Source organism: Rhinolophus sinicus, linkage group LG06 (assembly GCF_036562045.2).
Source record: "Rhinolophus sinicus isolate RSC01 linkage group LG06, ASM3656204v1, whole genome shotgun sequence".
In the NCBI taxonomy this organism is placed as follows: domain Eukaryota; kingdom Metazoa; phylum Chordata; class Mammalia; order Chiroptera; family Rhinolophidae; genus Rhinolophus; species Rhinolophus sinicus.
This window is the reverse complement of record NC_133756.1, coordinates 74478837-74550925: the sequence shown is the minus strand read 5'-3', so window position 1 is coordinate 74550925 and position 72089 is coordinate 74478837. Positions and strand designations below refer to the sequence as shown.

Here is a 72089-nt window from a genome sequence, read left to right as displayed (position 1 = left end):
TATGGCAGAGTACTAACCCATTGTGCATATATCCCACATCTTCTTTATCCAGTCATCTATCGAGGACACTTTGGTTGTTTCCATGTCTTGGCCACTGTAAATTATGCTGCAATGAACATCGGAGCACATATATCATACAGTGGAGAAAAGACAGCCTCTTCAGTAAGTGGTGCTGGGAAAACTGGAAAGCCACATGCAAAATAATGAAATTAGACTGCTATCTCTCACTATATACCAAAATTAACTCAAAATGGATCAAAAACCTAAACATAAGACCTGAAACAATAAACTGCATAGAAGAAAACATAGGTACTAAACTTACGGACCTTGGGTTCAGAGAGGATTTTATGAATTTGACCTGAAAGGCAAGCAAAGTAAAAGCAACAATAAATGAATGAGACAATATCAAACTAAAAAGCTTCTACACAGCAAAAGAAACCATCAACAAAACAAAGAGGCAACCGACTGAATCAGAGAAGTTATTTGCAAACAGTGCCTCCAATAAGGGGGCAATATCCAAAATATATAAGGAACTCATAGGCTCAACAACAACAATAATAAAAACAATCCAATTAAAAATGGGCAGAAGACCTGAACAGACACTTCTCCCAAGACATACAAACGGCCAACAGATATATGAAAAAATGCTCAACTTCACTAGCTATTAGGGAAATGCAAATCAAAACCACAGTGAGATATCACCTCACCCCAGTCAGAATGGCTATCATCAACAAGACAAGGAATAACAAGTGTTGGAGAGGCTGTGGAGTAAAAGGAACCCTCACACACTGGTGGTGGGAACGTAAATTGGTACAATCACTATGGAAAACAGTATGGCGGTTCCTCAAAACATTAAGAATAGAATTACCATATGACCCAGCAATCCCTCTCCTGAGTATCCACCCAAAAAAAGTCTGTAAACATTTATTTGTAAAGAACCTGAAATTTGAAAAAGCAAAACTCTGTAGTAATTTGATTTAAAAGAATTGCAGATGTGCGGAGGAAAAAACAAAACAGGCCTTGGTATTCAACTAGCTCCACTCCTTCATTTTAGTTGAGGACAGAGATAAACCAACTCACCCAAGGTCACATGTGCTAATTAGCTGAACAGTTAAGGAACTTGTTAAATGACTCCTAACGCTTTATGTAGACTTAATATTTTTTTTCCAATGGCACATAAGTGACAACGCTTATTGCCAACCACCTTAAAATAAGCATGGCCTTTAAAACCTTGCCTACACTCTTCTCTTCTCCATCTATCCTCTTTCCCAGAGCATAGGTAAGTTCTTTCAATTTCATTGCTTAAAAGGCCATGCACATACCATGTCTCCAAATTTTCTATCTCCAGCCCTATTCTCACTACCAAACTCCAGACCTATCTCTCCAACTGCCTACTTAACACCTACCATTAGACATTCACAGGCATGGCAGTGTGAAGAGTTCCACAAACCCACTCACTAGCAAAACTGGTAAAAAGTACTTTAAAAACAATCATGTATAGCCTCTATAAATTATCCTAAGGGCATACAGCAAATAAATAAAATTTATTCAAAAAATCTACTACAATTTGGTGAAATCAGTGAGATTCTGTGGTATTTGGAGACCTGCCTCTTCACTCAGAGGCAGAAACTCCACCCCAACTGGTGTAGTTTTCTCCCAACAGGGCTTTTTCTCCCCCAGCTCCCAGTCAGAGGGCTAGTTTCGAGGGAAGTCAGCATTTCTCATTCTGCCTCCAGCTCCCTGTTGTTAAGACTAAACGCTAGGAGAATGCAGCCAAGAGGTGAGACTCTCTTCTTCTGCCCAGCTCCCACTTGTGGGGTAAGGCTTTACCTTGAGTGTGGCACTAATGAGAGTAACTGCCCTTGCCATGGCTCCTAAGGCAGAGGTGCTGGGAAAAGCAAGCAGAGAGGAACGAGGCTACTGCTGTCACACTCTAGTGAGCACTCAGCTCCTAAAGCAAGGTGTCACTCAGGGAGAAGCATGTCATTGTCTCTACTCCCAGCTCCCCAGTCCTACATTAAAGATTGGCCAGGAGGGTGTAGTAGGCTGTAACACAGATAGCTCCTAATCTCTTCCCAAAAGAACTAACTTCATTTGCAACAAAGTGTAGGAAGTTCAAGCATACAGATGCTCTCAAAAACACAAGATGTGGAGAAAGACAACTGAGGAGCTTGATAGAATCATTAAGCATATAGGCTAAACTGAAGGCCAGCTAGTTTCTTTAGAGAGAACCAAGGAAAAAGACTGCTGGTTGGAACCCACCAGGGGTTAGATCAAATTTCACACACTAACCTCAGAAACTATCCTTTCAAATGAGTCTGAATTTGATTGGTTTAGTCTGTGGAGCAATTTATGCCCTAGGGTAATGTTGAGCAGATCTTGGGGTGCCCAGGACATTTCACTGAGCTACCCCAGGCCCATTACTAGTGGCAGCAAGCCTTAGATCACAGTGTGGCCTCTCCCACACACCTCCAGGTCCAGCACACACAGCAACCAAACACGGATATCTTAGTAGCACCTACAGGTAGGCCTGGGCCAGTCCCAGGCAGTGACTGACCTTGGCCTGTACAGGAACCCCTCCCAAGAGCCCACAGAACCAACACACCCAGTGGCTGGCTTCAGACCACAACAGAATACCATCCAAATAGCTCCCAAGCAGCACACCCAAAGGGTGGTCGTGGCAGGCACCAGAGGTCACTGGGGAGGCTCCTGCTCCCTGGGTCAGCCCACCACAGCAGCTCATATGCTGTGGGCAAGGGCAACCCTCAAAGCCAGTAAACCTGAGGGTAAATCCCACCCACTGATATGCCAACATGAATCAAGACTCACTTACAACAGGAGAGTACACACAACTCTCACAAGAGACATTCCTGAACACCTGGCTCAGGAGATCAGGGAGATGGCCTCACTGGGCCCTACAGGACACCTACTACATAAGGCAACAATGTCGACTGGCAGACATAGCAAGTCTACCTAATATATAGAAAGAAAAATAAGACTACAGAGCCAGCCAAACTGAGGAAACAAAGAAATGTGTCCCAAATGAAAGTACAGGAGAAAACTCAAGAAAAAGAACTAAATGAAAAGGAGGCAAGCAATCTACCAAATACAGAATTCAAAACAATGGCTATAAGGATGCTCAAGGAACTCAGCAAGAACTTCACCAAAAAGAAGGTAAGCATTAAAAAGGACACATAGGGCCGGGCTGGTGGCTCAGGTGGTTAGAGCTCCATGCTCCTAACTCCGAAGGCTGCCAGTTCGATTCCCACATGGGCCAGTGGGCTCTCAATCACAAGGTTGCCAGTTTGATTCCTCGACTCTGGCAGGGATGGTGGGCTATGGCCCCTGCAACTAGAAAACGGCAACTGGACCTGTAGCTGAGCTGTGCCTTCCATAACTAAGACTGAAAGGACAACAACTTGAAGTTGAACAGCACCCTCCACAACTAGGATTGAAAGGACAACAACTTGACTTGGAAAAAAGGCCTGGAAGTACACACTGTTTCCCAATAAAGTCCTGTTCCCCTTCGCCAATAAATCTTAAAAATAATAAAATAAAAAAATAAATAAAAAGGACACACAAACCATGAAAAAGAACTAGTAAGAAATGAAGAATACAATAACTGAAATAAAGAATACACTAGAAGGAATCAAAAGCAAATTAGATGATGCACAGGACTGAATCAACGAATTAGAAGACAAGGTAGCAGAAAATATCCAATCGGAACAGCAAAAACAAAAAAAATCCAAAAAATGAGGAGTTTAAGGGACACCTGGGACTACATCATGCATAACATTCACATAATAGGCGTACCACAAGAAGAGAAAGAGCAAGTAATTAAAAAACTATTTCAAGAAATAATGATGGAAAACTTCCCTAACCTGGCAAAGGAAATAGACACACAAGTCCAGGGAGTGCAGAATGTCCCAAACAAGACAAACCCAAGAGGTCCACACCAAGACAGATCATAATTAAAATGCCAAGGTTAAAGAAAAGAGAGAATCTTAAAAGCAGCAAGAGAAAGGCAGTTAGTTACATACAAGGGAGCGCCCATGAGACTGTCAGTTGATTTCTCAACAGGAATTTTGCAGGCCAGAAAGGATTCAGAGGAAATATTCAAAGAGGAGACGTCATCAAAATGGTGGCGTGAGGTGAGCCTCTGGAAATCTCCCCTGGAATTTATAACAAATTAAACAGCTATAACTCCACAAAGGACTCCCTGCACAGCAGACAGGCAAGATGAAGAGGCTCACTACTGAATTCACCTGAAGGTGGGCAAATTGCAAGAGCAGGGGAAGAGAGAAGGGAGAAGTGCAGAGACGGAGCCGCACAGGTGCAGGACGCAGACCTAGCTCAGTGCTCCGAGCTCGCTGCATCCTGGAACCACCGCAGCTGTGGGAGAGGGAAGAACTCGGACAGCTAGGGCTCCATTTATGGCCCACAGGGATGAGGGGACACCATATAACACAGCTGAACCCAACGCTCACGGGAGAGACCTCGGAGAAAACACTGAGGGAAGTGGGCTGAAAGCGGTAGTTTAAGCCCTAGATGCCACAGAGAACAGAAGCCTTAGGCACTGAGATTAGCCGCCCCCTCCCTACCCTCCCAGAGCTCACCCCGCCCCCACTTGCCCAGTGCTAGAGCGGAACACTAGCAGTGTCAGATCAAAAGAACAGAATATTTGCAGTTCTGAGAACTGTGGTCTGCACACACAGATTCACAACCCAACTAGTTCTGGCAAAAGGGAGGGAGCTGTTGAAGGAGGACTGGCTATGGTGGTGGTTGGAACCATTGCTCTGGGCCACCTCTCACAACTCACCCCGCCCCTGTCCCCACCTATCTGGGCAGATCGCTGCAGGAGTAAACGGAACTGCAGAAACACATGGGCTCTGAATCTGGTGCAGGAGGATCTTTGGAACTTCAAAAGCTCTCTGCCTCCCCAGGGACATGGCACCCTATGACTCAGGTGAACTGTTAACAGAGGAGAAGCCTGCCTTCCAGGAAATCCTCCCATTGTGTGAGAAGCTGGAATAGTGCAGAGAGAACATAACACTACAGTGTGAGAGAGGAAAAAGGGCTGAAGTCAGAGAGAAAATAAAACATTCTACCAATACATGCTGGAAAACAAAAAAAGACCTCTTCCTAACAATCTGTTGCAGAACCCACTCCTGTAGATGTCTAGGAAGAGAAATAATAAATCATTAATTGCCATGAATAACCAAGACAACAAAAGCGCAAAAAGAAAATGAAAAGTCTCCAGAAAATGAAGTTAAAGACATAGAAATATGTGACTTAAATGACAGACAATTCAAGTCTGTAGTTTTGAAAAAACTCAATGAGACGCAAGAAAACACAGAAAGGCAGTTTAATGAACTCAGAAACACAATCAAAGAACAACATGAACATTTTACCAAAGCGATTGAAATTTTAAAAAAGAACCAAATAAAATTTCTGGAGATTAAGAACTCAATAGAATAAATGAAGAATGAAATAGCCAGCTTAGGTAGTACAGTTGACCACATGGAGGAAAAAATCAGTGACATCGAAGATAGAAACCTGGAAATTACAAAGATGGAAGAAGAAAGACACTTGAGACTTAAAAAAAATGAAAGAACTCTACAAGAACTTTCTGACTCCATAAGAAAGAGCAATATAAGAATAATGGACATACCAGAAGGAGAAGAAAGAGAGAAGGGAACAGAGAGTATATTCAAACAAATAGTCGAGGAAAACTTTCCAAACTTGTGGAAAGAACTGTATCCTTGAATCCAAGAAGCAAATAGAACACCTAATTACCTCAATCCCAACAGGCCTTCTCCAAGGCACATTGTATTAAAGCTGTCTAAAATCAACGACAAAGAAAGAATCCTCAAGGCAGCCAGGGAAAAGAAGATGGTAACCTACAAAGGAAAGCCCATTAGATTATCATCAGATTTCTCAGCAGAAACTCTACAAGCAAGGAGGGAGCGGAACCAAACTATTGAAAGAGAGAAATTATGAGCCAAGAATAATATATCCAGCACAGATATCCTTTAGATATGAAGGAGGAATAAAGACCTTTCCAGACATACAGAAGCTCAGAGAATTTTCTAATACATGATCTGCACTACAAGAAATACTAAAGGAGGCTATTCGACCACCATCAACAGGGACAACTTGTGGTAAGCCAAACTCAAAAAGGGGGAGAGTAAAGGCCTGAACCAGAATATGGGAATGGAGAAAGTAAGCATGCTGAAGAAAATGGAATACTCTAAATATTAAACTTCCTTTTACATAAACTTAATGGTAACCACTAAAAAAAAAAAAAATCCAGAACTCAAATATATACTATAATAAAAGAAGAAACAGAGGGAAACATCATAGAATACCACCACACAGAAATCATAGACAACAATAAAAAGGCAAAGAACCATGGAGACAAATCTTCCCAGAAAACTAAAGACAGAATGATAGGAAATCCTCATATATCAATAATCACCCTAAATGTAAATGGACTAAACTCACCAATAAAAAGGCACAGAGTAGCAGATTGGATCAAAAAACTAAACCCAACCATATGCTGTCTCCAAGAGACACATCTCAGCTACAAGGACAAGCATAGACTCAAAGTGAAAGGGTGGAAATTGACACTCCAAGCAAATGGTACCCAGAGAAAATCAGGTGTAGCCATAATGATATCAGATGAAACAGACTTCAGGGTGGAAAAAATAACAAGAGACAAAGATGGACATTTCATAATGGTAAAAGGGACAATACAACAAGAAGATATAATAGTCATCAATATTTATGCCCCCAATCAGGGAGCACCAAAATATACCAAGCAACTACTAACAGAACTAAAGGGACAAATTGACCAAAACACAAATTATACTATGGGACCTAAATACATCATTGACAGCTATCGATAGATCATCCAAACATAAAATAAATAACGAAATAGCAGCCCTAAATGACACATTAGATGAAATGGACATAATTGACATTCATAGAGCACTTCATCCTAAAACATCAGACTATGCATTTGATTCTAGTGTACATGGAACATTCTCAAGAATAGACCATGCATTGGAACATAAAACCAACCTCAGCAAAGTTAAGAAGATTGAAATCATACCAAGCATATTCTCTGATCACAAGGCTTTGAAATTGGATATCAACTGCAAAAAGAAAGCAGGAAAAAACACAAATACATGGAGATTAAACAATATACTTTTAAAGAACGACTTGGTCAAAGAAGAAATTAGAGGAGAGATCAAAAGATACATAGAAACATATGACAATGAAAATACATTCTACCAAATTTTTTTGGATACAGCAAAAGCAGTTTTAAGAGGGAAATTTGTATCATTACAGGCTTATCTCAAGAAACAAGAAAAATCCCAAATAAATAACCTCATGTTACACCTTAAAGAACTAGAAAAAGAACAACAAATGAAACCTAAGGTCAGCAGAAAAAAGGAAATAATAAAAATCAGAGCAGAACTAAATGAAATAGAGAAAAGACAATAGAAAAAAATTAATATGACAGAGCTGGTTCTTTGAAAAGATTAACAAAATTGACAAAACCTTGGTTAGACTCAGGAAAAAAGAGAAGAGACACTAATAAACAAAATCAGAAATGAAAAAGGGGAAGTGATCACAGATGTCACAGAAATACAAAGGATCATCCAAGAATACTATGAAGAACTATATGCCACCAAATTCAATAACCTAGAAGAAATGGACAAGTTCTTAGAAACATATAGCCTTCCTAGGGTGAACCATGAAGAACTGGAAAATCTAAACAGACCGATCACCAGTAAGGATATTGAATCAGTCATCCAAAACCTTCCCGAAAGCAAAAGTCCGGGACCAAATGGCTTCACTAGTCAATTCTACCAAACCTTCAAAGAGGATCTAATACCAATCCTGCTCAAACTCTTCCAAAAAATTGAAGAAGAGACAGTACTCCCTAACTCATTTTATGAGGCCAACATTACCCTGATACCAAAACAAGGTACCCTGATACCAAAACAAAGACAACACAAAAAAAGAAAACTACAGAACAATCTCTGATGAATACAGATGCAAAAATCCTAAACAAAATTCTAGCAAATCGAATGCAGCAATGCATTAAAAACATTATTCATCACAACCAAGTGGGGTTCATCCCAGAGGCACACGATGGTACAACATATGCAAATCCTTCAATGTGATACATCACATAAACAAAATGAAGGACAGAAATCATATGATTATATCAATTGATGCAGAAAAAGCATTAGACAAGATACAACATCCATTTATGATTAAAACACTTAATAAAATAGGTGTAGAAGAAAAATACCTTAACATAATAAAGGCCATATATGACAAACCCTCAGCTAATCTCATAATTAATGGTGAAAAACTGAAGCCCTTTGCTCTACGTTCAGGAATATGACAGGGCTGTCCCCTATCACTTCTGCTTTTCAACACAGTGTTGGAAGTCCTCGCCCGAGCAATCAGGCAAGAGAAAGAAATAAAAGGCATCCAAATTGGGAATGAAGAAGTTAAATTGTCACTCTTAGCAGATGACATGATGCTGTATATAGAAAACCCTAAAGACTACACCAAAAAGCTCTTAGAAACAATCAACGAATACAGTAGTGTGGCCAGCTACAAAATCAACGTACAAAAGTCCATTGTATTCCTATAAACTAACAATGAAATCTCAGAAAAATAAATACAAAAAAACAATTCCTTTTGCAATTGCAGCAGAAAGAATAAAATACGTAGGAATAAACTTAACCAAGGATGTGAAAGACCTATATACTGAAAACTACAAGACATTTTTGAAAGAAATTGAAGAAGACACAAAGAAATGGAAAAGCATTCCGTGCTCATGGATTGGCAGAATCAAAATAGTTAAAATGGCAATATTACCCAAAGCAATATACAGATTTAATGCAATCCACATCAAAATCCCAATGGCATTTTTTAAAGAAATAGAACAAAAAATCATCAGATTTATTTGGAACCACAAAAGACCCTGAATAGCCAAAGCAATGTTATGCAAAAAGAATACTGGAAGTATCAACACTCCCTGACTTTAGCTTGTACTACAGGGTAACAATCATCAAAACAGCATGGTATTGGCAGAAAAACAGACACATAGACCAATGGAATAGAATTGAGAACTCAGAAATAAAACCACATAAATATGGACAGGTAATTTTTGACAAAGAAGCAAAAAACATACAACGGAGAAAAGACAGCCTCTTCAATAAATGGTGCTGGCAGAATTGGAAAGCCACGTGCAAAAGAATGAAACTGGACTGCTATTTGTCACCATGTACCAAAATTAATTCAAAATAGATCAAAGACTTAAGCATAAGATCTGAAACAATAAACTGCTTAGAAGAAAACATAGATACTAAACTTATGGACCTTGGGTTCAAAGAGCATTTTATGAATTTGACTCCAAAGGCAAGGGAAGTAAAAGCTAAAATAAATGAATGGGACTATATGAAACTTAAAAGCTTCTGCACAGCAAAAGAAACCATCGACAAAATAAAGAGGCAACCAACTGAATGGGAGAAGATTTTTCAAACAGTGCCTCCGATAAGGGGCTAATATCCAAAATATACAAGAAAGTCATACAACTCAACAACAAAAAAACAACCCAAATGAAAAATGGGCAGAGGACCTGAAGAGACATTTCTCCAAAGAGGACCTACAAATGGCAAATAGACATATGAAAAAATGCTCAACATCACTAATCATCAGAGAAATGCAAATCAAAACCACAATGAGATATCACCTCACCCCAGTCAGAATGGCTATCATCAACAAGACAAATAGTAACAAGTGTTGGAGAGGCTGTGGAGAAAAAGGAACCCTCATTCATTGTTGGTGGGAATGCAACTGGTGCAGCCGCTAGGGAATGTAGTGTGGAGGTTCCTCAAAAAATTAAAAATAGAATTACCGTATGACCCAGCAATCCCACTCCTGGGTATCTACCCAAAAAAATCTGAAAACGTTTATCCATAAAGACATGTGTGCTCCACTGTTCATTACAGCTTTATTTATGGTGGCCAAGACATGGAAACAACCAAAATGTCCTTCGATAGATGAATGGATCAAGAAGTTGTGGTATATATACACATTGGAATACTATTCGGCGGTAAGAAAAGATGAAATAGGACCATTTGTGACAACATGGATGGATCTTGAGAGTATAATGCTAAGCGAAATAAGTCAGACAGAAAAAGCAGAGAACCATATGATTTCACTGATATGTGGTATATAAACCAAAAACAACAAAAGAACAAGACAAACAAATGAGAATCAAAAACTTAGAGACAGACAATAGTTTAGTGGTTACCAGAGGGTAAGGTGGGAGGAGGGTGGTAGATGAGGGTAAAGGGGATCAAATATATGGTGATGAAGGCGAACTGACTCTGGGTGTTGAACACACAATGGGATTTATAGATATGTAATACAGTATTGTACACCTGAAATCTATGTAAGTTTACTAACATTTGTCACCCCAGTAAACTTGAATTTAAAAAATAAATAAATAAAATTTTAAAAAGTGTATTCAAAGAGACAAAAAGCAAGGACCTACAACCAAGAATACTCTACCCAGCAAGGCTATCATTTACAATTAAAGGACATAAAGAACTTCCCAGACAACAAAAAGCAAGAGTTCATCACCACCAATCCAGTATTATAAGAAATGTTAAAGGAAATTCTTTAAGAAGAATAAGGGGGAAAAAGAATATAAATATCAATAATAAAATGACAATAACTACATACCTATCCATAATTACTTTAAATGTAATGGATTAAATTCTCCAATTAAAAGACATAGGGTGACTGAATGGATAAGAAAACAAGATCCATACATATGCTGCCTACAAGAGACCCACTTCAGATTGAAAGACACACAGACTGAAAGTAAAGGGATGGAAAAAGATATTTCATGTAAATAGAAAAAAAATCTGGTGTAGCAATACTTGTATAAGACAAAATAGACTTTAAAACAAAGGGTATAACAAGAGACAAAGAAGGACACTATATAATGATAAAGGGATCAATCCAACAAGAGAATATAATACTTGTAAATATTTGTGCGCCTATCTTAGGAGTACCTAAAATATAAAGCAAATATTGACAAACATAAAGAGATGGACAGTAATACAGTCATAGCAGAGGACTTTAACACCCCAGTAACATCAAAAGATAGATCTTCCAGGAAATCAGGAAGTCAATAAGAAAACAGTGGCCTTAAATGATACATTAGACCTGATGGATTTAATTGATAGTTTTAGGGTATTTCACCCCAAAACAGCAGAATATACATTCTTTTTGAGTGCAAATGGAACTTTTTCCAGGATAGACCACATGTTAGGCCACAAAACAAGTCTAAATAAATTTAAGAAGATTAAAATGATATTAAGTGTCTTCTCTGACTACAATGGTATGAAACTAGAAATCAATTACAAGAAAAAAAAACCTGGAAAACGCACAAACACATGGAAGCTAAATAACATGCTACTAAGTAATGAATGGATTAATGATCAAATCAAAGAAGAAATAAAAAGATATCTTGAGACAAATCAAAATGAAAACACAACCACCCCAAAAATCTATGGCACACAGCCAAAGCAGTTCTAAAACGAAAATTCATAGCAATAAAGGTCCACCTCAAGAAATAAAAAAAATTCTGAAATAAAAAATCTATCCTTATACCTAAAGGAACTAGAAAAAGAACAGCAAACAAAGCCAAAAGTGAGAAGGAAGGAAATAATAAACATCAGAGCAGAAATAAATGCAATAGAGTGAAAAAGAAATGTAGAAAAGATTAACAAAGCCAACAGCCAGTTTTTTGAAAAGATAAACAAAATTGATAAACCTTTAACAACACTCATCAAGCAAAGAAACAGAACACAAATAAGTAAAATCAGAAATGAAAGACAAGTGAAAATGACACCACATAAATACAAAGGATTATAAGAAAATACTACAAACAACTACATATATGCCAACAATTGGACAATCTGGAAATAATGAATTCCTAGAAAATACAATTTTCCAAGACTAACTTCCAAAGAAACAGAAAATCTGAACAGACTAACGAAATCAAATCAGTGATCAAAAAACTGACAAGAAACAGAAGTCCTGGACAAAAATGGCTTCATTGGTGAATTTTACCAAATATTCAAAGGAGAATAAACACCTATCTTTCTCAAACTATTCCAAAAATTCAAGAGGGAAGGCTCCCAAGCTCATTTCACAAGGCCAGCATTGTCCTGATTCCAAAACAAAACAAAGACATTATACACACACACACACACACACACACACACACACACACGAGCTTGCCACTGTGTGCTTACATTGGCAGCACTGTACAAACAGCTCAGTAAGGTCTCATAACCTTGGTTTATTAGTGTCAATGGTTGGTGGTGTCTTGCTGAGTGGCATTCATTATTGTTGTTGCGTGTTTTTGTGTGCCGTTGCAAGTATGTCTGAGCTTGAATTAGGGCAATGAACAAACATTAAATTTCTTGTTAAACTTGGCAAGAGTGGAAGTGAAATCAGGGACATGTTAGTCCAAGTTTGTGGGGATAATGCCATGAAGAAAATGGCAGTGTACAAATGGATTAAACATTTTTCTGAGGGGAGAGAATGCATTCCTGATAAAGAGAGGTCAGGGCATCCAGTAACAAGCAGAACTGATGAAAACATTGCAAAAATTTGGTAAATTGTAAGTCAAAATCATCAGCTGACTGGAAGAAGCATAGCAGACCAAACAAATATCGATAGAGAAATAGGAAAATCTTAACTGAAATCTTGGCATGAGAAAGCTGTGCACAAAAATGGTCCTGAAGGAGTTCACCGATGAACAAAGGCAAAGGAGAGTCAAAGTTTGCCAAGACCTTTTGGAGAGGCGTGATGATGTTTCGGGCCATGTTATCACTGGTGATGAAACATCCTGTACCAATACGACCCTGAAACAAAGCGTCAAAGTGCACAATGGAAGTCAGCCAATTGTCCATCACCAAAAAATTTCAATCGGTCCAAATCAAGAGTCAACACGATGTTGCTAACCTTCTTTGATATCAGAGGGATTATTCATTATGAATTTGTACAGCTGGACAAATATCTAACCAAGTTTTCTATTTGGAAGTGGTGAAAAGGCTGCATGAAAAAGTTAGACAAAAACAACCTGAACTTTTTGCCAACAATTCATGTCTCTTGCATCATGACAATGCACCAGCTCACACAGCACTGTCTGTGAGGGAGTTTTTAGCCAGTAAACAAATAACTGTATTGGAACACCCTACCTACTCACCTGATCTGGCCCCCACTGACTTCTTTCTATACTCAAAGATAAAGGAAATACTGAAAAGAAGACTTTTTGATAACATTCAAGACATCAAGGGTAATACGACGATGGCTCTGATGGCCATTCCAGAAAAAGAGTTCCACAATGGCTTTGAAGGGTGGAGTAGGTGCTAGTGTTGGTGCATAGCTTCCCAAGGGTAGTACTTCGAAGGTGACTATGGTGATATTCAGCAATGAGTTATGTGGCACTTTTTCTAAGATGCGTTCATGAACTTAATTGTCAGACATTGTGTGTTTCTCTGTACACACACACACACACAAAGCGTGCCAAAAAAATGTATATGCATTTTAAGAAAGGAAAAAACTGTATTAAAATTGTAATACTCAATATATACCGATAACAAAAGATAAATACATGTCACGTTTGACTTCTGCAGTTACAAGAGGTCCTCAAAGTGATTACAATCAGTGTAATTTTAATATGGTTTTTCCTTTCTTAAATGTGTATACATTTTTTTGGCACCCTCTGTACATATGCCAATATCCCTGATGAACACAGATGCAAAAATCTTCAACAAAATATTAGCTAACCGAATTCAGCAATATATTAAAAAAGATCATACACCATTATCAAGTGGGATTCATTCCTAAGATGCAAGGTTGGTTCAACATCCGAAAAATCAATTAACATGATACAGCACATAAACAAAATGAAGGATATAAGTCATATTATCATATCAACAGATGCAGAAAAAGCATTTGACAAAATCTAGCACCCACTTACGATAAAAACTCTCAGCACAGTGGAAATAGACGGTAAAGACCTCAACATAATAAATGCCATATACAACAAACCCACAGCTAACATCATACTCAATAGCGAAAAGCCAAAAGCATTTTTCTTAAGATCAGGAATGTCCACTTTCACCACTTTCATTCCACATAGTATTGGAAGTCCTAGTTATAGCAATTAGGAAAGAAAATGAAACAAAAGGCATCCAAATTGAAAAGGAAGAAGTAAAATTGTCATTATTTGCAGATGACATACTATATAGAAAGAATGCTGAAGATTCCACCAAAAAACTATTGGCACCAATAAATTACTTCAGTAATATAGCAGGATACAAATTAATATTCAGAAGTTGGTTGCATTTTTATACACCAATAACAAGGTATCAGACAGAGAAATTAAGAAAACAATCCCATTTACAATTGCATCAAAAATAAATAAATGAATAAAGTATCTAGGAACAAATTTAACCAAGGAAGCAAACGACCTGTATTCAGAAAATTGTAAGACATTGAAGAAAGAAACTGAAGAAGATACAAATAAATGGAAGTATATACCATGTTCATGGATAGAAAGAATACCTTTAAAATGTCCATACCACCCAAAACAATCTATAGATTTAATGCACTCTCAATCAAATTACCAATGGCATTTTTCACAAAACTAAAACAAATAATACTAAAATTTATATGGAACCACAAAAGACCCTGAATAGCTACAGCAATCTTGAGAAAGAAAAACAAAGTTGAAGGTTCACACAAAACAACATTGTACTAGCATAAAAACAGACACATAGATCAATGGAACAGAATAGAGAGCCCAGAAATAAACCTACGCCTATATAGTCAATTAATCTTTGACATAGGAGGCAAGAATATACAATGGGATAAAGACAGTCTCTTCAATAAATGGTGTTGGGAAAACTAGACAGGTATATGCAAGAAAATGAAACTAGACCACCTTCTTACACCATATACAAGAGTAAACTGAAAATAGATTAAAGACTTAAATGTAAAACTTAAAACCATAAAACTCCTAGAAAAAAATATAGGAAGTAAACTCTCTGGCACTGCTCTTAGTAATATTGTTTTCTGATACATCTCCTTGACCAAGGGAAACAAAAGAAAAACTAAACAAATGGGACTACATCAAACTAAAAATTTTTGCACAACAAAGGAAACCATCAACAGTAAAAAAAGACAACCTACTGAATAGAAGATATTCACCAATGATATATCTGATAAGGAGTTAATATCCAAAATATATAAGGATTTCATATAACTTACCACCAAAAACACAACAATTCAATTAACAAATGGGTAGAGGGCCTGAATAGACGTTTTTCCAAAGAGGACATACAGATGGCCAACAGACATATGAAAAGATGCTCAATGTCACTAATCATCAGAGAAATGCAAATTAAAACTGCAGTGGGATATCACCTCACTTCTGTCAGAATGGCTATCATCAATAAATCAACAAACAAATGTTTGTGAGGATGTGGAGAAAAGGGAACCCTTATGCACTATTGGTGAAATTGCAAATTGGTGCAGCCACTATGGAAAACAGTATGGAGGTGCCTCAAAAAATTATAAATTGAATTACCTTACAATCCAGTAATTCCACTTCTGGGTATTTTTTTTTTCTTTTTTAAATGATATTTTATTTTTATCAAGGTAATATATAATACACTCAAATAGCAATTTGTTTAAATTAAAGTTTATGGGGGTGACACAGACAATTGTTTAGTGGTTACCAGAGGGTAAGGGGGGAGAGGGATGGTAGATGAAGGTAAAAGGGATCAACTATATGGTGATGGAAGGAGAACTGACTCTGGATGGTGAACACACAATGTGATATATAGATGATGTATTATAGAATTGTACAACAGAACCTATGTAACTTTACTAACAATTGTCACCACTTCTGGGTATTTATCCGAAGAAATCCAAAACACTAATTTGAAAAGATATACGCATCCCTATGTTCACTGCAACATTACTTACAATTGCCAAAATGTGGAAGCAACCTAAGAGCCCATCAATAGATGATTGGATAAAGAAAAGGTGGTGCATACATATAATGGAATATTACTGAGCCATAAAAAAGAATGAAATCTTACCATTTGTGACAACATGGATGTACCTAGAGGGTATTATGCGAAGTGAAATAAGTCAGACAGAGAAAGGCAAATACCATGTGATCTAACTTATATGTGGAATCTAAAGAACAGAATAAATGAACAAATAAAACAGAAACAGACTCAGATACAAAGAACAAACTGAGGGTTGCCAGGGTGAAAAAGCTGAAGGGATTAAGAAATACAAATTGTTAGTTACAAAATAGTCACAGGGATATAAAGTACAACACAGAGAAAACAGTCAATAATATTGTAATAACTATGTATGGTGCCAGGTAGTTACTAGGCTTATTGGTGCTATCACCTTATAAATTATCTAAATGTCTTACCACTATGCTGTATGCCTGTATACCTGAAAGTAATATAAAATAATAATGAATGTAAACTGTAATTGAAAAATAAAAAAATTTTAAATAAAATTGATTTAGAACACATGAATAAAAGTGTGTGTATGTGTGTGTGTGTGCGCATGTGTTGTGTATATAGTTGGGCCTATAACATATAGAAATTTAACATATTTGCTAATAACAGTACAGAAGAGATGAATAGGAGCAAAGCTGTATTGAGCTAAAAAAAATTATTCCAGATAGTAACTTGAATCCACAAGAACAAGAAATGAAGAGTACCAGAAATAATAAATAAGGTTAATATAACAATTGCTATAAATATGTAGTGCTCTCCTTTCTTTAAAAGACATAATCATTATAACAGTGGATTGTTGGGTTTGTAACATTTATAGATACAATATATATAACAATTATATCACAAAAAGCAGGGAAATTGAGTAAAGTTATATTGGAGTAAGTTTTTAATCCCATTGGAATTAAGTTACTATTAATTTAAGCTGATTCTAGATGGTTAAAATGTATATGGGAAGTCCTAGAGCAACCGCCAAGGAAATAAACTTTTTAAAAGTAAAAAAAATCATTAAAGAAATTAACCTGTTACATTAAAAAATATTCACTTAATGCAAAAGAAAGCAGTAAAGGAGGGATAGAGGAACAAAAAATGATGAGACGTATAGAAAACAAAAAGTAAAACGGGAGACATAAATCCAACTATATCAGTAACATTGAACATAAATGGAGTAAACAACCTAATAAAAAGGTAGACCATAGAATAGACTAAAAAAAGACACAACTATATGCTGTCTACAAGAGAAACATTTAGATTTAATGGCACAAATCATGCAAGCAGCAACCATAAGAAAGTTGGAATGGCTTTAAATTAATGAAGTTTAAAATTTTTAAAACTATTACTAGAGAAAAAGAAGGACATTTCGTAGTAAGTATCAATCCAACAGGAAGATATCGCATTTATAAACATGTATGCACATAATAACAAAGAACCAAAAAACATGTAGCAAGAACTCACAGAAATGAAGGGATAAATGGACAATTCAACAATAATTGAAGTCTTTAAGATCCCACATTCAATTAGGCATCTAAGACTCTGAAATGTAGTATGACTGAAACAGAACTCTTATTCTAGCCTCCTCCCTCCCACTTAAAATGTGCTCCTCCTTCAGTCTCTCTCCGTAATTGGCAATTACATCTATCCATTGCTCAAGCCAAAAACCTTTACATCTCTCTCACGCCCCACATCTAATCAATCTGTGAATTCTATAGCTTGTCCTTCCAAAATATATCCAGAATTCAATCACTTTTTCCCACTTCCACCCTGGTCTAAACCACCACCATCACTCACCAGGATTATAGAATTACACTAATTTGGATTCCACCTTTCCTCCCCTGGTCCCCTGCTGTCTATCTGCATACAGCAGCAAAGCAAACCTTCTAAAACAAATTAAATGTCATTCCTCTACTGACTTACTCTACTCTGTACAGTAAATTGTAAATGAAATCCAAATCCTACAAGATCCCTTTCCAGCTTTATTTCCTATTTCTTTAATCACCGTATTTTCCTCATACTGACTTCTTTCCTGTCCTCAGCAAGTTATTAAAGTGAATTTATAATGCAATACTATTTTTAAAAATATCATTAATATATGTATAAATGCATAAAAAGTGAAAAAGGATAAGCCCTATTGTAAAATGTGAATAAAAAGTTATCTATAGGTAATAAGATTACAGACAATTTTCAATTTTTCTTATTGCAAAAAAGATTTCTAAGTTATGTATTATTTATGCTTTTATGTATTACTATGTAATAAAATATATGAAAAGCTGTGTATAAAATCTCTTACATCCAGTGTTGATAGAATTTGACTATACACAAATTCTTGAAATAAACCGTATGGGACACAGAAAATAAACTAATAAAAACAAAAACAAAACCTTTCCTATTAGACATAGCTAGTATTAACAACATATGCTCCAAGAACTTTATTTCATTTAATCCTCGTAATAACCCTATGTGATGAGAACTTGTTACTCATGTGCAAAAAACAAGGCTCAAAATGGTTTAATAAGTTGTTTCAAGTTGCAGAGCAAGTGGTAAAGCCCAGGTCTACCTGACTTGAATGTTCTAAATACTATTCTAGATACTGCCTCATCATAGTCATTTACAATAGTGCAAAACTGAAAGGACATCCAGTAATAAAGGGATATCAGGTAGTTATAAAATGTTTACTAAAACTAGAATTACGTAAAAACTGATGGGCATGTTACATGAAAACGCAAACGATCACATCATATATACATATATATATATATATATACACACACATATATACATATATATGTATATGTATATATATACAAGAAAATTTAATATTTCACATGGAAGTAAAACTAAAATAAGCCAGTAAGTTAACGTTGGTTCAGTTTGGGTAATGGAACTGAGTGGTTTTTGTTTCCTTTTGCTTTGTCGTATTTTCCAGATTTTGATGAACACATCAGAACTGTTTTAAAACAAAAAAACAAAACTAATTTTCATGGAACAAAGGAAAAAGTTTTTGTTTTGTAATGAAGGAAAAAGCTCTGTCTTCCCAAACAGCTACCGTGTTTCCCCGAAAATAAGACCTAGCCCGACCATCAGCTTTAATGCGTCTTTTGGAGCAAAAATTAATATAAGATCGGGTCTTCTATTAATTTTTGCTCCAAAAGACGCATTACAGCTGATGGTCCGGCTAGGTCTTATTTTCCGAGGAAACACGATACTAATTCCAAGTCTAGATTTAAACTAGATAAAACCTTAAGTATTATTGAAAAGATAATCTACATTCTTTTAATTGACATCTGGGGACCCTCCATGTGCAATTTTCTTCAAAGGATTTTATGGTACTCTATTTTTGTTTGTAGCCTACGTTATAATTAGCCTGTTAACAGCTTAACTGGATTGACGATGACAGCGTAGCTTAGTTTAGTAATTCCTTTCCATGGGAGGAACATAATTCAAAGATATTTCCGAACTATTTCTGCAATGTGTGTCTTGTATGAAAGTAACAATACTTAAAAAGCAAAGATGGTAAGCAAAAGTCGAAATGTTCAAAAAATGCATGCTTGTCCCCAAAACCTTGTCTCCGGGCCATTCACTTTTCTGATATGGTTCAGAGGTAAGGCGCCAAGCCCTTGGCTTTCACAAGACTGCTGCAGAAAAGTCGACCCCGGCTCTACTGAATGCGGCCTCTGCGAGGTTCAACAAAGTGTGTGAGGGACGCGGAACTTGGCAGGACCGACGGGCCTCTCCATCTACTTACTAGGCGGGTCAGCCGGCTGGCCCGGCGACTCCAGAAAACTGCCTCGACTGTAATGGCGGTTATAGCGCCGAGGCGGACCGAGGCTGAAAAGAGCTGGCTCAGGGCGCGAGCGAGCGGACTCCTCGAGTGGGCGCTGTGGACGCTGACCAGAAGCACTCAGCCCCCAGCCCCGCTCCGCGGTTTCCGGGCCGGGAGTGCCCCTGACCGTGAACTACCGCCCGCCTCAGGTCCGCCGAGCACTTTCCTCCGACGCTCGCACGCACTTACGCACGCACGCGACTCCCGGGTCGAGCGCCCACCGAGGCCCCGCCCCTCCAGGGAACTACTAGCGGGCGTGTTCAGCCGCTAAACTGCGCCTCTGGCGCTCGGCCTACGAAATGGCGCTCGCCAGGGCAGCATTCCTGTGCAAAGGTCCTCAAACAAGCCGAGAGAAAGCAGCAAGAATGAAACACTGGGCTTCAAGTTTGAAAATGGAAAGTTGGGCTTAAGTTTGTCGCTTAATAAATGCTTGCTGAATGATTAAGGTTGTAAGTGCATGCCTGCTTTAACTCCACCTTCAAAAAACGCTATTCTTCCAAAATTACAATAGCAACATGGTGCGTATGTGTGTGTGTGCTTCATGTGTTGCCTGGCTCCGTCTACTGGCAATCCTGTGAATGAATGATTTCTATAAACATCCTGTCCTCAATAGCCGTGTTCAGCTCCTATAGACTCATGCCTATGGTTTCTTTATGGAGTCAATCGATCTCATACTTGCTCTTCATCTTTTACTGCTGCCTTCTATTTTCCCCAGCATTATTGTCTTTTCCAAAGAACCCTGCCTTCTCATGATGTGCCCGAAGTAGGACAGTTTTGTCATATTTGCCTCCAGAGATGTCAGGCTTAATTTGCTCTAGGACTCACCAGTTCGTATTTCTGGCTGTCCGGGGTGTCTGCAGTTTCTGGTGAATCCTTCACAAGTCCCTTTCCTACTGTACTCCAAACTGGTAGTACCTTGCAAGCCAATTTGGTGAGAAAATCTTAAAGGAAATATTTTGCCAGTATCATTTTCTGAAACTTTATTTTTACTATGTTCTTTCTTTAAAAATTTGAATAGTTTGTCCAAACCTAAACTTTAGCCAGTCATAATCTGGCTTCAACCCTGAACAACCTTAGTAAATATTTCCCCCATCTATGCTTCCCCATATTCAGTGTGCTTAGTTTAATCTTCACACTAAGCATACTGTCAAGAGTCATAGAGGAGGGAAGATAATATGGTTGAAGAAATTTAGCTAAGCCTATGTGCTTTCCACTAGTCAGCAACAAGAAAGAGACTACAGCCTCTGGACCTTGAGAAAAATAAGACATTTCTGGATGCCAATCCAGTGGTCTTTTCATTCCCATTACTCAAAAAAATATCAAAGAGCTGTGTGCTCAATAGGTAAACGCTAGACAAATGACATGTCAGTGGGAAGCAGCATGGTAAGAAGGAAAGAGCACACACTCAGGAATTAGATTTTAATTAAAATCCTGGGTTCACACTTAAAACTGAGTCATCACAAGCAAGTTATCTTACTTCTTCACACCAGTTTGCTACGCTTCCTTTGCCTAAAAGTATATTATTCAATTTTATATCCAATATGAGATGTCTTATAAGTTTGCGTGTATTTCCAAGAAGAGATCTGTAATAGGTTTATAGTAAACACACTATGGTCGTTTAATTTTAAAATTGTTTAAAAATAATTTACTAATGTTTTGTTATTTTAATAACATTAGAGCTCTTCTTGACACAATGACACATGGCCTTGCCTTCATGGGGACAGGGAGCAGATAATATAATAAATGGTAAATACAAGGCTGAATTCATAATACTTTTGAACAATTATATAGGGATGAGAATCTAATGGTATGAACAATTAGAACTGTGAAATCCCAACATATACACTATTGGTACATAAATAAATATATGGTTAAAATATAAACCATTTTTAACATATTTCTGAAAACTTCTCTCTTTGAAAGAAATCTTTCAAGTTATTATACCTGAACCTGATTGTTACGGAGAAAGAGAGAAATCCTTCATGAAAACAATGTAATTAAGGACTGTACTATAAAGCAATGCTACAGTGGAGGGTGGGGTAGGGGGAAAACCACAAAAGTCAATAATTATCCAAGGATTAATTTAGTATTCTATATTAATAGAGTGTATGAGGGGAAAACGTTTAACATTTTAACATGCTTGGGAATCAACCAACCAGGTACAGTGGTACGTTGGTTTTCTAATGTAATCTGTTCCGGAAGACCGTTCGAGTTCTGAAACGTTCGAAAACCGGGCACGGTTTCCCCATAGAAAGTAATGCAAAATGGATTAATCCATTCCAGACCTTTAAAATCAAACCCTAAAACTGCAAATTTAGCATGAATTTTACTATCTAATGATACCATAGATCTATAAAACTTACAGCGTTCGTAAACTGAAATATTCGTCAACAGAGATGTTCGAAAACCGGGGTACCACTGTACTTATTTTGTAAGAATATTTCTAACTCTTCCCTGTTGATAATCAAGATATATAAGAAGCTCCAATATTCTGACCTCAAAATTCTAGGATAAACCCCTAATCAGTTGATTACAAGAATGAAAGTGATCATCAGTCTGCTTTCAGGTTCCAGATTATGGGGAATGATACTTTTTTTTTTTTTTTTTTTTTGAGAGAGAGAGAGAGAGAGAGAGGAGAGAGAAAGACAGATACGCGCACACAGAGAATGTAAAATCCTACATGGTGCTGAAATCTCTCCAAGAGCCAGTAAATGATTTCTCATACAATATTTAATTTAGTCCCATTGCTGTAGAGTTTATTATTATAGAAAAACACAAATCAGATAATGTGAACCAAAAACATTACTAATTCAGTTCACAGAACCACTGAACCTAATGACTCCTGAATCCTTTCCCCTGGATTTAGCAAAAGCTGAAACAAAGTTCAAAACTTTCAAATAAATGTATCAATAATAGTTACATAGTAAAATGAATTTACTTTAAAGGTGCGGCCTTAATTTTACAGTCTTCTTAATATGCCTTTCCACAAATTTTCCCTCTGATAGAATTAACTAACCGGTATAAAGGCACTCACTATGCCTCCAACGCAGCCCAGAAGCAATATCATCTTGTTTGCCCTCGTTTGAGAATTTTAACTCAACTTCTGCGCCCACAATGAAACGAGTCCCCGGAACCGCACACATGATACCGGTTTCTCAATCCCTTTGTATTCGTCCCCAGCAAGTTTCGAGAACTAAGGGCTCGGTTCTGACATTGACCAGTCAGCCTAAACAACCCGGCCTTACACCCTTAGCAGGTACCGCCTACACCGCCCGACGCCCCTTCGTCCCGGAAGTTGCGTCATGACGTTCGTGCGCGCTGTCCCCGGATGCACTTTTATATCCGGATTCTTAGAGCGGACTCAGAGCTCCACGGTGCTTTACGCGGTTAGCACATGCGCGACGGCTCTGCTCCCTTTTCCTCTACTTCCACTAGCCTCCACGGTCCGGGCTGCCGCCGCCACCGCCGCGGAGGAGTCAGGAAGTTCAAGATGGCCGCTGCGGAGGCTCAGTCTCTGCGGGAACAGCCAGAGTAAGTAGTCTCTGAGTGGTACGGAAGGCCGGAGCCCTGGGGACTGCCGAGTGGCAGACGGTGGAGACTTGCACAGTAGGGCGGGAAAGTTCAGGCCTAACGGCGAGAGCCAAACTTTGCCTTTCCCCGCTCGATACGTTGTGGGGCGGGAAGCGTGGCCTGCAAGCTTCGCTGTCCCCGAGGCCGCGTCTGTTGGGTCGGAGGCGGCCGCGGCCTGCCGCGCGTCGTTGCCCTGGGAAGCATAGGCGCGAGCGGCCCCTACAGGTCCCGTGCGCGCGGCGGCTACCCCGAATGTGCGGTCGCATCTTCTATTCCTCCCTCCGGGACCGAGCGGAGCTCCCTGGATAGGCACCCAACGGGCAGTGGCGGCAGCGGAGCAAGCCCTAAGACTTTTCTTCGGCATGCAGTACTTGGCTCCTCCTGCTACTGGTGTCCGTTTTAGGACCAGAAAGCGGAGAGGAAAAGGGGTGCTAAGGCCATCCTGTTTGACCATCCCCTGCTATAGTTTGTGCACTCCGTCTCCCCACCCCTGTTTTCTTTATTCCAGCATTCACCCGGTATCCCCCAGCCATCCCCCCCCCCCCCGCCTATTGACAGCATTTGCCAATTTGTTAACGTAAGACAAAGTAAGATTAAGTCCTTGGTTTTGAGACCTGGCATTTTTGTCCTGAGTTTGTAAGGCTTTTTTGGGAGAACTAGTGGAAGAAGTAGTGGAAATTGTTAACTACTTCCAAACTCAAGTACTTTGTGTATAATTAAGCAAATGTAAGAATCGATGTGGTCGAGTAAAAACATACTTGTATATGCTGCAAAGGCTAACCATTGCTTAACTGAAAGCAGTATTTTGTTTTTGTGTTTATGCTAGGAAAATTGAAGAACATAAAAGAGAATGGATTTTAAAACAATATTTCTATAGCGACCGTTCTTTGCACGAGCATAATCTGATATGTTTCCAGCCATTTTTGGAAAGAGGTAGATATAGTCTCCCAGCAACTTGGGATTGAAAGATAGGAGAAATCTTTGCCACCAGACGGCCCAACACTTCATTGCTGTGCCAGAGTTCTGGATCCTTCAATCATTTGCTTTACTCAGCTAGACAGAATTACACTAAGTTTTTAGTAAAGGGTTTTTGAAAGCTGCTTTATTATTTTCACAATTTGACTTAGAAGACAGCAAATGGATTCTAAAGTTTTAACAAGACTTTGCCTTTGTTTCTGTCGAGTTCACAGTGTGGCATAGTTACAGTATTTATGCCAGTACAGTACAAATCTAATGCTATGCAGTTGATTATTGTAGTAATCTGTTTAAAGTTCTAAAGCAATATGTCCATTCATTTGATTTCAGGGATGCTTCAGATTCATTTTGAGGAGTGGTTCAGGCATATTTTATTCACATTGAAATCCTACATTTGATAGTAATAAATAACTTTATTTAGGTCTCTGCAATATGAATGACACTGAGATAGTCCTTAATTCTACCTCCACTTCCCACAGAACACTTGGTACAAATGGAATATTTGGCGTATATGTGTTCCACTTTCAATTATTTGAAAATGATTAGCAAAGAAAATAATAATTTGATACGAAAGCAAGTGCTGTGTATACTGCTCATAGTGAATGCTGGAATATAGTGTCTAAACAGTTCTTTAGAAGACACTGAATAGTTTATATTGAATCTATTCAAAGTAAAACATTTAGAAAGAGTAAATATAAAAAGCAGTTTTCAAGCTTCCTGAAGGCTGTTTAGTGACTTTTATATTTGTCAGTCTCTTCAGCTCAGCCTTTTTGATGGTTTTAAACATTTACATTTTTATATGCATTGACTTATATGCACTGAACAGATATTAACTCATTTAATCCTTATAACAATCCCATGGTAGTGGATACTGTTATCGCCCATGTTTTACAGATGATGATACTGAAGCACAGAGAAATTAAGTTAACTTGTCCAAGGTGACAGATCCAAGATTTAAACCCAGGCAGTCTGGTTCTAGAACCCTGCTCCTAACTACTATATGGTCTTGTCTGCCACTACATATTGTGGATAATTTTAAAAATAGCCTTTAAGGTTTGAAATCATTTTTATTTATTTTCAGTGTCCCAGAAAAAGCCATTTTTTGATGTGACAGTTCTAATTCTTGGAAGCTTAATTTCCCAAACCTAATCTGGAAAAGGTGTAGGCTGAAGAGTTTGTTTTAACACCAGTTGGTCTTTTAAATTCATTCTTATTTTTACATCTAACTAGTTCTGTATTAAAGTAGTTTAACTTGTTAGAGAAACAGGCCGAATTACTTTCTTTGTAAAGAAGCAATGGCATTCACTTTGCTCACCATTCTCTGTCTTCAAAGCATAAATTGCATGCCCTCCAAATAAGATGTTGAAAAGAATATTCATTGAAAAAAACACGTGACAGAGGAAGTTAAAATAACACTAGTGGTTGGTAATTGGTCACTTTATTTTAAAATTGTTCCATGGCTATTTTCATTGTGCTAGATGCTCCAAGACCTGGATTGTTTGAATGGTGAAACTTGTATATTGCATTTGAAAAAACAAATATATACTGTTAAATAGTGCCATATTGTCAGCACTTCTAATTAAGCTCTGTTCCAAATAATGTGATTTGAAGGATGTTACTCAGCTCTCAGTTTTGTTTTATGATGAACCTGTTACAGACCAGGTTGGTAGAGACATGTACCTGCTAAATGTGTAATATTCAGTTGCAAAATGTAAATTTGTATATATGGAATTTGTATATAGGCGTCCCCCTTACTCACAGGGATACATTTCAAGACCCCCAGTAGATACCTGAAATCATGGACAGTACCAAACCCTATACAGGCATACCTCACTTTATTACACTTCACAGATAATACATTTTACAAGTTGAAGATTTGTAGCAACCCTGCCCTGGAGCAAGTGTGTCGGTGTCATTTTTCCAACAGCATTTGCTCACTTCATGTCTCTGTGTCACATTTTGGTAATTTTCACAATCTTTCAAATGATAGTGTTATTAAATTATGTTGATGTGTAATCAGTGATCTTTGATGTTACTATTGTAACAGCTCAGATAATGGTTAGCATTTTTCAGCAGTAAAGTATATTTTAATAAAGGATTGTACTGGGTTTAGACATAAAGCTGTTGCACACTTAAAAGACAAAAGTATAGTGTAAACAACTCTTATATGTACTGGGAAACCAAAAAAATCCACGTGACTATCGTGATACTCACTTTATTTCGATGGTATAGTACGAAACCCATAGTATCTCCAAGGTATACCTGTACTGTTTTCTCCTATACATACACATCTATGGTAAAGTAGAACTTAACAGTGATAACTTACTAAAATAGAACAATTATAACAACATACTGTAATAAAAGTTATGCGAGTGGTTTCTTGCTCTCAGAATATCTTTACTCATCCTTCTTGTGAAGGTACAGTGATTACATGATGAGATGAAGTGAGGTGAATGACGTAGGCATTTTGACGTAGCTACCATAAGGGTACTTGTGAACAAGACTATCAGATTTCTTAACAAGAAACCTTTCCCTAGCTTTAGAAGAAAGTTGTTGATAAATTAGCTGCCCTAGCACAAGATTATTATATGTAATATGTTATGTCATTGATACATTGAGTTCAGGTTTTCCTGATTTACCTAGTCAGACTTCAGTTGTTATTTTCTATGAAATTTGCCTTAGAGATCGCCTGAGGAGGGTGAAGGTCTGCCGTGTGCCCAAACCCGTTGTAGGAGAACTCTAGGATTATTAAGGTTAACCTAGTTGGCCCTGAGTGCTTGTAACATTTTTGTCAGTACCCTAGTCATTTCTTGAGATAACATTCATTAAATTACAATAGAAACTGGGGTCACTCAAGAGAATGACTAAGTAACACTGGGCATCATGGTGTAGGTCCTGATTCTCAGAAGCTTTAGGAGCGAGATAATCTTTTGAAGGAAATTACTTCCTCTGTGGGTAAACTCTTTAAGAATTTTGAATGAAACTTTTTGGAAGACTTGTAAATTGTGGAAAGCGTTTGAAAAGTGCAGATTTAGGGTGTTGAGGGGGTGTGATTAAATCGTTTGGGTATTGCATTCAAGAAATAGGTGTGTACACTATGTGAAGCACTGGAGATACACCCAAGCAAAAGCAAAATGTTTGCGTCAAGAGGTAAGAGTATATAGTGTAGCCAGTGTAAATCAGTTGTAGTCTAATGAATACAGTGTTGTATGTTATTCTATATAAGTCATTTAATTGAATAAAACAACTTCTTGAGTACCTACTATAAATTGTGCTCTCATAGGGTTTATATGATGATAGGGAGTGACAAACAGGAATAATATTAGGTGGTGGCAATTACTTTGGAGAAGAATTAGGCAAAGAAAGGGAATGTATGTATGGTAGGGTGGGGGTTGTGATTAAAATGAATTGGTCAGGGAAGGTTGACTAAGAAAGTGTAATTTGCACAAAGAGCTGAGGTTGGCATAGGAACCAGGGGAAAGTATTCCAGGCAGAGGAAACAGTTACAAGTACCAAGGCCCTGAGCTACACGTATACCTGTTCACAAGGAGAGCAGTGTGGCTGAAGCAGAGTGAGTGAGGAAGGAAAGTAGTAGGTTCAAAGTGCTGGGGAGATTGGGCGAGTATGGGGCCTTGTAAAGGCTTTGTTTTTACTCTGGATAGGTAGGAAGCAATAATCAGTGTCACACAGAGTAGTGATATGTTCTGTCGTTTTAAAAGCATCTTCCATCAAATGGAAGAGCTCTTGACTAACTTGGAATGTAATATCAGCCTTCTCACTAGCTTGATGTATGTGTGACCTTAGACAAGTTCCTTAAACCTCCCTAAACCTTAACATTTCATCTGTCATAGAGACAGAGAGACAATATTTCTTGACAGCTAAACTCATTTCTTGAGAGTGTGAACTCATTGCCAAGACAAACTTCTGATTTGTCAATACTATTTCCCCAGTTTTTACAGTTGAGGAAACTGAGGCACAAAGTATCTTGCCTAAGGTTATACTAGGTGTGCCATGTTGGAGGCAGCTTTTTAACAAGTTAGACTCTAGAATACATGCTCTTTGACAGTATTCCTTAAAATACGTTTTTTAGTATTAGCCCTGCCAGTTCTAGTGTCATGATAAGGAAATATATTTATCCAGTATCTGAACATTAATAACAATTTACTTTTTGGGCACTTGGGTCGTGCTAGGCACTGTTGTAAGCCTTAATAGCGTCTACTACCCTGAGCAATCCTTACAACATGCTTTCAGGTAGGTGCTATTTTTATATTTTCTCCGTTTTATACATAGGGTGCCCACAGATCTGAGAGATCTTAAAAGTGCCTCAGACCACACAACTATTAAGTAGTGTGACCAGGATTTGGACCCAGGTGGTCTGGCTCTGGAGACTGCTTAACCACCCAACTATCCTTTTTCTTCTGGATACTTAGATGGTCTTTAAATAGCTTGACCTGAACTTTGTATTTTTAGCACTTAGATTTTACATAACTGAAAACCATTCTTAACCTTTAAAAAGATTCTCCATATCTTGAATTAGTCTAATTCAATTTTTGTCTGACTTTTCCCCCTGTGAGTCAGGGTTCAGAGAAATAAACATATACCCCAACTTCTAGATTGTAGGATGATATATTTCTTGGAGAGGAAGGTAGTTGTAGTTGTCTACGTGAGGGTGTAGCCTATACAAAGTTGAAATGTCTTTGTATCTTCTACTTAAATCTGTGATTCCCTTTTCCACAATCGAGCCCTATGGGTTTTTTTTGGTTAATACAGAGATATTACACTTTCTTTTTCCAAGTCTTTGAGAACATTTGGTGATCCAGAGAACATTATTCTATGTCTCCTATATACCCCATTAGAAAGATGTCAGCTCAAACTAAAACCTGACTCTCACCAGTAGACGCAGATTTCTCTGTAGCTCTCTTCATTACCCTCCCCCCCCGCCCCCAGTATAGTACCAGAAATGGAGATTGGCAGTCTGACATCCAAAAATTTAAAGTTCTTGCCAGGTGGTAGTTATATGTTTTCCATACCCCCTCATTGTTGTCAGTTAATAACTTTTCAAGCATACTTCCAGTGTGTCCTTTATTGAATACAGACCTGGTTGGAGAGCCAGCCTCTTGCCAGCCCCTGACAGAATGGCAGTGTCATTACAGACAACCCATCCAGCAACCTGACCTTGCAGTTCCTGGGCCTTTGACTCCAGTGAGCCTGTAACTCTATCTCAACCATTCACTCCCAGAATCTCACAGTATGTCTTGTCATCTCCTGGAATTGGTCCACTGAGATCTTAACCTCTATTAGATCAGTTTCTTTCACAAGTTTGATGCCCTGGCAACACTGATCTGCTTGTAGTTTGCTATATGTAACTATGCCTTTTGTCACTTCCCCCCCCTAGAGTACCCTTTCCCCTTCTGGTAATTTTCTACTCATTCTCTAGGACAGTATTACAGTGTTATTTTTAAATCCATGTACCTGCCAGATAAAGACAAAGATCTTGCTTAACTAATAGCTTGGGTTTTCCTGTGATCTCCTACAAGACACCTTCCTTGATCATTTCAAAATGATTTTAGGTGATCCTTCAGTGTTCCTATAATGTCCTTATTCATATCTTTATAATTACACTTCTCCAGTGTTTTATGGGACTTTCTTATCCACTGGACTGTAATTTCCTTGAGGGAGGCAGGTGTTGGTCTTGTACGTCTTCGTTTTCCTGCTTCCTAGCTTAATGTCTACACTAAGTACAGGTGATTTTAATAAATGTTAAAAGAGATTGAGTGAATAGATTCATTAATTCTTAACTTGCAAGGAGCTATTTGTATCGCACAAATAATAAACTTACTAAAAGTATATAATTTGAAGGACTTGTACAAAATTAACCATATTTTCCTACAAAAATAGTATGATGGCTTGAATCTAGATAATTTAAAGTCTGGTTTGGGTCTCATATTCTAGGATGTGATGATTCATTATGTAGTGACTTTAAAGTGGAAAATTAAATATTGCTGTTGTAGTCTGTGTTTAATCTGGCAATACTGAACAGCAAGGATTTAGCAAAATAATTTAGAAGCATAAATTCTAACTCAGCATAGCCCAAAAGCCACCTATTAATATGCACATATTTTGGGAAACTAAGCTCTCATTTGAAATTTAGAGTGATTAAATAGCCCACTGAACAAATATTGGGTCGAACCATGTGTAATTGCTAATTTCGGACTACTGCTGACCTGCAAAAGACCCTTTGATGTGGTTCAACCTAATACCACATGATTGCTCAGTCGCTGCAGCAGGCTAAGAGTTCTAAAACCCCCGGTTAGTTTACCTTGGAGGTGTATTTGTATTTGTTAACATCAGCCACCTATACATGTGATAGAGGGCTTATTTGTGTATAGCTCAATATTGGCTCTAGAGATTAAAAAAAAAAAAAAATGATGCTTCTGAATTTCAAGTAGAGAAAGAGATTTGTCTCCCAATATATGTATGTATGTTTTATGAAAAAAGAAAATGGGGGATTCCTTTGGTGTTAAGTCTGTGTGGGAAATGCTGGTTTACTAATCAAGTTATTGAGTGACTTTAACTAAATCAATACTAACATTTTACCTGGTTTGGATTCCCTTTTTCTGTTATGTATTTCCTCTAATACTTTTGGTGTTTGAGTTCAACCATTAGAAACAAATTAAAGTTTAACTCACCATTCAACTCAGTTCTTGCCATATACTGTTAAAATAAATGTCTAAAGCTGTTACAAAAATATTTCATATATTACATTGAGATGTATTTTATCATTATTTTATTGACTGAATGCTTGGTAAATGATATGATTTTAAAATGTGTTTGATACATTTATAGGATGGAGGATGCTGATAATTCTGAAAAAAGCGTAAATGAAGAAAATGGAGAAGTATCAGAAGATCAATCTCAAAATAAGCACAGTCGTCACAAAAAAAAGAAGCATAAACACAGAAGTAAACATAAGAAACATAAACATTCCTCAGAAGAAGACAAGGATAAAAAACATAAACATAAGCATAAACATAAGAAACACAAAAGAAAAGAGGTTATTGATGCTTCTGACAAAGAAGGGATGTCTCCAGCAAAAAGAACTAAACTTGATGACTTAGCTTTGCTGGAAGACTTGGAAAAACAGAGAGCCTTGATTAAAGCTGAACTTGATAATGAGTTAATGGAAGGAAAGGTCCAGTCTGGAATGGGGCTCATATTACAAGGTTATGAGTCTGGCTCTGAAGAAGAGGGAGAAATTCATGAAAAGGCAAGAAATGGAAATAGGTCTAGTATTAGATCTTCAACTACAAAGGGAAAACTTGAACTTATAGACAATAAAAATAGTACAAAAAAGCGAAGTAAAAGCAGATCCAAAGAACGGACTAGACATAGGTCTGATAAAAAGAAAACTAAGGGAGGTGTTGAAATAGTTAAAGAGAAGACAACTAGGAGCAAATCAAAGGAGAGGAAAAAGTCCAAAAGTCCATCCAAAAGAAGTAAGTCTCAAGATCAAGCAAGAAAATCAAAATCTCCTACCCTAAGAAGGCGATCTCAAGAGAAAATTGGGAAGGCCAGATCTCCTACTGATGACAAGGTTAAAATTGACGATAAAAGTAAGTCAAAGGATAGGAAAAAATCCCCAATTATAAATGAAAGTAGAAGTCGTGATCGAAGCAAAAAATCCAGGTCCCCAGTTGACTTAAGAGGTAAATCCAAAGACAGAAGGTCACGGTCCAAAGAGAGAAAATCAAAACGGTCTGAAACTGATAAAGAAAAGAAGCCAGTTAAATCTCCCTCTAAAGATGCTTCTTCTGGGAAAGAAAATAGGTCACCCAGTAGAAGACCAGGCCGTAGTCCGAAAAGAAGAAGTCTGTCTCCGAAACAACGTGAAAAATCAAGAAGAAGTAGATCTCCACTTTTAAATGATAGAAGGTCTAAGCAGAGCAAATCACCTTCTCGAACTCTGTCTCCTGGTAGACGAGCCAAGAGCCGGTCCTTGGAAAGAAAACGAAGAGAACCAGAAAGGAGACGACTTTCTTCTCCAAGGTAATGTGTTTTCAAAACGTTAGTGCTTTTTACCAATGCACCAGATTTTAAAGAAACTAGAATTCGTGGATAATAAAAGATGAGATAGTAATGAGATTTATAGTTTTAATTATCCATTCCACTATATTAATACTCGCACTTTTGTCAGTGTGTATCTTGATTTTGGGTAATTTATAAATACTGAACTTGTTGACAGAATCAGGTTTTTTTCAAATTATTTAGTGTCTTAATTTGCAGACTCTTAAATCCAACTAATTTGGCTGTTAAAACTATGTATACCCGTTTATTACGAGGGAGTAATTTCTGTAGTTGGGATTCATTGAACAGTATTATAGGCTGGTATTTTTAACTTTAATAAAGGGACGTATCAGTTGTAAGAATTGTGATCTGTCTAATCTCTTGAATTGGCGTAGTTTTGAATTCTAACAATATAAATTGGAACTAATTTTTTTGGCCCCAAAATTGGATGTGGAAATTTTTTTCTGTTACTAATTCATATATAATCTCATAGTTGGAAAAAAAAAATTAGTCCTCTTAAATTTAGGAAGAATAGAGTAAGAAAAGATTTTATTTTTTACCAATAATAATGAAAATCATATTTGCATCACACATTTGGTCCATTGGCTCTTTTCTCATAAATTGTAATTATCTCTCCTCATGAGTTGGAGTGACTCATTTAATTTATAAATGAAAAAATAGACTGAGAGGTTATTTACTAGGATCATAGAATTAATAAGTTAAGGCACAGAAAGGATTTTGGTGGGGCAGCGCAGGGAGTTGTTTAGTCTAAACTACTTTAGAAACAGATTTTTAAAACATCTGTATATTCAGTAATTAGGCATGTAAAATTATTGGCCAAGTTTCGCTTAAAATATTGTTGCCTTATTCTATGTAAAGATAATCTGAATTCCTAGCCATTTATTATTGCATATTAATATTTAGTGTGTATAAATATAAGCTTAAGTTTAAGTCATATTTTCAAGAAATTTCAAGAATGCGCTTTTCAAAGTGTTCTATCTTAAGAGATCCTCTTGATTCTTTACTTCTAAGTGACATTGTAATGAAATGGCATTTCCTTTCTTCCTTTAACTTTCCTTCATTGAGCCCGTTGTTAGTTTTACGGGTTATGTTACCTAAAGTGTTTCTTAATGATCCTGGTCTCTGTCAATTTTCTTTCAGTTTGAGAAGGAAATTTTGAAGAGTTTGTTAAGGACTAGAGTTAAATTTTTGAAACAAAAATTATTTTTTTAACTATAGAAGAAATATTAAAAATTCAAATAATGCAGAAGCATGTAAATTCTGTCCTTCTTTCGTCCACTACCACTCTTAAGAAGAATATGTCTTTCTAGCCTTTTTCTATGCCAATACAATTATATGAATTTTTTCTTACAAAAATGGAATCATAGTATTCCTATTAACAATGATTTGCTTTTTTCATTGAACACTTCTGTGATAGTACGTAAAGATCTTTTTAAATTCTGTATATAACAACACCATATTTCACAGTGTAGATATTCCATAATACAGTTAATCATTCCCTTGTTGAAACTGATGAAAATTTATGTTGATTCCCGTTTTTTGTGATTATATGTAAAGCTATCCACAGGTTATGTGTTGAGTTTTTTTGTAGAATAGATTCACAGAAGTGAAATCTCAAAGTGTAAGATTATGTACATTTACATTTTAGAAAGTTACTGCCAAATTTCCTTCTAGGAAATTTATACCAATATGTACTTTCATGACTAGATGCACTGTCCTTTTCCCTAAACCCTTATATATTTTCTTTGTTCTATGGTAATGTTAATTGTAAGGTGCTATTATATGTAATTAGTATAGTAAAATTAAGACTTAATTGCAAAAATGTCAAAATTTAGACATAAAACAGTCTTCAAACTTAGGAAATGGGATATTTGAGAAGTTGTCAGTTGTTTATCTGAAATTGAAATTGGTCGCTTTAACCATATAAATAGTCTTTAATTATTCAAATTGTGAGACCAAAGTAAATAGACTTTGTATTGTGTGCCTACCATAATACCAGTGTTTTTATAATCATTTGAATTTGTTTCATTACAAAACATGTTAATTTGTGTTTACTATCTTTACTTTCTTTTCATTTTTAATGTGAAAATTTATTTTGTTTTATTTTAATTGGGGAATATTGGGGAACTATTTTTCCAGGGCCCATCAGCTCCAAGTTGTTGTTCTTCAATCTGGTTGTGGAGAGCGCAGCTTAGCTCCAAGTCCAGTGGCCGTTTTCAATGTTTAGCTGCAGGGGCACAGCCCACCATCCCATGTGGGAATCGAACCAGCAACCCTGCTGTTCAGAGCTGACACTCTTAACCAACTGAGCCATCCGGCCACCCCTGAAAATTTGTTTTTAAAAGTGTCTTCTAACATTTTGAAAAGACAGAATTTTTTCCCCAGTAACATTGTTTTCAATGATTCCAAAAGTTATAAACATTAATTATAGAAAATTAGGAAAAAAAATGCCTAAAAGCACAAAAAAGGGTTTAAAAAATAATCACTGTAATAGCCTGCCCTTTCTTAAGATGTTCATTACATGTAGGAAAAATGCGTTTACTTTTATTTGATTTATTTTTCTATTGTATTTGGTCCCCTTAAGGACACGACCTCGAGATGATATCCTCAGTAGACGTGAAAGATCAAAAGATGCCAGCCCGATCAATAGGTGGTCTCCAACCCGAAGAAGAGCCAGTAGATCTCCCATTAGAAGGAGGTCTCGTTCCCCACTCAGACGTAGCAGGTCTCCCAGAAGAAGAAGCAGGTCTCCTCGGAGAAGGTAAAGATATATTACATATGTTATCCTTTTGATTCATTAAACTCTGAATGTTTTTGAAGCTCCATATCAGTTCAGTTGGTAGGTTTTCTTAAAAGACTCTACTCTGTGAAAAAAATTAGCTGTGATCCCATGTAATTTCCTTTTACCAATGTGTGATATTTCATATGCATTGATTTTTCTTTAATATAGTTTTCCTTCAAATTTAAATAAATCAGTGTTCATTAATAACTCAATCTAAAAAGTAGGACTTTTTTTCCCTCTATTTTAAAAAGAGATAAATACTAAATGAACTAGGCTTAGAATTTTTTTTCTAACTATCAGGATAGATCATAGGGTAATAAATAAGCAGCCCCGTTTCCTGTCTGTCTTACAATTCTGTGTTTATTGTTCTGTTAACTTGTATTTGGTCCCCTTAAGAACACAACTTTGAGATGATATCCTCAGTAGGTGTGAAAGACCTTTTTAATTCACAGTAGTGGAAACCATTTTATGTGAAGCACAAGTAGTCAGTAGTTAGTTGGTTAATCAAAAAGCTTGGTTTCTGCAGCAGGGAAGCAATTTAAAAATACATCTACACATTAAAGAGACAGTACACCAAAGGCTTCTATTGTAGCCACTGGGTATATCTTTACTTATCTTGAGTATTTTTATATACTAGATTCTTAGAAGTAGAAATGCGTTGTCTTAAGAGTGTGTATGTTTAAGTTTTTCAAAGTTATTTCCATATTATCTATTAATTTCCTACTTGGGGCAGTATTATCCCTCACATGTTTCTCTTCTGCCTGATTTCATCACCTTTCTGTACACTTCCAGATACAATCATTATGATCATAAGTATATTGTTCATTGCTGAGCAAATAGTCGGGGGACCTTAATTCTAATGCTCTTAGTCTTCTGGCTCCAAAATGACCAATGGGCCTATTTATACAGTAACATCATTGTAGTATTTGTTTTCCCTTTTCCCCTGCCTTGTTCTCTCTTATGTTCTGATTCCAAGTTCCTCTGTCCAGTGTCTACTCAGTGTTTTACCTCCTTGCTTTGGTAATGCATCTCCTATAGCTTCCTGAGGAAAGTACATGAAAGGACATTTTTTGGGACCTGTGTTTCTAAAAAATGCCTTTTATTCTCATTGCTGATGTGTCAAGGAATAGAATTAAAGGTTGAAATCACTTTTCCTTTAGAATTTTGAAATTGTTATTCACTGTTTTCTAGTTTCCAGTATTACTATTGAGAAGTCCTATTCTGGGCAGTTTTACAGGACTTGCTCTTTTTCCCCTCTCCCTCGTCTTTTGATAATAAATGTCTTGTGTTCTGAAATTTTACTATAATGTGCCTTAATGTGTGGCTTTTCTTTCCATTAATTTTGCTGGGCACTAGATGGGCTCTTTAAAGCAGGGAGATTATGGCTGCCTATTCTGGGAAATCTCTCTTACGTTTCTGTTTTTGTTTGCTTTCCCATCATTTCCTGGGTTCTTTTCCCCTTCCAATGGACCTTCTGTATTACTCCACGGATTTTTTTTTTTTTCTTACTCATCTTTTATGTTTGTCGTTTTGTTCTACTTTCAGTCTAAGAGATTTTCTCATTCTACCTTCTTATCCTTCCGATGCTCCCTCCTCCTAGCTCATTTTATTTCCAAGACCTGGTCTGCTGTTATAACATTTAACTTTTGTGTTATGGAAATAGCACCTTTATGTCAAAGATGATAGAGTTTATTTTGTGGAGTTTTTGTTCTTTATAGTTTTATTTTCTTACCTGTAGTTTTCACCCTTGAACAACATAGGATACATCAAAAATCCACCTATAAATTTTCATTCTCCACAAACTTAACTATTAATAGCCTAGTATTGATTGGAAGCCTTACAGATAACATAAACAGTTGATTAAAACATGTTTTGTATTTTATATATGTTATATACTGTAGTCCTACAATAAAAATAGAGAAAAGAACATATTAAGAAAATCCTAAGAGAGAATACTTTATTGAAAAAAATTCCGCATATAAGTGGACCCATGCAGTTGAAACAGTGTTGTTCAAGAATCAGCTGTACTTTGTTTCTTCCCGTATTTCTTTTGCTGCTTATTTATCTTTTCATTTGAAGACTTTCCTCAGATAGCTTGATTCTTCCTTGCTGCCTGTTATGATATCAAGTTAAGCAATGAGAAAGCTGAATAGAAGCTTTCTTCCATTCTGATAATATAGAACTTTAGCATATCAGCAACTATACATCTTTTCTTTGAGGCTGGTGAGTTTTCCAGAATCCTCTTATCTCCTGCTGGAGAGTATACAAGGTCTGACAATTAAGTTTGCGAACTCATCCTAGAGAATTGCTACAGAACTCATTGCTGAATATCACTACGGTTACTTTCAAAGCGCACCCCTTGGAAAGCTATGCACTGATGCCAGTGCCTGGTTCACCCTTCAAAGCCATTTTGGAACTCTTTTTCTGGAATGACCATCAGAGCTGTTGTCGTATTACCCTTGATGTCCTGAATGTCATCAAAATGTCTTCCTTTCAGATTTCCTTTCTCTTCGAGTAAAGAAAGAAGGCATTGGGGCCAGATCAGGTGAGTAGGGAGGGTGTTCCAATACAGTTATTTGTTTACTGGCTAACAACTCCCTCACAGACAGTGCTGTGTGAGCTGGTGCATTGTCGTGATGCAAGAGCCATGAATTGTTGGCGAAAAGTTCAGGTTCGTCTAACTTTTTCACACAGCCTTTTCAGCACTTCCAAATAGTAAACTTGGTTAACTGTTTGTCTAGTTGATACAAATTCATAATGAATAATCCCTCTGATATCAAAAAAGGTTAGCAACATCGTTTTTGACTCTTTATTTGGACTGACTGAACTTTTTTGGTCGGGGAGAATTGGCTGACTTCCATTGTGCACTTTGACGCTTTGTTTCAGGGTCATATTGATACACCATGTTTCATCACTAGTGGTAACACGGCCCAAAACATCGTTTTGCCTCTCCACAAGGTCTTGGCAAACTTTGACTCTCCTTTGCTTGCTTTTGTTCATTGGTGAGCTCCTTTGGTACCATTTTTGCACATACCTTACTCATGTCAACATTTTCAGTTAAGATTTTCCTAAATGTTTCTCTGTCGATGTTTGCTTGGTCTGCTATGCTTCTCACAGTCAGCCAATGATTTTGATGCAGAATTCGACAAATTTTTGCAGTGTTTTCGTCAGTTCTGCTCGTTACTGGCTGCCCTGACCTCTCTTCATCAACGATGCAGTCTCTCCCCTCAGAAAAATGTTTAATCCTTGTACACTGCCATTTTCTTCGTGGCATTATCCCCACAAACTTGGACTAACATGTCCCTGATTTCACTTCCACTCTTGCCAAGTTTAACAAGAAACGTAATGTTTGTTTGTTGCTCTAATTCAAGCTTAGACATTCTCATGACGGCACACAAAAACATGCAACAACAATGAACACCACTCAGCAAGACACCACCACATATTGACACGAACACAGCTGTGAGACACTGATATACCAAGGTCATGAAACCTTACTGAGCCTTTTGTATAGTGCTGCCAGTGTAAGCGCACAGTGGCAAGTTTGCGAACTTAATTGTCAGACTTCGTAGACATGGCTGGCACTAGAGTTTTGGTCCTTCATAATGTAGACTTCATCTTTTCCTCTCAAATAGGGACAGAGGTCGGAGGAGCAGATCACGCATGAGAAGGCGGTCTCGATCACGGGGGGGCCGTAGACGTAGGAGTAGAAGCAAAGTGAAGGAAGATAAATTTAAAGGAAGTCTTTCTGAAGGAATGAAAGTTGAACAAGAATCTTCATCTGATGATAAGTAAGAGTGTAATTTTCTCATAATTTTCTTTTTCTAATTTAGAGAAACACTGTTTGACTTGAAAATCTTTAATTTCCACCTGAATATTATAAGTGAGCCCTTTCATTTGGTCCTAAATATAAAAGTTAGTCTTTTGTTCATATTTTATAGGTTATATGGCAGAGCTTACTGTTTTCTGAATTTGTTGGCTAGAGTGAATATTAGGCCATCATTTTATTATGAACTTTCCCTTCTTTATTTTTATTAGGAACAACAGGCGTATTAGATAGTCCTGCCAATCTGAATTACCAATTTTGTGGGGGAAATTTTAATAGTAATTTTAGATTTTTTTAGTTTGTGTAAAATGATACAATCTTTGCAGCTGAAGCTGTCTGGTGACAGGTATGCTTGTTAAAATGTGGAAAAATGCAGAAACACTTCAGTGTTTAACAGTATAGTGAGGAAATTTTTAAAAATATGAACTTAGTTATCTAAATGGAACATCTTAAAAATAAATAAGACTTATTTCGAGCAGTCGTTCTCAAAAAGGGGGTGATTTCACCTCCCCATTTGGCAACGTCTAAGACTTTATGTTGTCATCCAGTGGCTACAGGCCAGGGATACTGTTCAGTACCCTCCAGTGCACATGACAGCTCCCCACAATGAACTGTCAAATGTCAGTAGTGCTAAGAACAGGAAATCCTGATTAAAGAACTAAGTGATAAGAAAATTGAGTAGGACAAATGTGTCATACGAGGTATGATCAAAAGATATGGTGAATTTTTAAATAAAAAAAATTGTTACAGTAAAAGATACATTATCATTAAGCCTCCTCACTTCAAACACACTTATCCCATTGTTCTTGCCACTTTCTGAAGCAGTCTGGAAGTCCTTTTGTGTGTGTCTTAGTTGTGCTGTCGTGGCTGCCTCGATGTCTTGAATCATTCTGACTTTGGGGAAGAGCCACAAGTCTCATGGTGCCTGATCCGGTGAATAAAGTGAATGAGGACACACTGCAGTGTTTTTATTTGACAGAAATTCCTGTACCAGAAGTGATGTGTGACGCGAGTCTTTCTGTTGTGTTTATAAAATACGGTGAATGCTGCTACCAAGTGCCATCCAACGGAAAGGCAGAGATCTTCAATCTGGGAAGTGGCACATTGAACCTTAGTAACTGTGTGACAAGTTTCAGCTTGTTCGGTGTAGTCAGTCGGGTGTGAGCTACGGTTGAGAGGTATGTTTTGAAGTGTGCCATAATCATCATGACAATGCTCTGTGTCACATGTCACTTCTGGTATATGACAATTTTTGTCAAATAAAAACATTACAGTGTGTCCTCATCCACCTTATTCACCGCATCTGGCACTGTGTGACTTCGGCTCTTCCCATAGTCAGAATGATTCAGGAAATAGAGGCAGCCATGACAGCGCCACTAAACACACTCACAAAAGAGGACTTCCAGAACTGCTTCAGACAGTGGCAAGAACAATGGGATAAGTGTGTTTGAAGTGAGGGGGAGTATTTTGAGGGGGATTAATGCAATGTGTCTTTCACTGTAATCACTTTTTTAAACAGTCACCAAAGTTTTTGATCACACTTCGTGCATCGAATCTGACACCTTCAGAGTGCAGTTTGCTTATTCTTCTGCAGTGAACATTGAGCAGATCATAGCAAAGGCTGCTCCTGCAGAGATCCTACAGGTTGTGGAGGAGTTCTTTCGTGGACAATTGGGACCAGTCTAGGGCAGGGTTTGGAAGTAGAGCCACATTCCCCTTCAGACTGTATGCAAATGCTTACATGTGCATTTTTGATGGGGGAAAGAACTATAGCTTTCAAAGGGTTCTGTAACTCAGAAATTTACTTGTCTGTCCCTCTTGTTTTGTAGGTGTGAAAACTGATAGTAGAGGGGTGAAATAATTTTACTAATATTAAGGTCATGGCAGAGCCAGTGATGAAATTTTTTAAATTTAGGGATCTTTCTTTTGTTCCCAGTTTTGGTGCCATGAAACAGGTGAGAAGAATGAGACAGAAGGTTAAGTTACTTGCCAGCATTCCAAACCAGGCATGGAGACAGTTTAGAAAGAGAGATAAAGAGAGTAAGATGGCTTAAAACTTGCTTGAAATTACTGGTGACTTAGGTTTTCCAGCTTTTATTTCTAAAACATAAAATTATGATTTTGGAATCTCTAAGGATATTTGAAATTAATTACATGTATGTGTGATTTTTTATTTTTATTTTTTATAAGCCTTGAAGACTTTGATGTAGAGGAAGAAGATGAAGAGGCCCTGATAGAACAGAGAAGGATACAAAGGCAAGCAATTGTTCAGGTATGGGATTTTAGTAAAATTTTCTTCACTCTTTAAATAATCACTATTTTAGTAAGATAAAGGTTTTTTATTTTAACAAAGAAGTGATAGTGGTAACGATTTTAATAGGTCTTGAAAAATGATAGTTTCTTAATAAAATTGAAATGGTTGCCCTTTTTGTTATGCATAGGATGCTGATATAAACCTCTTTTCTAAGACATAAAATTTGTAATTTGCTTTTTTTAAGTTAATTGAACAGAAAAGCCCTCATAAATGAGTATAGAATAAATTGGAGGAATTTCGTTTAGCATAAATTATGCCTGTTACTTTGGGGGAAAAAAAATCAAACATTTTAATGTCTAATAAAATGGCAAATTTTCTAATGCAAATGTGATTGTTTAACTGGAACATTTCAAAAATAATTTTAAGACTAGTTTAGAGCTATGCAATTTAAAAAATTAGGTGGGGAAAGGGTGTTATGCATAGTTGATAAGATCATTTAATGATAAGGTTCGCTGCATTGGGAGATTGTCAGTTCTTCCTTGGCTGTCCTGGGATAAAGCCATGGCCACTAGATCTTTTGTGGATGGCAGTCCCTGTAGAGTGCCTTCTCTCATCATTATTAGAATTTCTTCTAATGATGGGAAGGAAGAATTCTGAAAGACGTGAAAAATGTTTAGGTGCTATAAGGACAGCAGACAAAGGGACAGGACAGTCGTGGCAGCTCACCTAAATACACATAGCAAACCATAAATTAGGTAGTTGTATGTCAGAGTGAAGGGAGAACTTGAATCACCAGAGGCTGTAGGGAATTCCAGAGGAAACTTAACTTTCTGGGGCACTGATGAAATTGTTATTAAACTGAGATCCCTTAAAACTTGCTTGAATCTTTTTTTGTTCTTGCCCAGGTCCACAATCCTTTATCTTCATTTGGCTTTGGGGCCAAATGTGCTTCAGAACTCAGTAATATTTGAATTTTAGAAAGGTATCTGTGTGTATTAACCCTATTAGTGGGGTCTAGAACATTACCCCATCATCAAATATGTTAGTGTTTCTGCAGTGAGGCATGTTATGTTCACGCTGAGGAGGTAAACTATAAATAGTGTCGCATCTGCTCTGGTCAGATTTTGCCACCTAATGAAGGTACACCATACATAAAAACATCTTTTAGAGTTTCGTGGATTTTGGAATTCTGTATAAGGGATTGTGGATCTGAATCAAGGCATCAGTACCTTTAAAAAAGGTTTAACATTATTTTATCTGACTCTTAACTTTTTAATGCAGCACCTCTAAGCAAATGCATTTAGATAGCATCAAATTTTATGAAAATAATGTATTATTATTACAGAAATATAAATATCTTGCTGAAGATAGCAATATGTCTGTGCCATCTGAACCAAGCAGCCCCCAGAGCAGTACTCGTACACGGTCACCTTCTCCAGACGACATTCTGGAAAGGGTAGCTGCTGATGTTAAAGAGTATGAACGGGAAAATGTTGATACATTTGAGGCCTCGGTAAAAGCCAAGCATAATCTAATGACAGTTGAACAAAATAATGGTAAGTTAGATTTTTGTTCTGACCATGCTTTTCTCTGAATTTTTAGCTCCGTAAACTTCATAATGAGAGATTATTTTGGGATGGGGAAAGTAAAAGGGACTAGGAATGTGGCTCCTGCTAATCTTAATAGTAATACAATATTCAGTGGATCCCAGTGAATGTTCTCTAAAAATGTGTTTTATTAGTTATATAATCGGAAAAGTATATTGAATTCCCACATACTCATTATCTTTTGTTTTGCTTGCTAGGGTATTTTAAAGCACAGCCTAGCCATTGTTTTCATTTCATCTGTAAATATTTCCATTTGTATCTTTGTTAAAGACTTAACAGTTGGTTTGAATCACAATCTAAATAAGATGCACAAACTGTATTGGGGGTGAATATCTCTTAAGTCTTTCTGAGTCTTAATAGTTTCTTTCCTCATCCTCCCCCTGCCATTTACTTTTGAAGAGACCAGAGTCATGTGTCCTGCAAACTTCTTTTCTGACTTTCTGACTGCATTCTTGTGTCTTTTATCTTATTTCCTCTATCTTCAGTATTTCTTAGTGTTAGAGACTTCAATAGATTTAGGTTTAATTTTTTTTGGCAAACATTTTTCATAAGCGGTGGTGTGTACTTGCGTCACATCAGGTAGCATGTGGTGTGTGCCTGTCGTGTTTTCCATTCTTTGGTCACCCCAAAATGTCATTTATACAGGACAGGCATGGTAAATGCTTGATTATCTTCCTTTATTGACCAATTTTGGGCATAGAACAGAGTTGATGCCCTAGCAACCTCCACAGATGACCAGTGAGATTTTGGTTGTTTTTCTTGGGTTTTAGTTGATATTGTTTTGTTCTTGTGTTTCAATCCATTTCTAGCATTTTTCTTTTTGAAGCTCAGATTGTTCTCTCTTCAGCTGAGGCACGGAGAGAGCCCTTTTAAGTGGTTTTTAATGTCTTTTGACCCATACTGTGTAGTCTGCTTTTTTACTTTCTGGATCAGTATTGGAATATTTTCTGCCTGTCAAAGGTCAAATAGTAAATATTTTAGGCTTTTGTAATTATTTGAGACTTTTTTCCTCTGTTCCAACTACTGAATTCCGCTGTTGTAGTGCAGAGGCAGCCATAACCAGCATGGATGAATGAGTATGGTTGTGTTCCTCAAAAAAGTATATGGACACCGAAATTTGAATTTTATGAAATTTTCACGAGTCATAAAATCTCCATGTTTTTCCCCAAACATTTAAACGTGTACAGATGGGCCATACAAAAATAAACAAGGGCCAAATTTGGCCCAGCTTGTAGTTAGCTGACTCCTTTTTTATGACAGTCAGATCAGCAATTGCTCCAAGGAACCCTGGTTCCAGTTATTAGGAAACACCATTTAGAGATCACAGCGTGCTTAGAGGTACCCATTACTCCTTGGCCTTTTTTGTGGACATGGCTAGGAAATACATACGTTTTTGGAAAGGAGGAGCTCATGCTGTTATTGCCAGTTAAAATGTGAGATTGTGGGGTTTTTATTAATTTTAGATTTTATATATCTGTTTCTTTTACAGTGAAAAACTTGTTCCGATAACACGGTAACTTAGGTTATTATTTTGAAATTTTCATACACAGTTGTCAGTATGATTTAATTAAATCTGAATGCAATTTGAAATTTAATGGTTCTTTTTGTCTTTAGGATGCATTCCAAGGTATAAACTCTTAAATGTGTTTTAAAGTCATTTGAAATAATTCTCCTGTGTGGTTACACTGCTAGTGTAATAGGTTTAGGTTTATTTTCATTTGCTTTTCATTTTTAATTTCTGGATTTTTTAAAATTATTAACATATTTCCTGTGTATGTATTTGTGTTCTACCTACATGGGCACACAAAAAAAGCATACTATACAAACTCATTACTTTTTACAGCTGCATACTAGTTCAGTGTAATTAACGTGCCAGTTTATTTAATCTGTCTTCTAATAGTGGAACTTGGAGTGCCCAGTTGGAGCATTAGTTATAATAGTGTTGTACATTACATCATTTTTTATGCTTGCTACTGTGTTTTTCAGATGGTTTCCTAGAAGTGGGATAGCTGGGTCAGAAGAGTTAATGAATATATGGTTTTGCTATATATTTCCAAATTCCCCACTATAATGGTTGCACAATTTTTGCCATCCCACAAGCAATGTCTGAGTACTTGTTTATCCAGAGCCTTGTTAACAGAATGTTGTTATACTTTCGGGTTTTTAGCCAGTCTCATAGAAGAAATACAGTATTTCATTGCAATTTTAATGTGCATTCTTTTTTTTCTGGGAACTTTTTAGCTTTTTTTGCCCAGTTTTTTATGTGGTTATTGGACTTCTTAGGAGAGAAATACGTATAGATCTATGTCTGTAGTGAGGATATTAAACTTTTGAGATTTAAGTTGCAATTTAGAAATGTAATTTTTTTAAAGAGGAGCTTTTTTGTTTTACTCCATAATAATTGTGTAGCTATTAGCAAATTAATTTAACATTGGTGAAATAATTAATATTAGGTCTTTCAATTTTATGAAATGCACCCTTTAATAAAAAGTGGATAGCTTTATATATCTTAAGTGTTATAAAGTGATTTTAAGTTGGGTGTTAATGAAAAACTGATGTGCAAGAGGAAGAAAGATTTGAATTGCTATTAGTGATTTTCCATTGACTTATTATTTGTGCTTTAATTTGTATCTCTTCATTTTTCAAATATTAATGCTAATTTTCATTAAGGTTCATCGCAGAAGAAGCTTTTGGCACCTGATATGTTTACAGAATCTGATGATATGTTTGCTGCATATTTTGATGTAAGTAATTTTGTCATAAAAACACAAAAAGTATATATAACAAATATGTATTTGTTGATAGGTAGATATAAACACATACAGATATATATATATATATATATATATAGAGAGAGAGAGAGAGAGAGAGAGAATAAAGCAAATTAATAAATGTTAACAGTTGGGCAGTCTGGGTGAAGGGTATCTGGAAACTTTGTACTAGTTTTGCAACTTTTCAAAGTCTGAAATTCAGTCAAATTTTAAAATAAGTACAGCAGAACACTTTGAGAGCTTTGTAAAAATTAAACGCAATGACTTAAACGTGTACTTTTGTGAAACAACTTTTCTTGGATTTACAAACTTTGTGTGTGTGTGTGTGTGTGTATGAATGATAGATGAGACAAGATGATGTCAGTAGTTTCCAGACCTTTTATTAGAACAAAGCTCACTTTGGGCTTTTATATTGTAGGTGATGGAGAACTTAATGATTTGGAGCCTAATTCATTGAAGAGTTGAAAATGTTATAAGGAGAGGGTTAAGAAATTTTGGTCTGTTAGCGATTTTTATCAGTGCCTTTTCTTAAAAAAGTCTTAAAAACTAATGAAAGTATGAGACCACTTTCATTATAAATTTAAGAGAACATGAAAAATAAGGAAGCTTTGGTAAGGGGAAGTGAGAAGGAGAAACATACTAACAGGGAAATTAAAAATGGAATAAGATAAGCAATCAGTGCCCAGAATTCAGCAGACATTGGTAATTGGCTTAAGTAATGTGTCACATATATATATTTTGGAACAGGAACACCCCCCCAAAAAAAGGGTTAAGAAGGGATGAAATAATTATTGAGCCATCATTTGTCTGCATAATACTGAATGATTTTCTGGGTACCATGGAGAGTGATATTCAATAAAGACTCTTCAGAAGTATCAGAGACTCTTAAATTTCCCACACAGACTCAGCTAGTCCAGCCAGTGACATTTCATGCATATATGGGAAGAAAAGCAAGGGGTGGTTACATGGACAAGGCAATAAAAGAAACGTGAAAATTAGTAGGAAAGAGAGAGAGAGTTGGACACTGATTATTAACTGAACACCCATCTGTAATTTTTGTCCTCCTCTATCATTAGTTATGGGAAAATAGGTGTAGTTTAAGTTTTTATTTTCATTTATAATGCTCTAGTCATATTCCTAAAAGTTTTTGAAGACACTCGCTTAATTCTTTTTTTGCGGGGGGAGGGGGAGCATTGTTGTGAATGCAAGAGATTTGTGATGCAAGAGATTTTGGCAATCACGTTTCATCTATGTCACATTTACATGAGTGATAATAAGACTTTATTTAATTTGCCATAAAAATGTTACCATTAAATTACAGCTGGTTTCACCCATTTTTGTTTTAAACAAAGTGCTTTAAATTTCTGCCTGATTAGTTGATAAACAGCTCATGTTGCCTCCTTAATTTCAGAGTGCTCGTCTTCGGGCTGCTGGCATTGGAAAAGATTTTAAAGAGAATCCCAACCTCAGGGATAACTGGACTGATGCAGAAGGCTATTATCGTAAGTTCACAATTCTTACTTATTTTAGAGTCCATTGTAATAGTTTGTAAAAGTATGTTGCTTGATGCACTCACACATTGAAGAACTGTGAAAGTCACATCACGGTGCCATCACTTAAAAAGTGTGGTACATCCAGCAGCTGCTGAACCCGTATTGTATTCCAGTAAGGAGCTCAGAAACATGACAGACTGAAGCCAGGTAAAGACGTGATGTGCACCTGAAATCTGTTCAGTTCTTTTCAGCCATGAGATAATGTTCCAGAGGATGAGGTATGTCACTTGCTTATCTTAAGCCAAGAAAAACAACACATAGGGAACTTGGCATAGCAGTCATGCAGTATTTGTCATGCAGGCCTACAAGTTGGAAACACTTCAGCAGGCACATTTTATCTCTATTCAGTGTTAAAATCATCAGCAGTTGATAGGACAGCAGAAACTCCTTGTAATGATTGGAAGTGGGCATGCAACTTTAATTGTGTTGTGAAAGAGAGAGACCAGTGAGGCAAGGCTTTGATTCTCCATGGTATTTAGGAAACCAAGCACACAGATTTGACACATTTTTAAAGTAACTGCACTGTGTTTCCTACCTTGTGGTTTATTCTATGCATCTCTGTTTTAGTAAAAAATTCTAATTTTTTAATTTACGTTTTTAGGTGTGAACATAGGTGAAGTACTAGATAAGCGCTACAATGTGTATGGCTACACTGGACAGGGTGTATTCAGTAATGTTGTACGTGCCAGAGATAATGCAAGAGCCAACCAGGAAGTGGCTGTAAAGATCATCAGAAACAATGAGCTCATGTAAGTTCAGGAAAATATGTGATGAAACCTTTAGGAACACAGGTATTCACAAATGAACATTTTTAAATGCCATTTTAAAAAGTGTAATAATCTGTATAAAACAAGTATTGCAATTAAAAAATGACAGAAGCAGTTCTTTTTTACTCAATTTTTAATTTATAGCCTTGTGTTATATGTGAAGTACTAGAACTATAGGCTGATTTGTATTTAATTCATTTCAGTGCATTTCAGTACCTACTATGTGCACTAATATCAACTTAGACTCCTTCCTTCTACTGCTTGTCTTATGGCCATCTTTTGCTGTGAATATCTTAAGCTCAAGACCAGAGGTGAGAAATAAAAGGATCATATTGATTAGCTGTCACTGAGCATATGGTGGCCTGCAAAGTGAAAACTGCTTTATCAGATAGTTCTGGGAAATATTTGTATCTTTTCTCTGTTGTGCCTTTTTCATTTAATAAAGGTAATTGTCATACACATATGTTTTAAAGCATAATTTATACCACACACTGAGTTGGTGTTAAAGTCAACTTACCATCTGTTTTGAAATACCAGGAAGGACAGGTAGATTTATACTGAAGTCTTAGGTTGCCTGAGGCTTAGAAAATTCTTTTTGTTTTGTTTTGATGGTAATCCCCAACCTTTGTATTATAAACACTTAACTTTTTAAAATGTAGCTTATTGACAAATTATAACTAGAATTTCAGAGTATAACCAAATAATAAAATTTGGTAAGACATTCCTTAATTAGACTCTTAAGGAACCAAGACTTGTATACAATAAGACTTGACATAAAATATGCAAGATTGATTTGCCTTCAAGCAAGCTGGGTTTGTTCCTCAGTGTTTCTGTTTTGTTGGTTGGTTTTTTTTGGAAATTAACTCCATGAAAACAGTATTTGGTTAAGTCTAAAGTGTTGTGTGAATGATACAGAGACTTGTCATTTCTCAACAGATTTATTACTACTTTAAAAATGCAAACTAACATATCACCTATGATACATCAGACTGAAACTAGCAAATGTATTTCATTTTGACCTAATTTTCTTTTTCGTTCCAGGCAAAAAACTGGTTTAAAAGAACTAGAATTCTTGAAAAAACTTAATGATGCTGATCCTGATGACAAATTTCATTGTTTGCGGCTCTTCAGACACTTTTATCACAAACAACATCTCTGCCTCGTGTTTGAACCTCTCAGGTACAGTGTCAAAACCTGTGCACCGATTTTCTAGGTGTTTGGTGTGGTTTTTTTTTTCCCCGTTTTTCTTTTTTTTTTTTCCCCATTTAGCTCTGGTTTTTGTTTTAACTTTTGGATAAGAGCTGATTTTGTGACAATCATTAATGTTAATAAACATTAGACTGTATATTATGTGCCAGGCACTAATCGCTTTTAGCCTTCAACTTAACAGAAAGATTCTCTGAAAATTAAATACTTCAAGGAAGAATTAAGCCAGAATTGAAAAGAAAAGGGAATAGTGGAATTAGAAATACGATTTTGATCTTCAAAAGTATGGCTTCATTGTTAGGCTTTCAAATGTAAACCCATTCTGAAATCAGTATGATTTTTACCATTGCACATCTTTCCTTCTATTTGTTTTGAAAATTGAGTTTTGGAAAATTGTGTCATGTATACACCATTTCATATGCTCTCATTTCAGTGTGGAATAATTTATCAAACTTTGTTTTGGGGGGGTGGTTATCAAACAGGACATTTTCATTGTAATTTGACTTGATTTTACTTTATGCTTAAAAGTTTTCTGCCTTTTTATTTTCATTTTGCATTCTAACCCCTAACTTTTTTTTTTCTCTCCTAAAAGTATGAATTTACGAGAGGTGTTAAAAAAATATGGTAAGGATGTTGGTCTTCATATTAAAGCTGTAAGATCCTATAGTCAGCAGTTGTTCTTGGCATTGAAACTCCTTAAAAGATGCAATATCCTGCATGCAGATATCAAGCCAGACAATATCCTGGTAAGTCAGTCAGGCTGTCTTGTACATCTGTGTATCTTCTTACGAGTAATGTGAGATTACCATTGTATTATTCTAGAAATGACATCTTAGAAGAAAAGTTCACTGTATTTATTTCTCATTCAAAATGACTTTACCAATTTTCACTTTTTTGGAAATTGGGTCATGAAGTTTTAAAGTATATAGAAAGAGGAAATAGGTCACTGTCCCAATTTTTTCTTTCTGATTGATGGGTTTAGAGTACACACAAATCCCAAGAATACTTTAATGTAGTAATGATGGACTTCCTGTAGTATCTAAAAAAAAGTGCTGCACATGTTGCTTTTTTGAAATAAGTGTTTGCACTTCTTTGTTATCTAATTTTATAGACTGATGGAATTAGGGACAGTTAATGGAATTTTACAGACTGATAGAGTTAGGGACATGTAAGGGAATTACCCTCTTACACAGATACTTGGAGTTGAGTTTAAAGGTCCCCAGGAGTAACTCTTTTTTCCTTTATTCTGTATTGCTTTAGAAGCTGTAACTTCTGGGAGCGCAAACACAGTAAAAGCTCAGTTGTGGTTGGGCATTATATTGAAAGGCATCCCTTTCAGTCTTGCCCTCTCCTAACGAAGGGCTTCTGGTCCCTGGTAGTATGCAGATTTCACAACATTCATGATTCTGAAATTGAGAAATATATATCCTCATAGTGGAGTGACTTATGCACGCACTCCTCCCCTCCCCATTCCCATTTCTTCACCCTATTAGTCTGTAGTGGTCAGAGTTGGGGGCGTGTTCACAACTTGGGGAATTCCTAGCTCATCTTCCAATAACATATTCCACACTTGAAGAAGACTATGATACCACTAAAGTATTTTCTTCCATACTACCACATTAATAATGAGGCATTCCATTTTGATATGTTTCGTCTGCGTTTATAATGTATTACATATCGAATATAACTTGGTTAGAGCAGCAGTCATTACAGTGAAATGGGAGGTACGTTATGAATTAATTGTTGACTTGCCTAAGTAAGCTTCAAAGTTGATTTTACATCAACTTTTTTCTTTTTAAATTGTGAAATATACCATCTATATCAAAGAATTATAAAATACGTAGTTTAAAGATGATTAGACAGTAAAGTGAACATCTGTTTAACCACCCCACGTGGAAATTAAAGAATAAGACATTTGCCAGTATCTTAGAAGTTCTTGTTCTTAAATTTCATTTTTCCTTGAGTTGATGCTAAACTAGTATAGGTTTTCACATGGATTTCTGACACGGAATGTTTTCCCATCTTCCTGATAAAGGAAGATATAGACATCAGAGACCACATGGAGCTGTTAAGTGAAAACCCAAATCTTTTAGCCGATGATTTCAGCCATCAATGTGGTAGAAGTACCATATTCCTTACGGGCAGTAGAAGCTGTGTAGCCAAACTGAAGTGTTCCCAAGTGTGGATCCCCTGCTATTACTTACAGCATTTTAGCTAGCCCAAGAGTTCCACTGATAGATTCTAATTTTAAAATGGTCCTGGGGTTTTCTCTGGGTATTGCAACTGCATTCTTAAGTAGCTGAGTACAGTTTATACTTTAAAAAGCTTTGAAAGTCCTTTTCCTTTTGAAGATACCTGTTTTCTTGATTCCCCCAGATGAAGAGAAGGCTTATTGATGTGGCAGTTAAAAATAATCATTTCTATTATTAGCTTAATTCTGTGGATATCTATAAGGGACCAGTCTGTAACACTGACCAAGCTTAATGTTGTCCCAGTAGAGTGTGCCTAGGGCTATTTATTTCAAGTGTTATGTTTCTTTTGGGTGGGAACAGTAGGCCAAGTTCAAGTCCCAACTCGGAATTTGTGTGTGTCTCTTTTGAAGGGGGGAAGGGACTCTGGAATATGAATTATCTGCACTTGTTAATCCTGAACATGCTTCTGACTCATGAGTGGCAGCAGTCATGGGAGCAACTCCAGCCTTTCTCAGCAGATGTCACTGTTACTGTGTATGTTGAAGTATTTACAAAGGAAAAAAGAAACGACTAATATAGAGTTCATGTTTATCAGTTTTGCCAAACATATTTAACATTTTCTTGACTAATACCTTCTTTATATTTAAGGGATTTAATAATTTTTAGACTTAAGTGTGCTAAATTTGGGATGGTGTGTGGCAGCTTCTGATGAAGAATGTTCTGGGTTTTTTTTTTGGTCCAAATTTAATCTGAATCATCCATCTGTTTTCATTGCCATCAACTTTCTGGCAACTGAAAGTTAGCTTAAGTCAACTGAAAGTTAATCTAAGTCCGATCCCTTATTAATGAACGTTGTCATGTTTCTTTAAGTAGTAATTTGACTTTATTCAGGTATTCTGGGGATTTTAGAAGATGCCTTTGCTTCAGTGAGACTTTTCTTTTACTACCCCACCCTTTTATAAATAGCATTGGTTAAAATTAATTTTACTTGGTATTAGCCCATATTTCCTCACTGGAAAAAGTTCTTTTACTAATTACAATCAAATACATGGTAGCTCTTAATTTTCATGATAAGGAAATTGACTTATAAAATAATTATAAAAGGAATTTTTAAATGAGTGACTTTGTTCTCAGTATTGGAAATAACTTCTCAAAGCCAATTGTTTTTATTTGATTGTCTGAATTATTCCTGGCATGGATTAAACTCATGATAAAATGTTTTGCAGGTTAATGAATCAAAAACTATCTTAAAGCTCTGCGATTTTGGGTCGGCTTCGCATGTTGCGGATAATGACATAACGCCTTATCTTGTCAGTAGATTTTATCGTGCTCCTGAAATCAGTAAGTTTCTTCAAATGTCCTTTGACCTGGGCCACCATATGCGGTGGAAACAGTTTATTGAGAATGTCTAAGTACTGTTTTCATCGTACTTCAGCAGCTGCACGAAGTCATTCCTGAGGAAGGGAACCATAGCAAGTTCATCCTCCTCAGGTGGAATGATGGTAGTTGTGACAGGAGTCTTGGTCATGTCTGGCAAGAGTAGCAAAACAGTTGTGGAAAATCCTCGACTTTAGAAGACTGCTCTTGATTACTCAAGGTCTGATTATCAAATTTATGAATTGTGTGGGACCTTTGTTTTTTCTCTTCATGTTGCCTTGGTTGAGGCTGGTTAGCACCTCCACCAGAGGTGAAAATGAAAAAAGAGAAGAAATACACATTTTTTTCTGCCCCTTCAGTTCCTTCCCCATTCCCTCATTTTTTAAGAATTTAAGAGTTTCTGTTAAAAATTAATAGGAAAGAACATGAAACTAATGCCAAAGTGAGGTGTTCAGATTGTGGTTACAGAGTTCAAACTAAATTAATCCCCCATTAATGGGAATCAATAGTTGTTGATTGTTTTATCATCATAGGTTAAAACTTCCATTTTGTTTTCAGTTATAGGTAAAAGCTATGACTATGGTATAGATATGTGGTCTGTAGGTTGTACCTTATATGAACTCTATACTGGAAAAATTTTATTTCCTGGCAAAACCAATAACCACATGTTGAAGCTCGCCATGGACCTCAAAGGAAAGATGCCGAATAAGGTAGGACGTTAGTGTGAGCATTTGTCTTTTCAATGTCTTAGCAGTAATTTCCTCTGGACTGATGGATTGCTGGCACCACTAGTGACTGTAAAACAATGTCAGAGAGGCAGGTATGTGGCTATGATTGCTTTAGCTCTTTCTCAATTTCTGGTTCTAATCAGCCAAGAGCTATCAGAATAGAATAAGAGAACTTTTGTTTTCTTTCTTCCCTCCAAAGTCTGTCTTTGTGCTTTTCTTTTCCCTCTTGAATTAAGCAGACAGTAGAGACCTATACTTTAGAGTAGAATTGGAATTGAGAAAGAAGGTTGATGAGCATAAACTTGTTAAGCAACATATACTTATATGAATGACTGTTTCACGTGTCTGTTCTTCCAGAAGCAGCAGTGTTCTTGGAAGCACACCCTATTGGTAACAGCACCAAAAGTGCTTGAGAGCTGGGATGAAAAAAGATGCAGGTCACGTTAGTTAGATGTAAGGAAGGGCTCAGTCGTTAGAGAAGTAGTGGGTGAACATTGGAAGAGGAACTTGATGGTGGTCAGTTTATTAAAGATTGGAAGTTATTTGGGAAAAGAAGGTACCAAGAAAATTCACTTGAAATGACATCTTTCTAACATAAAACTCAATCCATAATGCTTTGGCCGTAATATCAATTTCTGTTTAACACAAAGCAAGAACTTAAGGGATTTATAAAAATGTCTGGGGGCCATATTTTAGACTTTCATGATTTCAGCTTATGTTATGTTGGACTTGTTTAGAGTAAGTTACACAGGAATTAGCTATGTTAGTATTTGTTTTAACCTGTATCACTTTAGGGCTATTCGAACATAATTTTAAAAATGTCACTATGTTTCTTAACTGCTTAGAGAAAAGGCCCCAATTATGTAATAGTTTTCTTATCTAAGAACAAATGATTTTAAGTCTTTGTTTAATCCTTAATTAGGCATAGTGAAAGCACAAGTTGATACCGTAATTGGTTTAAGTCACTGCCTGGGAAAATATAATAATTTTATGCTCAAATGAGAAACCCAGAGAGAGTAAATATTTGTGACTTGTTATATATCAAATTGTTAAGCCAGACTTTCGAGGTAGTTCAAAACTTAAGTTTTGTATTTTTTTGTTTTATTTCCAGATGATTCGGAAAGGTGTATTCAAAGACCAACATTTTGATCAAAACCTCAACTTCATGTACATAGAAGTTGATAAAGTAACAGAGAGAGTAAGTCTCTTTAATGGTGCCATATTAAATGATGTTATTAAAGAATGAACTGGGCTAGGAGCTCTGAATATTTTAAAACATTAACAATAACTTATTTTTTGTATTGACCAATTCCTGAATAAAATATATCAAGTTATGAAAAAGATGAAGAGATTTTAAAATGTTTATGAGTTAATTTTTATCATAGGTCATATTTAGGCCCTTCTCATTTCTCCTTTGGATCCCTTTCTTGGTCTGGCCTCTCATCCAGCTTCCATACAGCTGTCATAGTGATCTTTTTGAAAACAAATCTGATCATGTTTTACTCTCCCTGCATTGGCTTCCTGTTACCTATAAGATAATACATTTAAATTTCTCAGAATGACAGACTAAGTCCTCTGTGATATGGATTCTGCCATCTTCAACAGTTTCCCCTCACTTCGCTGTACTGCGCAAAACCAACTGTTCCACACTTGGCAGTCAGCCAAAGGGAATGCCGTCTCAGACCTCTGTGCCTTTGTTCACACACCACCCTGAGCTTACTTGCTTCCTTTTCTTCCTCATCCCCTAAAAACAATTATTCAACTTCAAGCCTCAGGTGAAACACACATTTTGTACGAACCTTTCTAAAACCTCTAGGTTGAAGAAAGGACTTTATTTTTGCCCCATTATATTATGTGTCCCTAACTTTATCAGAGCACTTAGTAACACTTCCTGGTATTAACCAGTTTTCATATTTGTCTGTTCCCACTTCAGGGTAGGGAAAGTACAATTCAAAGCAAGGATTTACTGTGTTATTTTTAATTACTTAAAAATGTTTTTGAATTCTCAAATTTTAATTAACCTGTTTCAGAGTTCCTTTCAGTTGTCATAATTTTTACAAAATTATTACAAATGTTTTTTTAAAGTATCATAGCTAACTTGGAGTTAACCTTTTTCATTTAAGTTTTTTGATTGCTTATTGAAAAAATGCGGAGGATAGAGGAAGCCACGTAAAAGTTAAATGAGTAGATGGTAATATATTCTTGTATATTAATATTTTTGGTAGACTAACAGTCTGATTTGTTATATGCCTTTAGTAACTTTATTTAGAGATATGTATTTTTTAAATTATTTTTAGGAGAAAGTTACTGTCATGAGCACTATTAATCCAACTAAGGACCTGTTGGCTGACTTGATTGGGTGCCAGCGACTTCCTGAAGACCAACGTAAAAAAGTACACCAGCTAAAGGACTTGTTGGACCAGATCCTAATGTTGGACCCAGCTAAACGAATTAGCATCAACCAGGCCCTACAGCATGCCTTTATCCAGGAAAAAATTTAAACGAGATGAAGAAGCTCCAAGGGTTTGAGTAATTAAATACAAAGACTGAAGAAATTTCACAGCAGTTTATTAATGTATATAAACTTATAAATATTTCTCCAGCAAATTTGAGGAAGCATGATATATTTGAATTAACACCAAGGGTGATATTTCTTTTAGAAATGTTAGTTAATCTGTTTTGTGTCTTATGTGAAGTTTCACTGTAGAACTGTTTTAACTGCCAAGACTGCACAAAATTACAGTGCTAATGTATATCGTTGCAGTTCACATAAAAGACAGAAGCATCTGTTATAAAATAAGTAGAAATACTGGGTGGTTGATTTACTTTTAGCAGACTTGGCTTCATTTTGGTCTTCAAGTATAATGGCCAGCATAAATGCTGTTTATATTCACGTTTTCCTAGGTGTGTGTGTGCAGGCCACAGCAGCATGCCCTTGGGGTAGTCAGTGCCGAAAGGGGTCTGTTCCTTCTTGAGCCTGCCTGCAGGGATGGTCTCCTTTTAAAGCAGGTTGTGTACAACATTCAGTACACTGAAGGTAAGCTAAACCATCAACATCACTGGTGTTTTAAGATGTTATTTTATTGGAACAATTGACAAATGAGGGATATTAGCTTTGTGGCAGAATTCCCTGCATGTGTGATAATTGATCTTGTTTTATTTTTGGCATTGCAACTGTGGCATAGTTACAATTTCTGTTCTGTTCATCACATTAAAAATTGGAAGAGTATGCGCTTGATGGATAAAGCGCCTTCAGTGTACTGTTTCTAATTAACTTTAATTTTTTAAAATCAACTTGCTATAGACTTTATATATACATTTTGTTAAATACAGTTCCTAGTGACATAGAAACAATGCTTAGTTTTCATTTACTAATTACAAATGTTGAGGCCTAATTCTGAAAGTCCTCATATTTAAAAGTTAGATAGATGACATAATGAAATTTTTAACTATTTGTATGTCATTTTGAAAGTGTACTGCTTTATGGTAAAAGTGTTTTTCATTTGTTCATTGTTTTCATTTGTGATCATGTTGTCTTTCAATACAGGCATAAACCTTCCACTCTTGAACAAAGCAGCTGCTTTTTAAAAGCGGTAATTGCTTCTTTACCTTTTATTTCTTTTGTAAATGAAGCTTTTCTTTAAGACTGTGACTTTAAAGTGTTGTCTATTGCATAAAACAGTTGACACTCACTTATTGTAAAGTGGAGATTGTTCTACTGCATGTGAAGTGGACCATGCAGGCTTCTGTATGTTCTCAGTTTGCATCACTAGATAATAAAGTCTTTTGTGAACAAGGCATTTGTAGCCATTTTTAAAAGTTTTTGTCTTCAGTGCTGGTAAGTCAGGTAAACCATAAATAGTTGAAAGCAACCTTTTGTTTCTCCCTTAAAGTCTTTTTAAAAGAATTATTTGCTAAAGATGTAAACCTAGCCAAAAGTTTATTAATCAGGATCCTAATTATTTCATCAAAAAATTCTACAAATAGTGTCAGCTTTCAGTGTAGTGAGATAATTCCTGTAGGTTATAGGGTATAATTCAGGATTTAACTAATGTTTCTGCTATTTTCTCACTTTTCCTTTTGATGGTGCGGAAAGAGAAAAAAGGAAAACGGGGCACAGGCCATTCAACGCCTTCTCCAAGGGGTCTGATTTGCTGAGACACCAGCTTCACCTTCTTAACAAGGTTATTTCTGACAGCATGTGTAGATAAACATTTAGCAACAGTTTAAAACAAAATCATGTAAATCAGCTTCGTTTTGCAGCACAAAGGAATTTGTATTTTTAACATGGTAGAAGAGAATTTTCAGAAATTTATGTAATATTTTCTGTTTGGGTGGTAAAAATAATTCTTGTCTCCCTAAGGAATATGGAAAGCAATCATATTTTAGGGGCTTAAATAATATTTTTAAATTGTAAATGGGATTTTTTTATTCACCCAGGCACCTAATTACAACAAGCATGCACATTTTGGTGCATTCAAGAATGGAAAATCAGAGTAGCAGCTTTCTTCTGGTGGGTTTTGCTCCATTTAAAGACATGAAATGACTACAGCCAGGAAGGTGATAGATGATATAATAAGCCAGCTTTGAATCTACACCCCATCTCTTCACGGTTTAGACTTACTAGAGTATAATACAAGGTTGTGTTCATCGTCAGGTCGCGTGAGGCCTTGTAAGTGAGGCATCACTGGTGCAGCTGTGACCTTAGTGACACGGGTGTGATTTCCCACCGTTACTTATTTTGGTGACAATATGCTGCATATTCAAGTCTTTTGTAGATATTTTCATTCAAAATAGTTAATATTTTGATGCTTCTGGTGATTTTCATGGCTTCATTTTATGTAATTATTTAAGTAAGTTAACTTCCACTAGAAACAGTTCATCTTATGCCTTCAAAACTGTTGCATATTCTTTAAAAACAAAGTTGCTTGTTACTTGTTCTTTGTGTTTTAGGTGCAGCTCAGTGGAAGATGATGACAACCAGAAGACATGAGCTAAGGTTTCTGTCCTATAAAGATTTAAAAAAAAAAAAAAAGAATCCTCCATTTAATTTTGTCTGATTTTTTAGTTTTCAGCATTATGATTTGGGTTTCATTAATGTTTGGTACTTAGAATAGTAGTGCTATTGTGTTCATTTGTAAAGTGATTGTTTTATCATGCTTCCTGCCTCTTCCGCCTTCTCCCTTCCCCTAAAATAAAAATAGTGGTCAAATTTAGTGATATAAAAGATTCTTGGGTCGTGAGATTCCACACGTTAACACATGGTTTTCAAAATAGTTTCCTAAGGATTACTAGGAAAACCGCAAGCAGCCAAATGCATACGGCTAGTCTTTAGCTTTAGGTGTCTTATTTCCATGGCAGATGCAAAAGAACAGAAACTGAGATTTTCAGAACACAATTCAACTCCTTTAATACTCTGTTCTCCAACTTGTCCTTTAATAACTTTGTTTTTAACAAGCATTCCAGTCATGCATGGTCTTAAAGTAGGCCAACTATTTAGAGCCATTGTCAATTTTTCTTAAGGGAAATGAAAGATGACATGCTGTAGACCTTTGATATTCCCAAATTAAGCATTCCTGGATTGATGTATTTGACAGGATCCTGTAAGCCGTCTTTATATGTACGATGTTATTAGAATTTGTCATTTTGCTGAGGCAGAAATTTGGAATTCTGCAAGACCTCTGTTAGATTGAGGTCATTTAGTGAATAATTCTTTAAAAACCTGCATTCATGTTTCAGAGTAGCTATATAGTTTTCAAATACAGTACTCTCTCATGAAGTTTTTGCCTTATTATACTTCGTGGCAAAAATGATATCAAGTGATTGTCAGACTTCAGGATTCATAAATCTTAGGCCATAGCTCTCAAAGATGTCATCGTTCTTTCTGTAGTTGGGACAATAGCTGAGATTTTAGAAAGTATATCCATTTTAGACACCGTTCTCTAGGTAGACCTTATTCTTGAAGGTTATCACAAATTAGGTTGGAGTCTTGAGGCTTTGAAGGGATGGAGCATCTTGTCATAAATTTGAAGACCATCCCAGTGTTTGTATTTGCTCCTAAATCCTTACTAAAAGCATCCTGTTTCTTTATTCCCCAGTGCCTATCTCATGCCACTCTACTTCTTTCTCTCAAAATAATTTTGTTTTAAAATAATTTTTATGTTTTGCCATTTTAAGTACCACTTTTTTTCCTAACTAAAACAAATACTCAGGACATTTTTATAATACGAAAAAACTATATAATGTTTTATGGTATGTGGTAGAGGCAGTGAAAAATAGTTCCTAGGTTTGTTCCATATCTGCATTCCTTTTACTATATTTAAACATTACCATCTTCATCATTTTGTAGCAGAACTCTAGCTGGCAATGTAGAAATAAAAGAATCACATATCTGAAAATTTAGGCCAAACAGTAAAGAATGCTCTTTTAAATGTTGGAGTTAAGAGAAAAGCCAGATATTCAAATATATCATTTCCTTCCCTTAGTTATAAAGACATCAGTAGAAATTGGCCTTCATAAAGTCTTTGTTTCCGCATAGTATTGTAGTTCAAGTATATATTCAACATGAATTTTGTCATTCTTCTCCTAGATGGAGTGTCCTCCTTATAAAAGTGTTCACTACAAATTCATCTGTTTTTCACATGTCATTAATGTACACTAAATTGAGTTTTAAAATGTTTTCCAGTTATTTTGATACATAACATCATGGCATCTTTAATTTTTCTTTTCCTTCTATATGTAGGGTAAGGGACTGTTCTGAAGAATCTTTTCATTTAGTGATCAAGATATGGAAGCTGAAATCTGAAAATACTCAATATGTATTCTAATTGTTTGTGGTATTTGAATTGTAACTTGCATTTTAGCAGCAATGTTCCTAGTCAGCTGATTGGGAAAACAATAAAATATGCATCTTGTTACTGTATTGTGTCCTGATTTTTCCTTTGCTTGAGTTTGGTATTTTGCGTTGAGTTTGAAAGACACCATTACCTACCCTATCTTAGATCTTACCCGTTTCTTAGATCTGTTTCACTCATGTTTTCACACATGTGCTTCGAAAAGTATTCTGTGCTAAAATATGATTGGGAACTACCAGGTTAAATTAAAGTTAAATATTTACTTTAGAAGTTCTCAGAAGACATCTGATGTGCTTTGTTAATCTCAGTGAAGGGGAGGGAGAAGTGTGGTGAGAAGCTTACCACCAGACTACTTGGCAGAACCTGCAGCTTGCAGACTGCCAGTTTAGTATGACCATCCTTTCAGACAAAACGTTTTCTGAGCAATAAAGTGCAGAACACCACACCAAATGCTGTATTCCTGTTCTTACGTTCTTGTTCTTACATGTTTTCTGATTTGGTTTTCCTGGTAATGGAAGCACAATAAGCAATGAGATAACTCCCTTTTCTGTAATGATTTAAATAAATTGGTCCATTGCAGATGGGGAGGCCTGATTCTCATCTTCAGCTTACCCACTCTTTATTTTCTTCTCTTCAGGAAGCATCTTCAGCTTTTAAAAATAGTGAATGAAATACTTAACAAAGGACATTAAAATTTGTAACTACAGGTCCCTTCCCCACCAGCCCGTGGTTTTTCTCTCCACCAAATTCCTATGTATTGCCTATTTGAATGAACCAAATATTTTGCCCCCATTATTCTACAAGATGAATTTGAAATGGCTATATACTACTACTTGCCTCATTTTAGGGCTTAGTTTAAACACAGGAAAAGTTCCCAGCAACTATATTTTTACTAAATGATCATGACATGTTAAAATTATTAGTCCCTTTGCTTCATAATTGAGATTTGCAATGCTGCTAATGTAGTTTTACATAATTTAAAGCAATTTTGTACTCTAATTGAAAACGATCTGGTAGGTGTTAACAGCAGCTCCTTTTTGTTTAGGTCTAATGGCATCCTACATAAAGTAGCCTGGTTGTTTCCAATAAGAAGTTTGCCCTTATCTAGCAGTATCCACCCCCCACCCCCAACACAGTCCAAAGGACCAAAGCAATCATTTAGTGCAGGAATCAACCTCATGGAACCCCTGACAGACTGATCCTTGTGACCTCTGCCTCAAAAACACTCTCCCCAACTCTTATTTCCCATGCCCTCTCCCACTACGTTCTTATGAAAACGAGGGCTTACATCTTTGTTACTCCATACCTGCCTGGTGCCTGATGCATGCCTTGCAAGAAGTAGGGCATTAATCTATTACGAATTGTTACTCCAGTGGTAGGTGCTAAGGCGGCTCATCCCATTCAGTCCTGCACTGGTCCTGTTTTCTCTGATATACATTTTTTAAATCTGCCACTACTCAATCCACACATGATTTTATGACATGTATTCTACCTACCTTACAAATTAGGAAAGTGAACAGAGGTTAAAAAAACCTCAAGGTGTTAAGAGCTGTGAAGTGGCAGAGCCTGGGTGTGAATTCAGCAGTCTGGTATGGAGCCAGTGCTAAGTGCCACGTCATGAATAACAATCTTCAGTGATGGATCAAGTCCATCCTTTAATGAAATACTTTGAAGGGTATACAAGACATGCCAGGCAATGATCATTTGGGATACAAATCGTGGGGAACAAATCATGTCCCTTCCTGAAGTTTTTACAAAGAAAAATTACATCTTTATAGCCGGAAGGTGAAGGAATAAAATCCAAACAAGAGGAAGGTAGAAATGAGAATGGGTACAAAGGGCTGGTAAATAAGGTGCAGGACTCAAGAACTGTTAAGAATGAAGAGTCAAGGTAGTTCGTAGGGGAAACGAAAAATCATTGCCAATTGGAATTGAGTGAAAGTATAAGTTAATTTTTGTATTTTAATTCTGCAAAAGGGATGTTATACCACTTTGGATAATGACACAAATTGCATAGGATTTAGGTAAAATTCTGTTACATAACAAGGGATCCTGAACAGTTAAATTTACTTCCATTGCTGTGTTGATATGGTTCCAGAAAATTCTTTGAAATTAACCTAAAAAATAAGCATACTCTGACTCTTAAGAAAACTAGTTGAAACTTACTCTTTTACTAAAACTTCAGTTGCTCTCTTCAACATTTATTTGAATTGTCCTTTAATTTACCTCATCCATTCCTAAATCAAATATTCCATCTTATTTTGGGGCTGATACACAAAAACAATATTTTACTGCCTTTGTGTGGAGGGTGGAGGGATGGGAAGAGGCCTTTTTTCATTTTACTGTTGGGTAATGTTTGAAGTTTTAATTGTGTGTGGTTTTATTTTAATGTTTAAAAAAAAACTACTTTGAAATCACCATTCACTAAAACCAAAGCACACTACCCTCCGTCCCCACCCCCACCCGCCCCACCCCCAAATATCCAAACTCTGATCTATGCACATTTCATCAAGTTCTTCCTTTACAGTGTTTTTCAGTGTCATCTGCAGACCACTTGCATTAAAATTACCTGGGCCCCACTCCAAAAGATTCTGTTTCTGTAAGCCTGCAGTAGAACCCAGGAGTCTACTTCTTTGTTTCTCTGATTCTTAAGTATAGTAAGTGTCAATCAGGTAGTTTCCCTTTTCACCAGTTAATGAGTTAAGCTTTAGCTTAGAGTTTCAACTAACCAGAGTTAAGACTTCCAGCAACAAAGAGCCTTGGGGGGGAGGGGGGGTAATCCCGTTAACATGAGATTCTGGCTGCTCTGGACAGTGACCTTTTCCCATTTTTCCTTGGACATTTAAAACCTACTAGATCTGAGGGGGATAGGGGGTTGTTTCATGCCTAAACCTGTAATTAGGCCCCAAAGAAAATTGATCTTGCTTTCAAATGACAAAGGACCTGGGAAATGGAAAGTTTCTAAGGATTCATAGGAGGGTCTGCAGGATCGTGTATATTAATTTAAGAAAATAGCAACTTCTTTAGCTTTTAATGGCCAAATACCCAAAGGATAAGTCAAAATGACAGACAAAAGAGATTTGTGGAGATGGGAAGGGAGGAAAAAAAGGTAATAGAGTGGGAAAATTTAAAAAAAAAAAATCACTGAAAGAGGTAACTAACGTGTATAACAGAACACAAGAAAATTATAGCAGCAATAAGTCCATTATGCTATTCATTGGTGATGGGATTATATTGGGAATCAATCACAATGAAAAAATCTTTTGAATAGAATAGTTTACTAAGTGAAACGGAACATGCAAAAGATTGTCAAGTATGTCAGTATGAAAGCCCTTGGATTGATATATAGATACCTCAGCAGTGATTTCCACAAGTTCTATTCCATATATCACTGTGTGTGTGTGTGTGTGTGTGTGTGTGTGTGTGTGTGTGTGTGTGTTGAATACCTGCATCTCGGAATGATGAACCATATTTTAGCTGGGCTTCCTGGATATACATTTGCTCACATTCAGATGTATGAAAAAAGTTATTTTTGCTCAATGAGTGGGCACTTATCCTTGGCTATAAATGAAGGCGATAAACAGTTTAGCTTCTGAATGTAGAATGGTCTGCTCAATAGTATGTTTTTTTGGTAAAATCTCTTTTTTGTCATTGATCCTTTAGTTTCCTCCCTCAGATTTTCAGGAAAAGTCAGAGGTATGGGTGAAACTGGTATTGGAGACTTGGGTGGCAGGCAATATCTTGTTGAGACCACTTTAACCAGTGATTGAGTTGTTTGGGCAGTAGTAGGCTTGGTTGAGAGTTCTTGGCATGGATTTAAAATGGAGCTTTTGGGGTTCTTAAAATCATCATAAGATGCCATCAGTTGTTTTGTTGTGGATGAACTTTTCAGAGATGGTGGTCTAGAATTCCATTTATATTTGTCAGCATTGCTCCAAATCCATTTTGAAGCATTTTGTTCAAGCTTGCAAGAACCAGAACTGTTTTTCCTTTTTTCTCTACTTTTATCTATACAAGTTGTCTGAAGACTCACAGAGTCAGAAAATTTTGGCTGTCTCATTTTTGGTATAGTTTTGGAGGAAGAGGGTCGATTGGTTACCGCTGGAGTACAGAAGGTACTTTGTAGTCTTGGCCTCTCTTTTTGTATAGTCATATGCTGCAAGCGTTCCATTTCCAGTAAACGAGTTATCAAATGTTCAATACAGCTTTCTAGAGAGTCCACTGTTGATTTCCAATTTTCAGATTTTGAGAGGGCTAATTTGTGCAAGTCCAGAGTATTGAAAGGAGGAGGGAGAAAATCAGGATACAGAAATACTTCACTTGGTTCCTCCGTGAAAGATTCTTCAACATTTTCTATTGTTTCTGGCTTTAAGTTCAGGTCCATCTTTTTAAAATAGCTGAGTAAAGTATCATTTGTATTTTCATCTTCTGATAAATCACTTTCATCTGTTAAATTTTCTTCTACACTGATGTTTCCATATTTCAAATTCCAGTTTGGAGCAGATAAAGTTTCACCATTACTATTTTCTGTAGTTGAACATAAATTAATATACGGCTCGTTTCTGTCCTTAAAAAAATCTCCATCAGCATAGGGCCAGCAGAGACCTAATGGTGTCTGCAGTCCAGAGTAAGAACCAACTTGTTTATCAACTGAAGCACTTGTTAGTGAGTGGTTCAGAGTGAAGAGCCTTATGGGATTATTGGTTACATTAAAGCCAGTTTCCATTGAAGGTTTTTTGAAATCCCTTAAAAAATGATTTAATTAATGAATGGCTTGTTGACTAGAATTAAAATGCTATTAAAATGATAATGAATAAGTAAACTTTATCAAAGACTGGTTAATGTTTAGTTCCTAATGGCATATGTGTATCTATCTATCTGTAATAGAAATATATTAATTTCCAAATATGCTATAATTGTACACTTTTTTTAAAACTATTGATTAAAATATTAACTGGACATCTCTTTGTGCATGCACAGGTAATGAGATCATTATAACTACATATGGCTAACTCTGGCTATGAATGGCCACTAGGTTAAAAGTGGCTAATTATATCTATTTGCTTATGAATATATTGTAGATGCAATTATGATGTCTGAAAAGGAGGCTATCTAACTCAAATTGAAATTATAGTGAAATGTTTATTGGCCCAGAATTAGATACAAGGAAATTCTTAAAGAACATAGTTAGGTTACTTAATAAAAGCTTCTACTTTAGCCATTGTGGTTTTTTAAAATTATTCTAACAAAAAAGGAAGCAAAACAATGTCTATCAAACCAAAATTACCCCAGATATAGTCCATAGTAATTTTCATCTGATGGTACTCTTTTATTTTAGGAATAATACGTCTAGGTGTTATATTAAAATGAAAACTGCAAAAAGGCCAGGCCATAGAATACTGAGTTTATAGTTAGTTTTTTTTTTAAGCTTACTAGAAATACTGACATTGAAAACTTTGGGGCCAGACCAGTGGCTCAGGTGGTTGGAGCGCCTTGCTCAAAGATTGTGAACAGCAGCTCTCCCTGGAGCTGGGCTGCTGATTGAGCAGAGTGCAAGGCTCGTAACACCAGTCTGGGCCAGGGAGCTGTGTCCTACACAACTAGACTGAGAAACAATAACTTGAACCGGGGGAGGGGGACAGAAGAAGGGGGGAAAAAAAAGAAAACTTTGATCCATTAATTGACAAATATGTATAATCTCACTATCGTCTTTTAAAGCCAGTTTATATTAAAGACAGCAAAGTAATCTTTAAAGATTTTGAAAAATACTTTCACTTCTACAGAAAATAGTAAAATTTATTCATTTAGCTAAAAACTAGGTATACTGACTTGCCTGTCAAAAACTACAGGAAAATTACTTTAAATCTACAATTGCTAATAAACACAATCCATGCGGTATAGTAAAAAGATCATGGAATCTGGAGGCAGGAGAAATGAAAATACCTACTTTGTAGATGGTCTAAGAAGCAAGACGATTATATAAACGTACTTTGCAAAATGTTAAACACTAAATGAAAATCATTACTTTTATTCTTTTTACTTGTTGATGGTATATCGAGGAGAACAATCTCAGTAATACAATATTTCATTGATACCAATCTTCCAACTCATAATATTATTAGGCCTCCCCAGTATTAACAGCGAATGCGTATCACACACATTATTCTGTTTAGTTCTGACAACAACCCCATGACATAGGCACATTTAACTGTCTACCTTTTATGGATAAGGAAACTGAGGCAAGGCTGGTTAAGGTAATACATCTAGTAAGTGGTGGAACTGGGACTTAAACCTAGGTGGTGGGATCCCAGGTCTGTGATCGTAAACTGCATTCTGACCCATAAAGTGCTTGCTCTTCTGTCAGTATAATAGAATTCAATTTGATCACATTTCATTTGATCTTTTACCTTGAAATCCCTGTTTCCAGCTGAGTTCTTTCTAGTAAAAGTAGCCTTTCCTATCCCCATCAGTTCCAACATTCCCTTAGGCCATTAGGACAGTCCCTTTAGCACTTCTTGGTTTTGCCCCTCAGATTTTAGCATTAGGTAGGACTTTATCCTAAGCCTCACAGAGGTAAAACCCTCTGACTAGGAGCTAGCTACTATATTGTCAAAACTGGGTACAAAAGAGGAACAGAACTCAAGTTCTCCACTAAACAACATACTGTATGTAAAAGTGACACATAATATAGTGTTCAATAAATGTTCATTTCCAAATAATCGTAACCTGTACTTTTAAGAAGCATTATAGCTGATTCTAATGCACACTAAAGTTTAAGAACCAAAAACTAAGAATTCAAATCCAAGTAAGGTCTGAGACGCAATACCCTACAGTGCTTATGAGCGAGAACCAAGTTATTTGTACATTCTGGTTCCACCATTCATTAATTGGATAGCTTTGGGCAAGACACTTAGCTTGTTACCCTGCCTCAATATCCTCATATGTAAAACAGGGATGATGGTAACAGTACCTACCTTATAGGATTGTTGTGAGGGTTAAAAGTGTTAGTACACATAAGGAATTCAAATTGTTTCTGGCACATGGAAAAGTATTACTTTCCTCTTACAATTCCTTTTTTCTTCAATGAGAAGTCCAAACTCTATCCATCTAAACCCTCATTGTAATAGCCCAGTAAACTTTCAGTTACCCATATACTGATTATCTCTGTGGTGTCTGCCAGCTACTTCCCATTTTAGGGTATTATTTGCACATAATACTTTTTTCTTTTGGTTGTTTTTGTCCTAGTATTTCAGATGAGTAGTCAACTCCTCGGTATTTAAATTTATTTCACTAATTTAGAGGCTTACAAAATATCCTCTCACCTGGTCTCCATGGTACTTCCTTCATTAAGAGGATAACTCCAGAAGTGAAATATCTCTTGTTTACTATTCTGATAACAGAAAAGCCATGGACAACATTTTAGTAACTGCATGCATTTTTTAAAAATAATACTTTAGGAAAGGAATATGATGAATAAAATTTCACCTGTGTTCTTTTGTGAGCACGCTCTGACAAATTAAGTTCTAGCATCAGTTTCTCTACTGGAATTTCCAAATGGTTCTAGAAAGCACAGAAGACTTTTAAACACAATATATCTCTGCTCCCTACTCATGTTCTAAGACTGTATAGTTCTTATAACCAAGGAATATATAGTTCCAACCAAAAAATCTATAGTAAAATCCTACAATACTTCCTGACATACATACAGACATAACTTGTTTTTACTGATTTCAGTAGGAATTAGTATCATCTTATAAATACCAACTAAACAGTGTTAACTAATGAGCTTTGAATATCATTAAGATTGTCTGTTTCACTAACAGTTAAGTGTTTTACAGTTAAGTGTTTTACATTTTGATTGAAAAAAGTAAACGAAAGATTAATTTTCTCACTTCTTCAAAACACAATATTAACCATTCCAACTGCTTCAAGAGATCTTAAAGGCTGAGAACTATTTCTCTTTCGGCAATGACTAGAAAACACTATATTCACTACAAAGTTAATTTCCTTTTATATTAATTTAATGACCAATTTGCAGCCCTGTAAAACACTAAAGGCTTTGACTTGATTGAAGAACCCTACAGAAATAAAATTTAAAGTTTAACTATGAGGAAAGAAATTTTTTTAAAGAACACATATATAATTTTAAAATAATGTGTTTTGTGAATTATTTAAAACCAAACATTTATCCTTACCTTGTTAATTTTGCCTGAAAGAATGTACATGGAAAAAAATGACAATTAATAGTTACATAAACTGGTTATACTAAAAATAAACCCCCTTTAATATGAGTGGTTATTCATATACAAATATGAATATAAATTTTCCTATATTTATAAATATAAGTATAAATATACACATCTAGAATTTCTTACCACCTGCTGCATTATCCTTTCCAGGTGGGAGGTTTTTATTTTCAGGAACAGGTACTTCTGAGTCCAAATTCCAGTGAGGTAAGTTCTAAAAGAATATTTCTTTTAAGATAAAGTTAATGTTAAGAACATTTTAAAAGCTCAGGTACATAATTTTACATGTCCTTTGGGTAGAATGTGACAAAAGGCACAAAGCTTCATGACCCCCCTCTCCCTCTTATAAGGTTATTACCAGCATATTTGAGGAGCATGCAACGTTCTCTTATCAAACTATTATCAGCTTCATAACACTTATTAGTCAGGAAATGGAAAAGCATTTACAATAATTTATGGTTCCATTCTCATTTTGTTAAAAATAATGGCACACAGGTTTTAAAAATTGAGTTAAAAATATAATAAAATGTCCAGTGCAGTGTGTCCCTGGTACACAATGGCATATTCACCAAATTTTCTGTATCTGAGTACCAGATCTGAAAGCCTATAAAATCTTTCCATCAACCAAAGGAAATTCTCTAATCCTCACATTACACTCAACACTGAGCGGCCCACTACTCATTCTGAACTCCAGATGTTGAGAAACACTCAGGAAATACTCAAAAGAAAACCAAAAATTGAATAGGGAAAGGTACTAATATGTATTGAATATTTATGTTCCAGACATTGTGCTGAGTGCAATGGGGACAAAAATGTGGGGTGTGTGTAAGGAAAGATTGCAATAATTTATTCTGGAAAAGGAAAAGTGAAGACATGATTGGTTTATTATTTTAAAAAGGAATTTTTTTTGGAAAGAACTCAGTTGTTTTCCATCTCAAATGAGAAAATCCTTTGTAAGTTCAACTCTAAGCAAAATACAAATAGAATGTTAGGTAGTATTAGGTATCTCCACACTAAGTAAGAATAGGGAGGAATAAGCTTGTATACAGTATGAGGATTTAACTGATCCACAAAGAAGTTATCTCCTGATGGGAAGGATAATTGAACCTTGGGAGGTAGGCTACAGATTCTTTTTCTTGAGATTTTTGAAAGATAAAATTAATACATTATTATCTGCTCTCTGAAATACTATGTTTTGGGTCTAGTCTCTACGTGAGAATTACCTGGGGAGCTTTTTAAAAATAATAGTTGAAAAAATACTACAGATTCTGATTCAATAGGATGAGGGTATGGTCCAGTTATTTGTATTTTTAAAACCTCCCTTACAGATTCTCAAGCTTCTCTCAGCTATGTATGTAATCCTTGTACACTAATGTACGAATAACATGTGAGGGAATTAACATGGTAAAGGGCAGCTGATGAACTGTGCTGTTGAGATTACACAATAAAATTAATATAATTAAATTTGTCAATTGGTAAGGAAGGTTTCAACCACACATGAAGCCAGCTAGATTGCAATTCCTTACAGGTGAGGAATTGGTTTTACTTTTTGATAGTCCACCTGTATTACCAATATTTTTCACAAAATATGTGTGAGAAAATAAAACAAAATCTAATTATAATTGGTGTTCAGTTTTGGAGAGAACTGGTTAACTTTTCCTTTGTTAAAAGAAATTTCAAATTTTCCATTTGATATTCCAAATGTGCCAGAGGAAAATTCAGGACAAAATGCTCACAAAGAGACAGTCTCAAGTGATTCAGCAGTAAGATTCAATGGGAGTTAGGTCTTAACAATGGGAGCTGCTGCCCAAACACTCACATTCAATAGCATGTGCCATACCTCATGAGAGATGTTCGACATACTCAGGTTGGTGTCACAGTTCTCACCATTTCTTCTCCCCATTTTGCTCCTCTGTTTCCTTAAAATCCTATACAGTTTGTGGGACAGGCACATTTATGGGTAAGATACAATGCTGATTTAAAGAAAAGACGAACTTTGGCTCCCCATCTAAAGGAGGTTAAGAAAATACTTAGAAAGCAGGAGAAAGGGACTATGAGTGCAGGGTAGGGATAACAATATAAAATCAACGAGACACAAGAGGCAAGCCAAACCAAAAATAGGGGGTGGGGGAACACAGACAAAAGCAAATTGGAAGATCTAACTGACAGAAGATAAGGAAATTAAGGTCTGTGATAAGAAAGATATTATCAGATAGGAAGATAAAATACAAATAGGAAAAAATATGGTGAATTATCTGGGACTTATAAAACTGGGCCATGAACCCTGCTTTTAATCATTGAAAACAGTTGCTCCGCTTGAAAACGGGATTAACCTTACATACAGGTTGAGCAAGCACTGCATGCATGTTTCAGAGACACTAAAACAGCGCACAGCCCCAAACACTATTTTCCACACCAAACTACAGCATTATGGTATTCAAGCCCACTATTGTTTAAGACAGAGGTATTAGAGAACTGTAAGATAACAAGTAAAGCAATCATGGCTATCTGGAAAGACTCACAAATTAAAGCCACTGCAGTAATCAGTGTATTTGCCAACAGTTTACCCTTTATTGTCACCTAGAGGGAAAGGTGTATCCTGAAGAAATAGAAAATACAGTACAGGAAAGTTTTGAATCAGTAAGAATGGATCCACCGGCCCTATGCCAGGCACTGGGATGGAAGAATGAAGGAGGAAGGAGGTTACTGAGTAGGTGGTACTGCCTGGGGCCACCCAGGTCTGTGCCAGGAAAGGAGGGCATCCGGTGCCTTGAAAGGCCACCAGGAGGAGGGCCCACAGACAAGGAAGGATGCCTTTGTGACTGGGAGTCTGGGGAACGAGCGTTAGGGCAAGAGGTCGGGGAGGTGGGTGCCCGGAAGGAGGTGCAAGTGAGAGATGCAAAGCCCACGCGTGAGGGGGCCCTCTCCCTCCCCTGGCTGTGGGCCGCTCAGTGGGGAGTTCGGGGCAAGGGGACAGCTGGTGGGGCCTCACGGGGGCGCTCTGGGCTCCAGCCTCTTACCCCACGGCCCCGCGGGCCCACGTGTTGTCTCCGGCGTGGTCTCCCAGGGCGCTGTGGCCCCGAGGCCCGGGCCCCTCCGCTTGCGGGGCGAACGGCTGGACGGGCGCGCCTGCCGACTCGGCCTTCCTGCAGCGGGAGGACAGGGAGGGTAGCCTGCGGCGGCGGGCCGCGAGCGCGCCCCCCTGGGCGGTGGACGGCCTGCGAGGCCCGTGGGTTGGCCCCGGGACGGGCGAGAGCAGCCTGAGCTGGGGCTGCGGCTCCGCGGGCTTCCCCAGCGGCCGGGTGGCTAAGCA

General features: G+C 36.6%; 2 protein-coding genes across 9 annotated transcripts; one reads left to right on the top strand and one right to left on the bottom strand.

The window, feature by feature from the left end:
• The first annotated feature begins 23308 nt into the window (after positions 1-23308).
• PRP4K (pre-mRNA processing factor kinase PRP4K) lies at positions 23309-57474 on the top strand. Of its 8 annotated transcripts, XR_012497341.1 has the most exons (18): positions 23309-23514; positions 31375-32574; positions 35198-35374; positions 37893-37940; positions 39031-39186; positions 41412-41493; positions 42821-43031; positions 45753-45826; positions 47265-47355; positions 48008-48155; positions 49215-49352; positions 49972-50125; positions 52798-52912; positions 53507-53658; positions 54788-54874; positions 55974-56251; positions 56581-56713; positions 57224-57269. XR_012497341.1 is itself a non-coding variant. In XM_019752367.2 (16 exons), exons 1-16 carry the CDS (start codon positions 23378-23380, stop codon positions 56175-56177), a joined length of 3174 nt encoding a protein of 1057 aa, XP_019607926.1. In that variant the 5' UTR covers positions 23309-23377; the 3' UTR covers positions 56178-57269. The 8 variants fall into 8 exon arrangements, 3 of the variants coding, with proteins under 3 accessions (XP_019607926.1, XP_019607927.1, XP_074191381.1); XR_012497345.1 differs by lacking the exon at positions 37893-37940 and adding an exon at positions 51982-52105 and having other exon boundaries at positions 55974-56713; XR_012497343.1 differs by adding an exon at positions 51982-52105 and having other exon boundaries at positions 55974-57269.
• Positions 57475-63866: 6392 nt separating this feature from the next.
• On the bottom strand, positions 63867-70763 carry FAM217A (family with sequence similarity 217 member A). The gene is made up of 6 exons (XM_019752355.2): positions 70617-70763; positions 68906-68990; positions 68726-68739; positions 68016-68090; positions 67853-67920; positions 63867-65275 (listed from the first exon to the last, which is right to left on the bottom strand). Exons 1-6 carry the CDS (start codon positions 70728-70730, stop codon positions 64057-64059), a joined length of 1575 nt encoding a protein of 524 aa, XP_019607914.2. The 5' UTR covers positions 70731-70763; the 3' UTR covers positions 63867-64056.
• Between the last annotated feature and the right edge of the window lie 1326 nt (positions 70764-72089).

Bases quoted from the DNA above. Each gene is read 5' to 3' on its own strand.
- FAM217A (XM_019752355.2), bottom strand. From the start codon at position 70,730: ATGTGCCTGTCCCACAAACTGTATAGGATTTTAAGGAAACAGAGGAGC. The intron at 67,921-68,015 runs GTGAAATTTTAT...TTCTGTTATCAG, and splicing joins GTGCTCACAAAAGAACACAG to AATAGTAAACAAGAGATATT. The intron at 65,276-67,852 runs GTGAGAGGATAT...TCATTTTTTAAG, and splicing joins GGAAGTACCATGGAGACCAG to GGATTTCAAAAAACCTTCAA.
- PRP4K (XM_019752367.2), top strand. From the start codon at position 23,378: ATGCGCGACGGCTCTGCTCCCTTTTCCTCTACTTCCACTAGCCTCCAC. The intron at 43,032-45,752 runs GTAAGTTAGATT...ATTTTCATTAAG, and splicing joins GACAGTTGAACAAAATAATG to GTTCATCGCAGAAGAAGCTT. The intron at 45,827-47,264 runs GTAAGTAATTTT...CCTTAATTTCAG, and splicing joins TGTTTGCTGCATATTTTGAT to AGTGCTCGTCTTCGGGCTGC.